General features: G+C 46.4%; 1 protein-coding gene and 1 long non-coding RNA gene across 3 annotated transcripts; one reads left to right on the forward strand and one right to left on the reverse strand.

The window, feature by feature from the left end:
- Positions 1–25710: 25710 nt before the first annotated feature.
- Bcl6 (BCL6 transcription repressor) lies at positions 25711–48889 on the reverse strand. Of its 2 annotated transcripts, none has more exons than XM_052753863.1 (10): positions 48747–48889; positions 38460–38498; positions 37424–37595; positions 35533–35754; positions 32974–33951; positions 32254–32438; positions 30748–30915; positions 29094–29224; positions 28853–28990; positions 25711–26913 (listed from the first exon to the last, which is right to left on the reverse strand). In XM_052753863.1, exons 3-10 carry the CDS (start codon positions 37582–37584, stop codon positions 26770–26772), a joined length of 2127 nt encoding a protein of 708 aa, XP_052609823.1. In that variant the 5' UTR covers positions 37585–37595; positions 38460–38498; positions 48747–48889; the 3' UTR covers positions 25711–26769. The 2 variants fall into 2 exon arrangements, with proteins under 2 accessions (XP_052609823.1, XP_052609825.1); XM_052753865.1 differs by lacking the exon at positions 48747–48889 and adding an exon at positions 39660–40434.
- Positions 48890–49072: 183 nt separating this feature from the next.
- LOC128120171 (uncharacterized) lies at positions 49073–56735 on the forward strand. Its single transcript, XR_008221793.1, has 2 exons — positions 49073–49408; positions 54816–56735. It is a non-coding gene; the product is annotated as an uncharacterized LOC128120171 (long non-coding RNA).
- The last annotated feature ends 14971 nt before the right edge of the window (positions 56736–71706 follow it).

Raw genomic sequence — 71706 nt, forward strand, 5'->3', positions numbered from 1 at the left:
CCAGTCTCGTAGAATGCGAGAGATGTTTTCATCATAATGCATCACCACAGAGCTGGAAGGATGCTACAAACCACGATAGGCATAAATAAAGAAGATGTATTGCACCATTGTAGAGGCTGTGAAGTTCATTGTCAAGGGGCTAGTGTCTAGTGCTGAGCAAGTAGATCTCCCTTTTAGAGCAAACACACTCTCAGCAACAAACCCAGTTTTGAGAGAAAACCACTAAACCCTGTGGGTCTTAGTGATCTAACCATCCCAGTGGTTAACATGTAGTGTTAGGAAGTTTCTAACATAGGAATTTGGGGGAACTCATTCACCACAGCAGCTGCCTTTGTTGTAAAGTCCAGAGCCTGTTATAAGAAAAGCTGGGGGCCCAGGCAGGTGGAAGACACCCACAGGCCTGCCAGGACCTTCACAACCCAGGCTGGCTGAAGACACCCATAGGCTGCAAGGTGCTGGATGGATAGGCGCCATTATGGTGAGCAAATACCTGGTGGAAAAATGGGAGAGAAAGAAAAGGGGACTGGCTCATGTGCTGTGGAAAGAGGCAGAACTGAAGAAGCAGGAGCAGCGAGGAACAGGCTGATATAGGTGGCCTGCTTGCTGTTCAGGGCCCTGGTGATGTCCAGGCCTGGGTTGCTAACAGGGGCCATGTCTGGGTCCATGGCCCTACCCCAGCCAGGGTCTGTGTTGACTTCTATGGCCCATGTTGTCACCTAAGGACATAAGGCTGTCCAGAGTCTGGGCCAACACCTGTGGCCATGTTGGTGTCCGAGAGCCATGCTGCAGCTGTACCATACTGATCTTAGTGGCCTGTGCTACCACCTAGGACCAGGCTGACATCCAGGCCTGAGCTACCACAACCAGGGGCTAGGTTGATGTCCATGGACCCTGTTACCATTGAAGGCTGTGCAGATGTCTGGGGTCTGGGTTGCCAGTGGGGGACATTTTAGTGTCCAAGGACCATGCTGCTTCTGGGGCCATGCTGATCTGAGTAGCCTGAGCTTCCATCTATGGCCATGTGACATCTGGGCCACAGCTGGGATCTGTGTTGATGTCGGTGGCCTGTGTTACCACCAAAGGCCACATGGATTCCCAGGGTCTGGGCTACCATCTGTGGCCATGCTGGTGTCTGAGAGCCATGTTGCTGCCAAGGCCATGCCAATCTGTGTGTCCTGCACTGCCACCTGGGGCCATGGTGTCATCTGGGCCGGAGCTGCTGCTAAGGGTCATGTGTCTGGGTCTGGGTCTCTATACCAGCCAGGATCTGAGTTGATGTCCGTGGCTCCTGTTACTACCGAGGGCCATGCAGATGCCCAGGGTCTGGTCAGCCACCTGAGACCATGTTGGTGTCTGAGAGCCATCATGATGCCAGGATTATGCTGATCTGGGTGGCCTGCACTCCCACCGGGGTCATGGTGACCTCTGGGCCCAAACTGCTGCCGAGGGCCATGTCTGGGACTGCCAGTGGTCCAACTGCATCTGGGGTCTTTGTTGATCTCCATGGCCTGTGTTACCACAGGGAGTCATAAGAACTGTGCATGTTGAAATCTGAGGGCCATGCTGAGCTGGCATCACCCTTCACTGGCCCTGGGAGAGCTGTTCCTGCCCCTCACTGGCCACTGCAGCAGGGGAGCTGGTCCTGCCCCTCACTGGCCACTGCAGCAGGAGAGCTGGTCCTGCCTCTCACTGGCCACTGCAGCAGGGGAGCTGGTCCTGCCTCTCACTGGCCCTGGGAGAGCTGTCCCTGCCCCTCACTGGCCACTACATCAGGAGAGTTGGCCCTGCCCCTCACTGGCCCTGGGAGAGCTGTCCCTGCCCCTCACTGGCCACTGCAGCAGGAGAGCTGGCCCTGCCTTTCACTGGCCACTGCAGCAGGAGAGCTGGTCCTGCCTCTCATGGGAAAGCTGGTCCAACACTCAGGAGAGATGGCCCTACCGCTCACCACCCAGGGGGAGAGAGCTCACCCTGATGGCATGGACATAGAAGAGCTGGCTCCACCCCTTGCCTGAGGGGGAGTGGTCCCAGCAGCCCAGACTGACCAAATCAGCTACCACCCAGAACCACATCCAGGGCTTTGAGTAGGCCCACCCCAACATCTACCCCATCTATGACCTGCCAGAGTGTGGCAAGGGACTGGTCCTGTGGAACCATAGAGGCAGGATCTCCACGACTGGGACAACCGCAGGATATTGCGGAAGAGTTTCAGTGAGGGTCCAGTATTGAGGGTGTACCAGAAGCCAGAGGCCTTGAGCCAGATCAAAAACCCATTGCAATGAACATTTGCCAGTCAAGCTGAGAGGACAAAAGCATATACTGCATGACACACTGCAGCTCCCAGTGCCACTGAGATGGATAAAGAGGTGCTGGAGAGGAGGGAAAGACAGAGGAGTGAAGCGGTTGGTTTGTTTGTTTATTTTTAATTAATATTTTTTAAGTGTTCTTTTGGGGGAGGATGCTGTGGGGGTAAAGGGCAGAGGTGGAGGGACTGGGAAAGGAGTGGGGTTGGGGTGCATAATGTGAAATTCCCAAAGAATCAATAAAAAATTGTGTTGAAAAAAAAAAGAAAGTTTCGACAGAAAGAATTATACAAGAAACTCCCGAGAAGAACAAAAGACAAGCAAGGAACACCCGATGTCGATTAAACAGGAAACAGCTACAGGTAGGAGGCAGAACTTCAGATGGGTATATGCAAATGTGGATATAGAGTGGGGTGCGGGTGACCAATGCAGGCCCGAGTTCACCACAAGCATAGTGAATTTTCATCCCAATATGACCCCAGTAGCAATGAGTCTACTTTCCACACACACCCAAGTTTCTCCAATTAAGGAACTAGGAGCCACTAGAAAACTCAGGTGCAGAGTCCCTCATCGACACTGTTGTTGGTCCGTGTTGCCTGCTGGCTAGCACCTCACCAGGACAAGGAACAATGGCGCCTGCACACCTGCACACGCCTTCTCCACGTGGCCTGGGTTCTAGCTGCTAGTGTTCCAAGAGAATGCACGTCTCCCACAGAAGCGATGCCTCCTTTTACAACCTAGTCTCAGAAACCACATCCACTGTTGCCCAGATTCAAGCCAAAGGAATGGAGAGTCCCATATTGGCATGCACAGAAAGGCAGAGTTATGTGACGAAGAAAACATCAGTCAGGAAACAATGCTGTGATTATTTCCGGTGATTCACATTGTCACGGCTGGTGGGGAAGCTAAAGATGCTTCTGGAAGATTGAGACATAGGGTTACCCTTAGAGAATGAGAAGTCAACAGACTAACAGAGAAGGTAATCATTCTTCCTGAGCAGGGAGCTGCAAGTGAAATAATCTAGAACCATTTGTATTCTTTATCATTCGGTATGCTGGGTTAAAACAGAAGCAATCAAAATCGAGACCTGGAAGAAGTATGGGACACCATTCCTTTTTACAGCACACAAGAGTTAAGATGTCTTAAAGGTGACACGAAGTCTCTGAATTGGTTTAAACCTCAGCTACATGACCACATCTGCCTATCGATAACAGGCTGCGTTGGTCCATTGTTTCCTGTCTTGGCTGGTACTTGCCCTGTTTACTTGACACACTCACTCTGATTTCTGGTCTAATTCCTTGAAACTTTGGGCTCCTGTGAAGAAGGTGAATTTATCACACACCCCACTCCATTGTCCAATAAAATTCCATGGAATGTTCTTTGTTCACTCTTAGTTAACATTTATGACATTAAGTGTTACGAGGAAATGGAGAAATAGTTTACAATGTTTACATTAGAGAGCAATTAAAATTACTTGTCAGAGTCAGAATATTAAATTTCTTAATGAGATTTTACAAATTTTTGTGGCCTCTTCCCCAGTGGAGCTCATGTGGTCTAGAAATAGATCCAGTATGCTCATAAGTCTGTATTAGTACACCACATTTATAAAATGAACAAAGACGGTGCTATGATTTGAACCTGTCCCTCAAAAGTCATGTCTCAGAATATTAATCCACAGTGGAAGAATGTTGGGAGGCTGGCCAAATCAGAGATGGTTGGGTGGTCATCTGGCTTTGCTCTCTTGAAGGAACTAATTTTATGAGAGTAAATAAATAGATTAGTTATCATGAGAGTAGCCCTGTTATAAAAAGTTCAGAGCCTGGAGAGATGGCTCAGTGGTTAAGAGAGTGCACTTCTCTTGCAGAGGAAGAGAACTCAATTCCCAGCACCCACATCGGGCAATCACCACAGCCTTTAAGTCCAGAGCCAGGAGACACTGATCTTCCACTGGCCTCTGTGGTCACTGCAGTCATGTGCACACACCCACCTACCCACACACACAAAAGCCAAAAATGTTTCTGGTCATGGTGGCATGTGTTTGCAATTCCAGCGCTCAGACAGGCAGTAGGATCACCGAGTTCAAGGCCAGCCTGATCGATGTAGTGAGACCTTACCTCAAACAAAGCAAGGCATCAAGTTCAGCTCCCTCCTGCTCTCCAGCTCTCACTGTCTCTTGCCCTTCTGCCTTTTAGCTTGGAATGAGGTAGAACAAAGATTCTTTCCAGATACAGTGCCATGCCTGGGACTTCCCATCTCCTAGAACTATGAAACAAAATAATTTACACCGTCTATACATTACCCAGCCTCTGGCACTGTTATAGCCTCAGACTAAGACAGAAACCTACAGGGCACATCCATCAAATTGTTGCCTTAACTAGTTTTAGAAAGAGATGATGTAGACAAAGAACAGGACAATCTTTTAAATTTTTATTTAGTTTTATTTCATGTGGAGTATGTGGTGTGTGTGTGTGTGTGTGTGTGTGTGTGTGTGTGTGTGTGTGTGTGTGTGTGTGTTTGCCTACATGTATTTATGTGCACCACATGTGTGCCTGGTGCTCACAGAGGCCAGAAGACAGAATTGGATCCCCTGGAACTACGTTATAAACCACTGTGAATCACCTTACAGGTCTAGGAACAGAACCTGGGTCCCCTAGAAGAGCAATTAGTGCTCTTAACTGCTGAGTCATCTCTCCAGCCTTGACCAGGACAATATTGAAGTAGACTTATCCTGGCTATAAGGGAAATTAGAATCTTGAAACTAAGTTAGAAGACAGAGTCAATGTGGTGATCCTAAAATAGAACCTTGAGGTACAAGAGCCTCCACAGTGACTCAATCTGTCTGTGAGGTGCTCTGAAAGGCAGTAAGAAATGTCCAAGTGACTGAGGGAACTCTAAGGTTCAATCAGGAATGGCTTCCCTGTCCAAGGGGACCTATTGATGGAAACTGGTCAGGGGACTCCTGGGTAGCTGCAATTCGCAACCAGGGAATCCAGGTCATTCTTCCAAAACACTTTGTATAATGCTAGAAATAGGAGAAACTGCAACCTGAGGCACCAGGAACCAGACAAGGAAACAACAGAACAATAGAATCTTTCCTCAAACGAATACCAGAAAGTGTGCGTGTGCGGGGGTGGGGGGGGGTGGGGGGGGGTGATGGGCACCAAGGATAAAAGTTAATAATGATGCCATGCTGCCCATGTACCATGAGCTTTTTTTCTAAGTGAACATGCGTCATGGCATCCAACACACATGAACCCTTCGAGGTAGCGTGTGTTGTAATGACATTCTGCACTTCACACATGAGGAAACTGGGGCTCACAAAGGTCAGATGATACACCAGAGCTCACAGACAGGCTGGTCATGCTGGGATTTGGAGCCGTGTCATATGCCCCCCACCTGTGTGCATTTCAACATGGAGCTTCCTTGATCGATCACTATAAAATTGCAAACAATTCAAAAATATATTAAAGTTCAAAATCTTTAATGACAGAACTCATTTTATTTTTAAGAGGTATCATATCATTTTGTAGTATACAGAGAGTTTAGAAATATTTTAGCATTGACACCTTCCCAGTTCAGTACAGAACGATCTGGGAGACCCAGACATCAACCTTGTGAGCCTATGCCAACAACAGATGATGTGATGGTTGACAGTGATTGTCGGCTTGACAGGACCTAGAATCACCTCGAAGGCGGGCCTCCACGAATGTCTTTGAGAAACTGTCTAGACTGGGCCGCCTGAGGTAGGAAGACCCATCGTGCATATGAGTGTCAACATTCCGTGAGCAGGCGCCCTGGACTGAGCAAACAGGAAAAGGTACACTGAGCATCCACATCCTTCACTCTCTGCTCCTGACACATCGTGGGCAAATGGGGCCAGCTTCTTCAAGCTCCTGTCGTCATGACTCCTCCATCACAATGGGCTGTTCCCTTGAACTCGGAGACAACGTCAACCGGCTGTCCCTGAGCTTTGCTTCTCCTCAGACACTTTGCCACAGCAGTGAGGTGAGTGACGTCACACACACTCTACTGGAGGCTGCCGTCGGTGCCTTGAAATCACACCGCATGCCAGCTTGCACACTCCACCACACAGGGCCTCCCTTGTGACATCATTGAACATTGCTTCTCTGTGGAAAAGGATTCCCAAAGCCTACAAGGAACTCCACTACAATTCCATTACAGTAGATAACCTGTAAGACAAGGACATGCCTTGGCATCCCTATGTGATCACTCATTTTATGTCAACCTGGTGAACACAGGGCATTGGCTGACAGAGTATTTCTGGAAGAGGTTAGCGTTGAACCAGTGGCCTGCGAGCAGCTGGTGCTCCCCCGCCCCAATCTGCTGGACCTGAGTATAACAAAAATGGACTGTAGGAGGGTGGAGCTCACTCTGCCTGACTGCCTGCCTGGCTGGGCCATTAGTTCTCTCCTGCCTTTGCTCCTTGCTAATCAGCCTACATACCACATTCCAGCTTCCCTGGCTCTCCAGCTTGCTGAAGATTGTGAGACTTTCCACCCGTTTGGTACTCTGTTACTATGATAAAGACCGTGATCAAATGTAACTTGAGAAGGAGAGGGGTTATTTAGCTTCCACGTCCTGGTCACAGTCCATCATTGAAGGAAGCCAAGGTACTCAAACAGGGCAGGAACCTGGAGGCAGGAACTAATGCAGAGCCCATGAAGGAATGCTGATTATTGACTTGCTCTTTGGTAACATTCTCAGCTTCCTTTCTTTTTATTTTTGTTTTGTCAAACAGTATCTCTCTATGTAGCACTGGCTGTCCTGGAACTCACTGTGTAGACCAGGCTGGCCTCGAACTCATAGAGCTCCACCTGCCTCTGCCTTCAGTGTGCTGGGATGAAAGGCACCACACACAACTCATTTTGATTTCTTATTATCTCCCACAACTATTGACCATTGGTTCAGATACAGTACCACCCAGGGTGGGCTGGAGGCGGGTATTCCCCATCAATCATCAATCAAGAAAATGCCTACTGGCCAATCTGATGGAGATAATTTCTCAGTTGAGGTCTCCAGATAACTGTGGCTACTGTCAAGTTGACAAACACTACCCAGGGCACCACCCTCCATAATCACATGAACCAATTCTCCCCCCCCCCCCCCATTGGTTTTGTTTCTCCAGGGAAACATGGGATATATAGGAACCATATGGCATATCTATGTGTGTGTGTGTACATGAGATAGCGCCACATATCTCCTCTCAACAAAGGATGTGTTATTCATATATTATAGTCACCAGTACGAAGGCAGAACGCTCACCTTGAAGGGAACAAGCTAGTTTATTATGAAGCAAAAAATGAGTCATGACCCAGAAACACAGATTTAGGTTACCCCAAATACCATATCCAATGTTGTTATAGGTTCGTGAAGTTCTGACAATTAAAGAAGTTAAAAAGCCCTAAGTCACAGTGCTTTTCAAATGTGTTGGTGTGGGGGGGACCCCAGGTAGGTGTTTAGAGCAAGGCAGGGGAATCTCTGCTGTAGGATTCAGATGCTTGTCTGATGACACTATTGCCTTGCAGGTTGGTGGAAGCTGGTGGGCTAAAGTAGTACATTCCAAGAGGTTTCATGTGATAGTCACAAGGGTGCTAGACAAGGCACAAGAGGACAGTGAATGGAGCTGAAGACAGTTCAAGGTAATTTGGCTTTGGATCTGCAACATTCTAATTCTTTATAATCACAAAGTTCTAATCAGTCAGTGTTCTTGCAGAATTAGTTCACACATGAAATACGTGTGCATTTATAGTTATAGATGATTAGCTATATAGATGATAGATGGTAGCTAGATAGGTAGATAGACAGATGATAGATAGGTAGATAGATAGATAGATAGATAGATAGATGATAGATAGATAGATGATAGATAGATAGATAGATAGATAGATAGATAGATAGATAGATAGATAGATACACACATATACACATACATACATACATAGATTGATGTAGCAGTTCTATTTCTCTGGAAGGCCCTGACTGACATCATGATTCTCTCTAAATGTGACTTTGGTGAAAAACAAAAAACAAACAAACAAAAACAGTCATGTAGAGCACGTGAGGTCTGTGTCACTGATCCTTACACAGGTATTGCTCACTTAGTGCCCCTCTACCTCTCTACCTAGTTGGGGGTGGTCTTGTTTCCAGGGCCTACAAGCACCTTCCAGCTTTGTCTCTGCAGTAAATGATTCGGAGACGGTAAGTGTGTGCCCTGGGGTGAGTTTGACTTCCACCAGAACTTGAATCCAACAGCCTGTGACAGGTCTATGAGTCTGTGTGGGATGCAGCTCTGAGGATGTGGGGTCCTGGGACATGGTGCCTACTCTCAGGGATGTGGCTTAGAATGGAGCTGGCAGTACATCTATCACTGCTGTGTGAAATGTGTGGTGCCTGGTGCACCACACCGTAAGGGAGACCAAGGCTGTCTGGCTGAAGGTAAGTGCCTTGCCTACCTCTGACCTGTGAATTTTTTATAAGTTTTTTGTTTTGTTTTGTTTGTTTGTTTGTCTTGTTTTGTTTTGTTTTTCAAGACAGGGTCTCTCTGTGTAGCCCTGCCTATCCTGAAATTTGCTCTGTAGATTAGGCTGGACTTGGACTCACAGAGATCCACCTGCCTCTGCCTCCCAAGTGCTGGGATCAAATTAAAGGTACATGCTACCACCGCCCAGCTATGAGTTAAGTTTTTTGAATTAAAAAACAAATAGAATTTTATGTGTTTACTATTATTTTTTTAAATAAATGCTTTATTGTTCTTGGAAAATGTACTCTGTGGCACTAACCCATGGAACTGTTTCGAGGCTATTACTAGCCTCATAACTGTAGCATTCTGTGTTGAATTTTTAAAATTTAAAACCTTTTAAGAGGTTATATTTTAACCGGGCGGTGGTGGCGCACACCTTTAATCCCAGCACTCAGGAGGCAGAGGCAGGCGGATCTCTGTGAGTTCGAGGCCAGCCTGGTCTACAGAGCAAGTTCCAGGACAGCCAGGACTATTACACAGAGAAACCCTGTCTCAAAAAAAAAACAATTGTATTTATAATTAAAACTGCAGACCGTAGAGCCAGATCTAAAGGTGAATCCCAGCTGTGCCAGCAGCTGACCGCATCAGTTGGGTGAAGAGCTCAGCCTCCGAGTCCGTAAAACACAGAGGAAGCTAGTAGAGACTGGGGCAGTGGACTAGGGACAGGGCCAAATGTGCCGATAGCAGCTCCTGACACACAGCGAGTGCTCAGTGTCATTTCAATCACAGAGCTCTCTCAAATGCACAGCAGTTAGGGACACAGAGAACAAAGCAGTGAGCGCAGAGTCGGGTGGAGGTGAAAAGTAAAAAGAGACCTTGGTGGGGGTGAACAGCTACGTATTGTGATTGTCGTGGAACGCTCCACAGAGAAAATGCATAAAAATGCACATCACTCATATGCACACAGACTCACATACACTGTTATACACATACACTCACAGCCATAATGTGCAAACATACCCACATACACATAGACATACCCATACAAACACAGATATACACATATGCAAACACAAATGCACACACCATACACAAATATGCATACATATATGCAAACATACACACATGCATACACAAACATATACTCATACACACACAAGCACATGTAAAACTGGCAAAATGTGGGTTAGATCTCTGAATGGTACCATGAACAGTCTCACTTTGATATTGTGCTATGGGCATGCAGCATATTACCACTGGGAGACAGGGAGACAGAAATGCTGGCTCTCTCTGTTCTCTTTCTGCAACTTCCCTGTTATAATTTCAGGATTTAAAAATTATTTAAATGATCCTGGTACATTCTGAGTGCTCCATAAATATTCTTTGGTACTACTGTCTATGTCATAATTGTTTTGCAGCATTCAATATATGTTATTCTAAAGTTAAAGATGCCTGGCAGTAGTGGCGCACACCTTTAATCCTAGCACTAGGGAGGTAGGTGGATCTCTGTGAGTTCGAGGCCTGCCTGGTCTACAAAGCGAGTTCCAGGACAGCCAGGACTATTACACAGAGAAACCGTGCTTCAAAAAAAAAAAAATTAAAGAAATATTTAACATGTTTCTTTTCGAGAAAAAGTATATACATATCTCAGTAGGGTTACAAACTGTTACCTATCCAGGACTTTGAGTTGCGAACTGTAAAATAACTTAGTGTGGATAGCTAGTACCATTTGCAAGTGCCTTTGGAGTTTCAGTGGCATTCCGACCCATGACCAGGGAAGACTCAAGTCTTGGGTAGCTGAGTGGGCAAGGCATACTGGGAACAGCAGATGAAAGAGCTGACTTCCAGTCCTTAGAAGTCTGTGGTCTCAGTGAGTGGCTGACATTGCTAGCACATTCCAGCGAGCGCTCAGCCTCCTGTCTCAGCTCCCACTTACTTCGAGTGGAGAAGTCAGAGTCCTGTGGTCGTGTTGTCAGCTTTAGAGAATCTAGAATCACCTGGGAGACGAACCTCTGGGCATGCCTGGGGAGATGGGGATGGTCTTCATTCCGTTAATTGACATGGGGAGACCAACTACACATCACACACACACACACACACACACACACACACACACACACACACACACACACACACAGTAAGTGGCATCATTCCCTACTAGCGTGTGTTCGTGGATCCTTCTTTGCTTCCTAATTATGGATGTAGTGTTACTGGTTATTTCAAGCTCTTGCCACAGTGGACTGTGAGAGACACTGGAAGTGTGAGACAGAACAAGCTCCTTGTCCCCAAAGCTTCTTCTGTAGAGTATTTCAGTGCAGCAACAGAAAAAGACACTAAGACAATGAGAAGTTGGGAGTAGGGGGTTGTCTTGGAAATCACCGTGTGGTCTTTTCATTTAGAACCCCAAGGATGATGAGCCGTCCCACCAAGGCCAGAGGCTGGTCAACAGAGGAGCTGGATCCTGAGCCAGGGCTGTTCATCTGATCTCATTGCAGTGGGGCCCTGCTCTGCAGAGATTCAATAAGCCTCCACAGCCACCCACAGCCTTGGGGGCATAATCTGAGCAATGCTTAGGGGCACTTCTGCCTGTCACTGAGGGGTAGACGTGAGAGTAGGGGTGTGCCCATTCCACAGCCTCAGTAACAATAAAGTGGGTGAGTTCTGGGTGTCCCAGTGGCATCCTAACTCCACCCAGAACTTGCAATATCCCTCTCCGCAAACCTTCCAATTCTGAAAGACTGATTCTCTTCTAGGACTATGTTATGCAATAGGAAAGCCATGCACAGGACTGCGCAGAGACAGGGACACCAAGTTCCAAGGAGTGGCCGTGCTACCTGAGCTCCAGACTGGCCACTTACCAGTCCAATGATCTTAGCTCATTCTCGCCATTTGCTTCTCAAATAAGGTGGGTTTGTTTGTTGGTTGGTTGGTTTGTTTTTAGCTCTCAGATCTGAACTTGCTTTTCTGACTTAGGAATTGCACTGTATTCATTAGCAGTATTATTTGAAGGCTCTTGAAGGGCTCTAGTAGAGATTGGCCTCATTTGACTGAAAATTGGGACAGGACTTCCGATTTCCTTGGTTTTTTTAAGGAAAACTGGAAACGTACAATTCAAAAGAATGCCAGAGTGGAAATTTCCACTCTCAAGGAGGCCCTCAGATCACACCCCATAGGCCACTAACCACTTGGGGTGAAAGGAACTAAAGGGACAGAAAAGACCCCTGTGGAAAACCAGCTGCAAAAGACAGTCTGACCTAAGTCACATTCTCCTGGGGGGCTGGCGAGTTGCAGATGGGGGGGGGGGGGGTGGAAATGGTAAAACAGCCACTGCTTGTCCTACCCTGCCACCTTGTGGCTGTCTTTCAGGCTGTACAAATAAAATAGTCTCAAAATAGGAAACAGGGAGAGGGAAAATGAGCTTGGGATGAGCCCCCAACTGGTTATCCCATGCCAAGAGAGCAGCCCCCAAAACATACACACACTAGCAGCACTGAGATGGACTCAGAAGGTTGTGTTTATGTATTTATCTGTGTATATACATACATGTGTAAGAATGATAAAGAAAAGGAAGTTATGAATTTGAGAACGAGTGGCAGGGTTTGGAGGGAGGCTTGGAGGGAGGTAAAGAAAAGATTAAATGTTGTAAACACAGTGCACATCTATTTAAAAATGAAAAGTTTAAAAAAATAAATAAAATACAAGTAAAAACCAACCAGAGATCTGGGAGTGGCGTCACATGCTTATAATATCAGGGGAGGTTGAGGCAGAAGCATTACTGTGAACTATAGGGCAGGCTGAGATACAAAGTGATACCTAGTCTCAAAAGTAAGTGAATGAGTAAATAAGTAAACCTGAAATCCTTAAACACATTGCCCAGCACTCAGTCCACTTTGGGCTGGATCTGAGGTGTGTGAAGGAAGGGCATGCAGAGAATGAGGCAAGCCAGGCTGCATGCAGGATGGCCAGACGCTGTACTCTTGACTTACAGAGTCTCCTCTGGCAGGCCACCTTACAACCCCATGAGCAAATAGCGAGTCTCTTGGGGGTAAAAGATCTCTGACTGTGACAACTTTCACAAGTTCAAATACCATGAGCAACCGTCCTCCACAGATCATATCAAGGGACTTTCACCAGTCTCTATAGTCTAGTCTATAAAAGTCCGATGCTTTTGTTTCATAGATACCTACCTGACTTTGACTTGTCTTTACATCTGTATAACCCAAGTGTTAGTGCTCACCAAGCACAATCGTTCTGTTCACCGATGTTTATTTGTAGCGAGACTCACCAATGATAAGGATGACAAAACTGTTCAGAAGGGGGAAAGAGGCATCTACTGGCCTTGAGCCAACACCACTGCCTCCATCCCGATCTTCTGGAGCAAAAAGCAAGGCCAAGTCTCCTTGATGAGTTGCTGGGAGCTCCCTGGGACCCCATGAGCAGAGTCTGGCCGTGAGAAGGAATTCAAACCTCAACTCCCTGGACCCCTCGTGGGTGCGAGAACATGAGAAAAAGGACTGATGCTGGTGCCCTTTGTGAAAACGTTTCACTGTGTCTCCCTCCTGAGCAGCCTCTATTCTGAGTTTAATCGTGTCCCTTTCAAAAGTCACAGGTTGAGATTTTAATCCTGAGTACCTGAGAATTCAGCACTGTTTCCAAACAGTTTTTGTTGTATGTGCCATTAGTGTCACACTTACCTTTCCTATTGCTGTGACAAACATACCTAACAAGTTACTTAGGGGAGGAGGGGCCTAGATCCCCAGCCACTCACATTTAGGGTGAGTCTTCCTGTCTCCATTTACCTAATTTAGCTAATTCCTCATAGACATGCCTAGAAAGCTGTCTCCTGAGTGACTCCAGATCCAGTCAACTTGGTAATCAATATTAACTATTTCACATCCACCCCTTGTCAACTTGACACCCAAACACATCATTTTGAATCCATAGCCTACTGCTCCTTGTCCCACAGGCTCGAGGCCATTTCACAGTGCAAAATGCATTCAGTCCAACTTTAACAGGCCCCACAATTTAGCAATTCCAACACTGTTTAAAAGTCCAGAGTCCGAATCTCTTCTGAGATTCAAGGCAACCCCTTAGCTGTAAACTCCTATATTTTTGGTTGTGAGTCTAGCCCTTAATGGCTGAACCATCTGTCCAGTCAATAAAAGGAGGTAAAATTTTTAAAAAGAAAAAGAAAAACCAACTATTTACATAGTTTTAATACATGATGGTACCGCGTAAGCATTCCCATTTCAAAATGGAGAAATGGGGGGGCATAACAAAGAGTGATCAAACCAGATCAAGACCCAAACTTTCAGGGTGAACATGAAGCTCTGCGTTCAGTATTAGAGCTTGTGATGTCATCATCTGGGCAGTGAAGAGCTGAATAGTCCTGCAGCTACAGCTTTGCCGCCTGTAACACTCACAGACTCTGGAATCCATTCTGTGTCTGCCCCTTCCCTTAGCAGGAGGTCTGTGGTCCTGGCATCTCCATCGTTCTGGGGGCTCTGCTGCAGCTTTAGCTTCCTCCTTCTCCTCCTCCTCCTCCTCCTCCTCCTCCTCCTCCTCCTCCTCCCCCCTCCCCCTCCTCATCCTCTTCTTCCTCTTCTTCCTCTTCTTCTTCCTTTCCTTATTCTTCCTCTTTCTCTTCCTCTTCTTCCTCATCCTCTTCTTCTTCTTTTTCCTCTTCCTCTTCTTTCTCCTTCTTCTTCCTCTCCTTTTCTTTCTTTTCCTCTCCTCCTCCTCCTCCTCTTCTTCTTCCTCCTTCTTCTTCTCCTTCTCCTTCTCCTCCTTCTCCTTCTTCTCCTTCTTCCCCTGTCCCCTTCTTCTTCTTCTTCCCAGTGTCATGTAACGGTCTCTCAGGTCTCCTGACCGCACACTGCCTAGCCTGACTGGCTTTTAGAGACCTTAGTGCAAGACTGCATAAATCTTTTACTCTTTCATCTTTCATGCCTACAAAATCAGAGTCGTGTCGAGTATGCTCACAAGTTCTACTATAAGAAGGATGGAGCCTTTTCCCCTTGAAAAAAAAGCTGTAGTGGCCTCTGTGTGCCATGACGGCTGAATCTGTGAAAACGTCTTCCTGGGCAGTCATTTTAAGCAAGAAATTTCTTATGCAGCATTCTCGTTCAGACTCTTTTCTTCCAAATGATATTTGTCCATTCACAGGAAGGAGCCTGTGATGGGTGGGGTCTCATCCTTGGGATATTATTTTTACTAATAACCCAATGCAGAGCAGGAGGTTTCTTTTTAGTATTACTGATCTCTTTATTACAGCTGTTTTCTCATCACCCACCTTATCTAGAACTTTAAACTCTCCTCTTTCCCCATCAAGCAGTACAATTTCACATTTATTGACTCCATTATTGCTTCCACTCACTGTGGACCTGGATCAGAGCAGTGAGCTGTAGCCTAGATACTATTCTGTAGTGGATATCTGTTCTACCTACGACCCGGAGGTACAGCCCCTTGAGATGTAGCAGGTAACTGTTCTGCCTATAACTTTGAAGTGCTTGCTCCGGGGTGTGGCCTCAGGGCTACCCTTAAGACCTGAGATGCATGTACACCAGTCTCTTCTCTCACTCATGGGCTTGGAAGAGCAGACTGATTCAGGTGGCAGTACAGTGTGAGACTGTATCTCAGCCTACCCAGACCCTGTGACAATTCTCCTATTCTGTCTAGTGAGTTCTTTCCTAATAAATTCCTTTTACCTTTTAAGCAGACTCCTGTGGATTTCTCGTTATACCTTGTGCCCAATGTGGAGCACGAACCCACGACCTTGAGATTAAGAGTTTTATGCTATACCAACTGAGCTAGCCAGGCCATCCAAGCCCATGAGCTAGAGAAGAGACCGATGTAAATGCATCTCTCTCGTCTTAAGGGTCGCCCCAAGGCCACACCCCAGGGGCAGATACTTCAAGATTATAGATAGAACAGTTACCTACTACATCTTGAGGGGCTGTACCTCAAGGTCATAGGTAGAACAGATATCCACTACATCTTCCCCTTTTATCTAAATAAGGAAGTTCTAACATAATACAAAACTATATACAATAGAAGTGATTATCAAATATTGTCCAGGAGAGGGTAAAGGTAATAACATAAACAAAATAGAAATACAACCAAGAACACCTTCAAGCAAGAAGCACATACTAAATGTTCAAAAATGTCCAGACCTTAGGTAAATGGCATGTTACAGAGATTACTCCAATAGCTGTCTTATCCTAAAATTCAAACTTTCCATTTTTATATTCGTAATGTTCAAGTTTCCCACAATAAAAAATAAGTCTTTAAGCAATCTCTAAAGTCTCCAGAAGGAAGATGGGGGCCCCACAACAACGACTCTACCCAGTCATTAATGATGTCACTGGAACAAAAAACACCACTCAGTGCTCAGCTTCAGACTGCAAACTCCTCAGGACAGTTCCAAGATGAGATGGTCCATCATATTACACTTCTAGCCCAGAACCTCAGATAACCTTACCCATCACTCTGAGACTTTACAGCTGGTCCTATTAATACTTAACCATTTAGCTTTCTTACAGGATCCCACAGAAATACTGTCACCCCCTAAACAGCAGAAAGCAATTTTAAGAAAACAACGCCCCCTCTCCCAAAAGGTTTCATTTTTCTCAGGGTTATAGATAAGTTATTATATGGTTGGGGATGTAACAATAAAATTTAGACTCAAGATTCTCTTTTGGAAAAGAAAAAGGGGAACTAGATAGGTATATTATATTAAGGTAGATTATTGTATCTACTAGTAAAGTAATTTAGCAAACTACCAGCTTTAAATAATTTGCACTGATAGGAATTCTTATATATTGATACAAATGTGAACTATTTTTCTATTCCTATTTAAGATAATCTATATATTGATACAAATTTAAAAACTATAATTGTCATATTGTACACATGTTCCTACTCCTATTTGAAATATCTTGTATATTGATACAGATATAAAATTATATTTGTCATACTAATAGAATGTTCTACCTTTGTTTAGGATATTTTGTATATTGATACATATTAAGGATATTGTTACCATATTGCACTATACATTTCTACCTCCATTTAAGATATTTCATATATTGTCACAAATGTGAGGTCATTGTCCTTATACTGTACATCTGTTTACAGACTGTTTACCTTGATAGATGAAGCCTTAGTCCTTAGGTTATTTAGGTAGATAAGACTTACAGATTAATAGTCACTCACGCTTGTCATCTCTATAGTTACGTTAGTTAGGTTTTCCAGATTTACAGAAACATATGTCAGATGGATAGGTAATCTTCAAACACTTCATAGACCTAGAGAATACAGCATTTAAATGTTTTGACAACTTAGAATTCTGTTGACATGAGACACAATTGCTTCTGGCAGCACCAATCTACTCCCAAAAAAATGTTGGGCTTCTAAGACACTCTGTTTGGAAGTTTGTCTTCTTCATAGCACAAAATGGCCTGCTGAGCAAAGAACTGCCCTTACCTCAACTGCTGACAGTGTGAACGCTGTCCTTTCCAGACGAGCAAGACACAAGAAAAGTGACTACTGAAACCTACCAAGACAGAGCAAGATGGTCTTTTGAAATTGCTGCTTCTGAAAATGGTCTGTCAGACCTTCTAGGCCTGTAACTAAAAATGGATACCCCAACTGGGCTAAGAAACTTTAGGCTGCCAGCTGTCTCTGTCTGTTCTCGCAATTTTTCAGCCTGCACTTCCTGTTTTCTCGGGTAATATTATTTTCCTTCTCGGGTCTTTGATGGGTTTGAAGACTAGATAGTTACAGTTATAATCCTCTCATATCTTAGCTAAGAACATTTTAGATCCTAAAGTTAGAATCTTTAGGATAGGACAGCTATTGAAGTAATCTCTGTAACATGCCATTTACCTATGATCAGGACATTTCTGAACATTTAGTGTGTGTTTCTTGCTTGATGTCAAATTCTTGTTGGTTGTATTTCTATTTTGTTTTTGTTATTACCTTTACCCTCTCCTGGACAATACTTGATAATCCTTTTTATTGTATATAGTTTTGTGGAGATTTTTCTCCATCAAAAAGATTAGTCCATTACTTCTTAATTCAGCCTCACTCATAGTCTCAGAACAAAATAAAGTCAGATTCTGTCAGAATATAACACAAATGGCCTCTACCCCAGTTCCTGATAAATACCATGCATCTCCCTAAAACCTCATGAGGCATGGTGGCAAGAGGAGGAGGTGCCTAGTCATTCTGTATCCTCAGGACAAAGATATACAAAAACTGGCGCCCCATGGACTTTCTCCTCTCTCTCTCTCTCTCTCTCTCTCTCTCTCTCTCTCTCTCTCTCTCTCTCTCTATCTGTCTCTCTGTCTCTGTCTCTCTCTCTCTCTCTCTCTCTCTCTCTCTCTGTGTGTGTGTGTGTGTGTGTGTGTGTGTATGTGTGTATGTGTGGTGTTGCTAGGGACCAAACCCAGGCCTTACTCATACTAAGTAAGTGTTCTGTCTCCAAGCTACATCCCAGCTTTTTGTTCAGTCTCAGACCACAGTTCATGGAATGGCACCATCATGCTTAGGGTAGGTTGTCACACCTCCATTAACCAAATCTAGAAACTCCCTCACAAACATGCCCAGAAGTTTGTCTCCTAGGTGAGTGTAAACCTTGTCCTGTTGACAATCAATATTAATCAGTACATGGTCATTAAGATTCACAGGCATTAACCCAATGTGACTGAGGCGTCTTTGTCTTTTTGTTGTGGTTTTTCTCCAGCCCTTTTTTTTTTTTTTTGGTTTTTCGAGACAGGGTTTCTCTGTGTAGCTTTGCGCCTTTCCTGGAACTCACTTGGTAGTCCAGGCTGGCCTTGAACTCACAGAGATCCGCCTGGCTCTGCCTCCCGAGTGCTGGGATTAAAGGCGTGAGCCACCACCACCCGGCTTCTTCAGCCTTTTAATTTTTTCTTTTATGTTTAATTGGCATACAGTAGTTCAGCACACTTATTGGGTATATGTGTGCCTTGGTCCATACAGGTTTGTGATAACCAGATCTGCATGTCCCTCACTTTATGTATCACTTCTTCACAGGAAAAAAACATTCCATGTCCTTTCTTTTACTCATTTTTGAAATATCTGCTACCATATTGTTAAAAAATAGCTATTGTTCTGTGCAAGACAACACCACAAACCATTTCTCGTACCTGTCCTGTGCCTGCTGGCCACATACTTTCGCTATTCTTAACAGAGTGATCTCTTGGTTCTGCTGAAACCATGCAACCGCAAATAATAGATTCCTGCCTTTATATACCACACTTTCTTTATCCATTTATATGTTTATAGATACTAGGTCATTTCCACTTCTTGGGTACTGTGATTCACGCTGCAGTGACTATGGGGTGCTGGTCTATGATTTTGTTTCCTTTGGATGTGTATACCCAGCAGTTGGATTGCAGGATCATCTGATAGTTGTATTTCTAATATTTGAGGAACTTCCATACTGCTTTCCATAATGACTATACTAATTTACATTTCCAAGAATAGTGTGTAGAGTTCCCCTTTGTCCACACACATGCCAGTACTTGGTACTTTTTGCCATTTTGATGACAACCGTTCTAGCAGAGTCAAGTAATAGCTCACTGTGATGTAGATTGCATTTCCCTAACCACTGATAGTATTGAGCACTTATTTCATGTTTCTCTGAACTATACAAACATCTTGATAAGTGTCTATTCATGTTGATACCATTTTAAAATTGTTATCATGATCATCAATTATTAGTGTATCTATGTGTGCAGGCACCTGGGCCACAGTGTATTTGCAGATACAGAGGGCAGCTTTGTGGATTCGGTTCTCTCCCTCCACCTTTACGTGGACTCCTGGGATCACACTCAGCTCACCAGGCTTGTGTGACAAGTACCTCCATGGGCTGAGCTTTCTCACCAGCCCCCATAACCACTTTTAGTCTGATCTTTTCTTGCTATTGAGGAGCTTGAGTTTTATATATGGTCTAGGTACTAACCCTTTGCTGAATGTATAGTTTGGAAATAGTTTGTCTCACTCTATAGGTTGTCTCTTCGGTATGTTCCCTGTACAGACCCTTTTAAGTTGGTGTGGTATAAAAGAGGTTGGTTACACATAGACTCATAAGAGTACACACACACACACACACACACACACACACACAGAGAGAGAGAGAGAGAGAGAGAGAGAGAGAGAGAGAGAGAGAGAGAGAGAGAGATTTCTTGAGGAAAAAGAGAGAAAAACAATGTTTTCATAAGCCAAAGAAAATAGAAGATTGCCAGGAAGCCACTAGAGTATCAGCAAGAATCCTGGAGAAGACTTCTACACTACCCTCAGGAGGACCCACCCCTCCTGACACCTGGTCTCAGAAATCCAGCCTCCAGACTGTGGAGCAGCCACCATCTGTTGCTGAAGTCATTCAGTTTGTGATACTGTGATACAGTAGCCCTCACAAACTCTGGAGATGGTCACGTCAAGAAAGACAGCTCTTTCCAAACAGAGGAGCCCTGACATTCCATGGAGAAGGCTGGGGCTCTTGAGACCCCCCAGGATACTTATCTCCAGCTCAACTGCTCAACAAGTCTGGTTGTCTGAATGAAACAGCCCCCATAGGCTCAGGGAGTGTGACTATTAGGAGGTGTGGCCTTGTTGGAGTAGGTGTGGCCTTGTTGGAGGAAGTGTGTCATTGGGAGTGGGCTTTGAGGTCTCAGATGCTCAAGCCAGCCCTGGTGTGGCATTGTCTCTTCCTGCTGCCTGCTGATTCGGATATAGAACTCTCAGTTCCTTCTCCATCACCATGTCTGCCTGCTTGCCACCATGCTTCCCACCATGACGATAATGGATAATGGACTAAACCTCTGAACTGTAACCCAGGCCCAGGTAAATGTTTTCCTTTATATGACTTGCTATGGTCATGGTGTCTTTTCACAGCAATAAAAACCCTAACACAGACAGCAAGGCCGACCTCTCCATAGTGCCTCCAGAGAGCAATGTGCCATCCCAGCTGTGTTCATCTCTAAGTCCTAGAATAACGTCATTTATTGGCCAAAACTTTAATGCCTTTTGGTATTTCTTTCTACACTGTTTATGGTATAGTTTTCCAACTTAACTGCAAATGTCTTGAGGGCCTGGATCATGCTAGAAACTCAGGAGTTAAGTGATCTCCCTGATCAAAATTCTTGCTGTGACCCTTGATGTGAGGTCTTCCTTTTCTGTGCCTGGTTTTCTTGACTAGGTGAAATTACCATAATCCTTAAAGAGCCTCAGTTACAGTAGCCAATGATTCTGACTCCATGCATGCTTGCTACTTAACCAGCCTGGCTACTTAGGATACATAAGCAAAAGAGAAACTTTGTATGGTGGGACACACTTATAATCCCGGCACTAGGGAGGCTGAGACAAGAAGACAGCAAGTTCAAAGACAGCTTGGGTATGCAGTGAGTTTGAGACAGGGCTGGGCTACATACATAGTAAGACTCCATCTTCAAAGCAGAAGGGAGGGAGGCCTGACTCATTTGTTAAGTGTGCTAAGCATCCGTTCGTCTAGGGAGGTAGACCACCAAAGGTGGGTGGTCCAGTGGTCCTCCAAGCATCCCAGCCCTTTCTGAATTGCCACCTCTCTTCCTAGAACTCTGCTTTCCCAGTGCCCACTGAAGACTTCTTCACTTGTGATGAAAGTGCCCCTCATCATTACACTGGTCGTGCTAGGTACCCTAACCCCCTTTTTCTTCCTCGTGGAGTAGAGGAGCTTAGCCCTCCCCACTGGTCACAGTATCTTGGATAAACCAAGGTTTGTGTCTTTCCTTGGAGGAATCCAGCAAATGTCAGCCACCATTCAGAAGTTTAGTCATGCAGCGGGGAAATGGGTCAGTTGGTGAAGCACTCGGCTTGTGAGAGCGGCAAGATTGGTTCAGGTCTCCAGGAACCTCGGAAATGTTGGAGTGTCTTAGCAGCCGCCTGTAACCCTGGCAATTGGAAGGTGGAGCCGGAGGATCCCTAGGGCCAGCTGGCATGGTAGACTGGCCAAATAGGGGAGTTCTGAGTTCAAGTTAGAGGCCTTGCCTCAATCAATAACATGGAAAAAAGACTGAAGATACCTAAGGTAAGGCATATGGCCTCCACCCACATAAACATGGTTTCCCACGTGTAGGCGAACACTCACATATCACACACACACACACACACACACACACACACACACACACACACACACACAAGACCCTGCCACAGTAGTCACTGTTCTGTTAATTGTAACCAGTTACAAATTTTGGTTTAGTTTAATACTGAAATAATTTTACTCCAAAGGCCATGAGCTGTGGGAAAGCTATGGTAAAAAAAAAAAAAAAAAGTGTGTGGATCTTTATGAAAGTCACAAAGTGCTCAGTTCTACTGCTCAGCTGTGAAACGCACTGGGCAAACTTTTATCGTTGTGCCATAATTAAATGTAAAACTGGTAACTTAATTATTGTAAAATAGTCTCCAAAGTCTAACGTTATCCTTCATGGTATTATTTCTTTATTTTTTTTTTTTTTTACCCCTGGAGCGGGAGTTACAAACAGTTTGGAGCTGCTTGCTGTGGCTGCTGGGAATTGAACTCAGGTCTTCTGAAAGAGCAGAAAGCACTCTCTGCCCAGTCCTCTCTCTAGCCCCTCGTGTTATTGTTCCTTACAATCAGTAATGCAAAATGATCAAGTTGCTAGGAATAAATGTGTATTTTGACTTGCTGCTTTTGAGGAAGTACTGCAAAAGTTTTATTACTTAACAATTTCACACTTGATTTTAGCCAAAAGGGGGAGCAATGTTACTGCTTAATTTCCAATCATCTCATTTAATAGTTTGACTAGAGATACTTTTCCCTTTGCCACTTCAGAGATCAGTAAATGACCCTTTTTATATATTTTAAAGTAGTTATATTAATAAGAACATTGTAAATAAGTAACTTAAAACCCAAAGAGACACTTTTATCAAACATGAAATATGAAATATATATGAAGTCCGGCTGCCAGCATAAACTGTGCCCTGGTTCCAGAAAACAGAAACCCACACAGACTAGCCCATGTAAAGAGAAGGTGCTGGTCACAGGTACCCAATTATAAGTAGTTGTAAGAGATACTGGGTCTCATAGAAATGTAAGTCCAGAAACCTCCAAACGAGAGCAAGATCCATAGAACCCAGTATTGGAAGATGATTTTGCTTTGAGAGCCTCACTCTGGGGCTCCGCCATTGCTGTGGCCTGACTCGTGCCCAGGGGTCAGCTCTTCCCCTGGTTTTTTTCCTCACTTCTCTTAACGCTTTCCTGAGCATGCCTCTGAGAGAACAGGAGACAAGCTCGTATTCACTACTGCTGTGAGGGATGCAAAGAAATAAAAACAAGACGCCAAAGCCCTAACTACTGACTGAACATGAAGTTCCACAAACAGCTGGGTGTGGGAACTCAGGCAAGCTGGGCACTTAGCTGCGTGACCTTGGACCTGCCATTTCGTCATTCCTAAATCAGAACACACACCTGTTCTTTCCAAGGGTCGGGGTAAGGAGGAGCCTGGTCTCCTTACTTGCCCAGTCACTGGATAGCACCAGACCTGTTTCCCTTAGTCACCTCATGGATCAGAAGAGACACTTGAACTAGAGGGTTCGCTCTACTCTGTGTCTTCCAACTCCTGAACAGCTCTGCGTGTGTCTGCTCACTCACATCCATAGGCCTACTACTGTGATTCAGATGTACAGTCGAGCCCCCAACCTCTCCAAAAGCTATTTATTGTTTTAAAAGGCTGGTTCTCAGTGGGTGGCACTATTCTAGAAGGTTCTGGAAACTTTAGAAGTTGAGACCTAGCTGGAGGAAATAGGTCACTTGGGACTGTGTCTTGGCCTTCTCTCTCTTTGCTTCCTGTCCGCCGTGATATCCTGTCTCTCCACAGGCCCAGAGTTAGCAGAACCAGGGACTACGGACAGAAACCTCTGAGGCTGTGAGCTTAGGGACGTCAACCCTTCCTTGCTGTGCTGAGCATTCGGCCACAGCGGAAAGAAATCTGCGCTGCTCAGTTGTCAACTCCACTCTCGCTACGGTCGTCTGGGAAGTAAGAACCTCAGCTGAGAAGATACCACCCTCAGACCAGCCTATAGACAAGTCTCTGAGGCATCTGCCTGATTTATGTTGATGTGGGAGGGTCCTGAGCAGATGGGCCAGGGTTGCATCAGAAAGCAAGCTGAGCAAGCCACCGGGAACAAGCCGGTAAGTGGTATTCCTCCATGGTTCCTGCTTCAGTTTTTGACTCTAGGTTCCTGCCTTGAGTTCCTGCCCTGACTTCCTTCAAAGGTGGACTGTGATCAGGATGTGTAAGCCCAATCAACTCTTTCCTCCCCAAATTACTCTTGGTCTGTGCTTTATTATGGCAACAGAAAGCTAACTATAACAAAAGCTAATACACCTACCTCCATACACGCCTCAACTCGAGGTCCAGACAAACGTTTGCCCCCCGCCCCCCAAACATCCATGATGTGGAGAATATCAAGCACAGCCTGGTTTTTGAGACACCTTTTTTTTTTATGTGAAAATGGATTCACTCCATGCTTTTGTAATAAAATTCTCTCTTCCCTTTGCTCTGGGCTGTACTCTTAATAACTCTGTTTAGAGATGTTTTCTTTTCACTTATTATTAATCATCAGCTGGCTGTAGTAGCTCTGCCTTTGATCTCTCTTGTGTCGGAACACCACCCTCCCTGTCTGCTCCTCTGTCTCCCTCATAAATAGTAATGATACAAAAACAGACTCTCAGGAGCAAAAGGAGCCTGGGGCCAGCCTCCCTCAGGCCTGTGAATTGTCATTCCTGAAGCTGTCTCTTCTGTAAGTTCTTCTGCCAGGTTTCTATGGGAGCAGAGGGATCATTTTCTCCCTTTTCAAAGAACAGGGTGAGTTGAGGCCTTGAGCTGGCAAGTCCTTTAAAGTCATTTTCAAAGGAAACCTGAGCTGCAAGGCCGTGCGGTTGGCAGAGGGTGGCGTGACTTTCTGAAGCTCTCTCTGGGGCTTTGGGTGGTCAGCTCCTCCGGCTTCCCGACACGTGCTCAGAGCTTGCTGCGGTCACTGCTGTGAGCTGGTCAGTGGGCACATGTCCCCTCTCCACCGCCACCCAGGAACAGGAAGGGGTTGCGGGCTTTCTCTTCTGGGCCCATTACCAGAACCACACTTGTCTTCCCGGTTCTCAGGGCCTGTCAATCAGACTTGGTCCGTGGGGTTTTCTGAGGTAAAATAAAAATGGATGCCAAAGCAGGCCAATGTGAACTTACATCTGAATCATGGATTCATAAACGGTCTGGTTAACCCAGTCTCCTCTTAGATAAGCTGGGACAGAGAACTATAGCAAAAATGGTGATCCAACCCACAGAGAGGGGTGGCTGTGCTCCAGCATAAGGGTAGGGGCTTGCTTGGCCTCTGGCCAATCATAAAGCTTTTAAGTCTATAACTGTCTGTCAGTCACCCGGGAGACACCAAATGTACTGAGGCTGAGAAATGTGTGGCTTAAGCCAGATGTCTCTGACCTGCCCTGGGTAGCCAAGTGAAGAGAACTTGTTTATGAAGCCAGGGCCACGATGGGACCTCTCACTTTAGAAAAGAATAATCAACTGAGGCTCCCGTGTGGAAGAGACCACGAAACGTTTGTGTCTAAAAGAGCAAGGGCTGGAATGCAGAGTGCGGCCCAGAGCTGGGGAAGGGTCCATTCCAATCCTCCACTTGACCTACAGGCCCTGTGTCTGGGGTCTGCAGCTGACCCTGTGCTCAGGACAAAAACAGGCAGAAAGAGGACAAACCCCCATCTGGCCTTTTCAACATCTCCCTGGCCAGCAGCCCCTCCCCTCCTCGAACATATTCCACTGGAACGTGAATACGGGAGGCTGGACCCACCCGGATGGATCTCCACGCAATGACAGATCCTCGGAGAAACCTCCCTTTGACTTTTCAACGTTTTATTCTTATATTTGTACAGCTATATTTTACAACGCAATAATGCAGTTTAGACACAGCCAAACCCTGTCTCCGGAGTAATTATAAGAACAAGCATGATGCAGAATGTGGGAGGAGCCAAACATTCCCAAAGAGACTTGAGTCAGTGACGGCTTCAGGTCCCTGTGTCTGCCAACACTTCCAAAAGGGATGGCGCACGTCCGTCCATCATGGAAAACTTCCGTGAAAAAAGGCACCGTGAGGACACGTTACAGGTATATACAAACTGAAAACTAGAACAAAAGTATACATTTCTCCTTCTGCAGCTTTTTTTTGTTCTTTTTTTGTTTTTAATACACACTTTGTAAATTGTAAACCTTCACTTGCAAAAAAATACAAATACACTGAGGCATTTTAGACAAAATATTTTCTTACTTATACAGACGCAATACTTAAAATATTCTCTTAAGTGCTCTTTCTCAATAAAGATTCTCAGATCCGTGTCTGCCTGCAGATACAAAATCGAGCCTTTAACGCAGTTTTATATTTTCAATATATCTTTTTAGGTTTATATATTTATATTATATATATATATTTATATATTTACAACTCTGCCATATATTCCTTCACCTTTGGTTAAAAAAATTAAAGCCCTCTCTTTGACAACATACTGAAGTCTTGTCTTTTAAAACAATACATTTACATACAAAAGAGATTTCTGTTCCCACAGAACGTTTACATTCCTCATGTTGCAACCTGTCACGTCAGAACTTTTGCATTCTTCCCTACTTTGATACAGAAAATGATTTTGCTTTTTGCTGACATGGTTTGTCTTACACATAGGAGAAGAAGCAATAGTATTTTCTTAATGTTTTATGGCAGTGTGGGAAGGGGAGCTGCCTTGGCTCCCGGTCCGCAAGCCCCACCCCCACCCCCCACCCCAACTATGATTCGCACTAGTGGATGAGAGAGGCACTACATCATGGGATGACCTTTGTAAAGTGTTACAGCATCCTTTGGGGAGGTTCTGAGAGAAAGGGCTAGGGAGAGTCAACACTCCATGCTTCAGCAGGCTTTGGGGAGCTCCGGAGGCAGGTCAGCGGCCGACACGCGGTATTGCACCTTGGTGTTGGTGATGGCGCCGTGCTTCTGGCGCAGGTGAAGTCGCAGTTGACTTTTGTGACGAAAATGTAGGTTACACTTCTCACACTGGAGAGACACCAGAAGCAAAGTGTTAGCCGTCATCGACTCGAGAAACGTGTCATTTCTCAAAAACCCAGAGCAGAGCCGAGGAGTCCCTGTGAGGGTGGGGTGGAGGCAGCTCCTCCCTCTAAAAGGGCGGGTTCAGAACCCACTGGAATCCTGGCTGCCACTGGATGTTAAGTATACATTGAGCGAATGTCCTTGCCTTCCCTTCCAATGTGTCACTCCTGTTCCCCGGGCTTGAGATGCCCTTCCCTGACTTAACTGCATGATCACAAGTCTTACCCAAAATAAATTCCGATGCAAACTCCCCTAATTAGTAATGCATTTCTGAATCTAAGACAGAACAGTCCATCTCTTTCTAGACCTCAGATTTATAGCCTTGCCCCACAATCATCCTGGTGCATTAACGTCCTCATCAGGTGGTTGATACTTGGAAGTTAATACTTCTCATCCAAACTTTGTAGTCTCCCTACGATCTAGCAGAATGCACCCTCAGAAAACTGAAATCAGTCTGAATGCAATAGCACAATTGGGTTAGATGGCCTAAATTTATGGAGATTCTCGAGTCTGGCAGATGTTTTTTTCAAATGCCACAGGTCCACGGCAACTGTGCCACCCATTGCTGTATATCCTGGCCATACCATCTATTAAGACCTTGGCTTTCCCTTCTATAAGGGGTTGTATCAATCAATGCCAAATGTCCCTTTCAATTCTTATAGCCTCTGTGACTAAAATTCCGAGAGATCACGCCATAGCTGTGAGCTTGAACAACTCAAAGCACTGAATGAAGTAATTACCTAAATAGAGCCAGTTCATGAAGTAGGCAGTACTTCCTGGGTCAATGTACAGACAGGGAAACTAAGGCACTAAGGGTGAAAAATTAACTAATTTGCCAAGAGAGAAACAGCAAGTACAAAGATACTCATCCAAAGCCTTAGAGGCAAGTGAACAAAAATTGGCACGCTTTACCGCTCAACATCTGGGTGTGAGCAAACCGTTCACTGATTAGCCCAGCAGCACCTGAAGTGCTGCCCTTGACGCCTCAAAGCAGCCTCATACACTATGTAAACAAATCAGTGTGGCTGCGTTCCAATTATATATTCTCTCCTACGAAAGTTAAATTTCACACAACTCACAACGTCACACACGTTTTGGCTTACACAACATTCAAAACTTAACCAGCCGGCTGTCGTTTGCTGAGACTTTGCTCTGCGACACAACCATTCCAACAGCCTGTTCTTAATACAGTGCAAAGCATTTAGGCACCTGCTCTTTCTTTTGAATTTCATTTATTTTTATTTACGCATGTGCGGGCTTATTTATATGTGCACCACATGTGTGCAGGTACCAGGGAGGCCAGAAGAGGGTGATGAATCCCCTGAACTGGAATTATAAGTGGTTGTGAACCACCCAATTCAAGTGCTGGGACCTGGAACCCACATCTTCTGCAACAGCAGCAAGTGCTCTTAACTGCCCAACCGCCCTCCAGTGCCTGCCTGCCCTTTCTCGAAACGATGTTTTCTAGGTTTACTTTGGGTTCTGGTTTTGGTGGTTTTTTTTTTTTTTTTTTTTTTTTTTTTTTTTTTTTTTTTTTTTGCCGTCTCTCTCTGGTTGCTCTCTTACTTCTAAGCTCTGCTTGATCATCCTAGATACTCTTCCATACCTATCTAGTGTAGAGGTATGATGGAGACACTCAGCAAGTATTGGTGGAAAGAATGAATGGCCCAATTCTATACCTTCTTTCCTAAGGTCCAGGTCACCCAGACCAGTGCCTCCATTTCAAATGATGAGCACACTGAGACTTTGACAATCAAGCTCAGATCTAGATCTCCTGAACATTATTAGTCCACTGTATGCTAGAGGTTGGAGCACATAGCTCCGCTGCCCACTTGCTCCACATCCCTCCCTCCCAGGCCAGCCAGGAGCCACAGGGGTTACATACATGGTAAGGTTTCTCTCCTGTGTGGATGCGCAGGTGGCTCTTTAGAGTCTGAAGGTGCCTGAAGCGAGTGCCGCAGATTTCACAGGGATACGGCTTCTCTCCAGTGTGGATGAGCACATGGGCACGCAAGTGGGCCACCTGGATGAGGAGCACAGGGTGAGAGGTGCGGCCAGGGTGCACTGCCAGCCTACGCCCAGGTCCTCGATCCCTCAGCGTCCCTTCCCCATGCTGCCCTGCTCACCTGCACAAACCTGGCCCCACAGGTCTCACACTTGTAGGGCTTTTCTCCAGAGTGAATTCGAGTGTGGGTCTTCAGGTTGGCTGGCCGATTGAACTGCGCTCCACAAATGTTACAGCGATAGGGCTTCTCACCTATTGCCAAGACACGTTTTTTCCATTATAATGGAGGACCACACTGACCGTAAACTTCAAAGCAACTACTCCTGTCCAAGGCCACTAATACCTCCCCTTCTCTACGGGGAGGTCAGAAGGAGGATCTAGGACAGTGGTTCTCAACCTCCCTAATGCTGTGACCCTTTAATACAGTTCCTCATGGTGTGGTGACCCCCCAGCCATAAAATTATTTCATTGCTCCTTCATAACTGTCATTTTGCTACTATTAGGAATCGTAATGTAAATAGCTGTGTTTTCCGATAGTCTTAGGTGACCCCTGTGATGGGGTCGTTGGACCCCCAAAGGGATCATGACTCGCAGGTTGAGAACCACTGATCTAGGGGCCAGTCATCCTTGCTCACACACACCAGCACAGCCGGCAGGGGACAAGGCCAAGAAACCAGCATGGATGGCATGGTTGGGATGGAAATCAATGCTACGCACAGGACACGGAGGGGAAGGGTTCGAGAAGCCTGACCTGCAAAACAGGTGTTGTCACTAGGGTCATCTGCCTGTAGGGCTTGAGCAAGACACTGCCCTTCTCTGGGCCTCAGTTTCCCTCTCTGAATGGGAAGGGCTGATCTAGACGACCTGGGAAGACTCCTCGGGCTCTTCCCTTGGACAGACTGATGCAATAATCCACTCAGTCACCAGGGAGATACAATCAGGCTGCTCCAGTTTCTCTCAGAACATACTTTTCCGCTTGTGGCAAGTACAGCTGTATTCCATTTGCAAGCAAGGCGGGGTGTGGGGCCGAGCAGAAGCCGGGCAGAGGAAACCAATCTACAGTTGAGCCTTCCACCATGGAAAGTTTCAGGGATAATGGGGCCACTGAAAGGTCTGAGAGCTAGTTAATGCCCACAACAATGAGGTTGTGAGAAGTGTCCCGGGAAAAAGAATGTAAGTTGGTTGATAAGTCCTTGAGGGACATCCAGCGGCTTTCAGTTTTAGCTGGCTTTCCCCAAACCCAATCCACTTTGCCCCTATCAGCATTAGTCTCCTCCTGCAACCAGGGGGATTAATTCTTCTAACCCCAGCAAAGGCAGAGAAGCAGGACAAAATCTCAGGGGAAACACAAAGAATAAGGGGAGGTGGGGGAGACAAGGCAGGGTTAAGCCCCTAGTTCGGTGGTTCTTAACCTTCCTAATGCCGAGACCCTTTAATAAAGTTCCTCATGTTGTGGTGACCACCCCGCCCCCCAATCATAAAAGTACTTTCATTGCTACTTCATAACTGCAATTTTGCTACCGTTATGAATCATAATATAAATATCTGGCATGCAGGATATCCGATATATGACCCTGTGAAAGGGCCATTCAGCTCCCAAGGGGTCGAGACCCACAGGTTGAGAACCACCGTACTAAGTGAAGCCAGGATGCGGGGCCTGCCTCCTGCTTCGCTCCCACAAAGTTCTCAGGTTTTTGTTTGTTTGTTTGTTTGTTTTCCTAAGATCACTGTCTGCAGTCCCTAACTGGAGCACTCACGGTGGGACAAGGCCATACCCGTGTGGACGGTCTTGTGGCTGGCGAGGTTGCCTTTGTAGCGGAAGGAGGCCTGGCAGCGGTCACATTTGTAGGGTTTGTCGCTGTGCGTCTGCAGTGTGTGCCTCTTGAGCGAGGCCTCCTCGGAGAAGCGGCAGTCACATTCATTGCAGAAGAAGGCCCCATTCTCTGCAGAGTGTGGGGGGACACCGGGTCAGCAGGAGGAGGCAGGGTAGAGCCCCAAAGCCTCCCTCCTCCGGAGCCACGTCGGCGCTACACTGGACCCCAGGCTCCCTAACCAGCACTTAGGGGAACCCACGGGACCAGTGGGATTTTCATTTTTCTTAGCATGTAGAGTCTCAGTCATGGAAGACAGAGACAGGAGGCGGACTGAATCCCAAGGTCCAGACGCTCACTCTAGGGCTCTGGCCTCACCAATTTGAGGACACCTAAGTTTTTTTTTCCTCCTGGAGCTCTGAGAAGGTTTTATCAGTTCAAAGTTCAACTTGTATTCATACACAGCAGCCCCGGGGCAAGACCCTCTAAGCCTCTCTGTGTTTCTCTCTCCAAAGTCAGACTAATAATCCTGTCCTGCCTTCTCACAGGAGCACGTTATACAATGAAAAAAAAGAAAAGAATAAATTATGGGGACATGGGACACAGGTTCTTTAAATCCCTACAGAAGGGATTAATGATAAAGATTCCATGGTCATCTTCGCACAAAGATAGGACACTAAAGATGGAATGGAGGCCCAGAGACAGGAACTGGAATGCAGAACAGTCATCTGAGGTCAGGCAGGCACAGTCTCTAATTTCCCTCTGATCTGTGACCCTGGGACAAACTGCTTGCAGCCAACAATTTCTTTATTTTGTCACAACAATTTGAGAATGGTGTATCACTGCAATTTAACCCTGATTATGTAGTTCCTTGGTCACAAAAGATAGTTGCTAGAGCTGGGTAAAGAGTGAGACCTTCTATCTGGTTAAACACTGAGGGAGCCAAGACTGACTATATGGAAATGTTAATTTAATAATTTAGTTCAACTGACTTAATCCAGCAAACATTTTCTAAGTACATCCTCCACGCTAGGAACCAACTAAGGCCCGTGAAAGACACATGAGTGACTAAGGCCTTATGTTTCTCCACAGAGAATCTACAGCCTTCCAAGAAACACTGCCATGCACCCAGGTCAGTACAGTAGTTTGGGCAGACAGGCTGAGAAAGCTCTGGGGGTTCCAGAAGCCCTGTAGGCCACCTATGCTGGGGTGAAGCTGGTGATTTCTCAGCCACTGCAGCTACCCAAGTTCAACACCTCCATCTGATGGCTTGTCTGGCTCAGCCCCAGTCCTGGGAGATGGAGAGGGAGGAGGAGTATCTATTGTTGGTGATGGTGAGTACCAGTGGACTTCTAATCCAGGCCATGTCCCAGGAACAGCATCACGAATAAAATGGAAACACAAATCCCATGGAGCAGAGGGGCCTCCCTTCTCCTAGACATTGAGAGGAAGGAGGAGAAAGGGACTCACCACAGCTAGAATCCGAATATTCCGACTGGGTCTCTCCCATCTCCTCGGGGAACGTGGGGCCAGCAGTGTGGAGGCACATCTCTGTATGCTGCGGGGACTGAGAGCCACAGGACGTGCACTTTGGGGGGTGCATGTAAAGTGGTGAGTGGCTCTCGCTGCTGCTTCGGGGGGAGCCTGTCAGGGACCTGTGGACAGAACAAAGGGGCATCAGCATCCAGCAGTGAAGAGTGGTCCACGTGGTCTCCACGCTAACTTCTCTCTGTATGTTCGCGCAAGCCCAGAGACCAGTTACCGTGTGCAGTTCTGAGGCTCAGAGCCCTCCCCAAGCCCTCTTCTACTGGCTTGAGTCAAGGAATGACCCATTTTCACTTCTAGGCCCACTTTCTTCTCCCAGGCCTGCAGCCCACAGCCTCCCTCAGTCTAAAAGAGGGGTTCCCTGCTCCACCAACACCACAGGAAGTGCTTTGGGATTTGTGGAATGCTTTTCTCTTACACAAACCAATGCGCTCTCTCTTGCTACGGAAAACAAAACAAACTAACACAAAAATACAACTTCAGTGTAATATGCTTCCTGACTCTGGCTAACTCACTCTGATCCTAACCCCTTTCAGCATTTCAGACAGAAAACAGCCCTGCACTCTGCATGCATCAGAGGCTATGAACCTCAGACCTGTGCTCAGGTAACCCCTGACCTTAGACCCGTGCGTCCTCTGAAATCACCTGTTAACGATGTTATTGAGCCGGCTAGCTTGGGGGATGGTAGAGTCCTCCCCACTGGCACTCAGCTTGGTTGGGGACTGGAGACCAAGGTTCTCAGGCTCCATGGGTGGCTGGCAGGCAGACGGGGCAGGGTAGGCTCGAGGGGACAGACGGCCCAGCTCTGCCTGCTCAGAGCCCTCCGGTTTGGCATTCTGGTTGAGGTTGTTGAGCACAATGAACTTATACTTCTTCCAGTTGCAGGCTTTAGGATCAGTGGGGCTCTTGGCTGGAGGGGAGCCGGAGGCCTGAAGGATGCATGCGTTCTTGCTACTGCAGGACTCTGTGGGTGAGTTGGGCTGGCAGTCGGATTTCTGAGGACTCTGGGGACTAACCAGACCCTTCCGGTTCAAGGGTGCATTGTGGGGCTCAAAATGCAGGGCTATTTCATCCTCTGAAGAGGGTCTCTCTTCTTCTTTGCTGGCCTTGTCACAGGGGAAGTACGAGGCATTCCGGGCAGAAGGGGCAGCTGGCTTGGGGCCCTCAGCCACACTGTAGTGCATATCACTCCGTGCTTCCTCGGGGACTGCCTCCTTGGGTGAGTAGATGCTGCTGTGGCAGAAGCTGGGGGACACCTCCATGGCCGGCCTGCTATACTCACTGGGGACTGGCCTGGCACTGTCACAGGAGAGGGTCCGTTCCTTGGGAAAGGGGTTGGCCACAGGCATGCGGGCGTGGGCATCTCGTAGCTCCTCATCAGAGAAAAGGAAGCTGCTGAGTGGGAGATGGCTGTACATAGGATACGAGGCTGGTGGTGTCGACAGGCCACTGTACAGGCTAGGGGCAAAGGCTCTGCTCTCACACCCAGGAGTATTTCTCAAAGGCAGATTGTTCTCCACAACCTCACGACCTCTGTAGGCCATGATGTCATGGGGCATCAGCATCCGGCTGTTCAGGAACTCTTCTCGGGGAGGCTTAAGTGCAGGGACCATTTCTGCTTCACTGTGGGGGTTAAAAAAAAAAAGGAGCCAAAATTAGAACCGTTAAACAGGTGACCTTCTGGTGACGCTGCTGTACAACCCCATCTGGGCTGGAGTCAGCCAGACACGGGAGATGTGACTCTGGAATGGGAAACCCAATTACAGGGCATTAACACTCAGCAGTCTAGCAATCCGAGCCACAGTTGGGGAAACCGAGGAAGACGAGCTACTCATATACTCTGTGTCTGACTGGACATGACCTTGTAAGTGTGAGGCACAGATGTAGGCATGTCTTTGGGAACTATAATTCTTCCGATGATTTAGAATTTTATGGATTACATAAAGCTTTTAAAGTCCTTATCTCATTTGGAGGAATGAGATAAACTGCTCGAGCAAAATCCTGCAGGGAGAAGCAGGCATTTTATACACACAGAAAGAAGGAGGGAAGGATGTGTGTATGTTGGTACTATACATTCGGAGGATATCCACTAAAAGGCCTGCCCTGTAGGTTCAATGGATTCACCGGGAAGTTCAAGGAAGAGAGGAGGCAGTGACCAGTGCAGAAGCCCTGGTTCCGGAGCAGCCTGGCCTGGTTTGCAAACCCAGCTCTGACCCGGTGCAAGTTGCTTAACCATTTGGAGCACAAGGCCTGGCCTGTATAAAGTACTCCCAAGTGACGGCAATGATGAACTTGCCGCCATTATCACCCACTGGAGACAAAAACATTGGCTGCAAATACTTAAAGGGACTTATGTGGGTGAAAAAGTAGGGCAGCTCAACATGCTCATGCTCCGCAGAGCTAGATCAGAAAGTGAGGGCTACCAGAGCCAGATTTCAAGAGGCTGCAAAGAGGGACTTTCCAACTACCCAAGGTAGACCGTATGGCTCTGAGAACAGGAGTTCTCAGTCCCTGGAAATGTTCAAATACAGACTGGAAATCCCTTCTTTGTTAAGAAAGAAGGCGGCTCCCCTAAAGCTGCTGAGTCAAGTGATTCTGAAACAGTTTGGCCTCATTGCTCCATTTAGCAAGGCTCTCGACTTTTTTGGCTCTCGGGCTTCTCACCCTCTGGTGATGCTCATGTCTCCTACCCCTTGGGTAAGGGTTAGACCAAGTGAACTCAATTCAGTTCATTAAGTGCCCTCCCAATAGGAGCATAATGACCGAGATGAAGAGACGCACAGCTGCGTAAACTCGAGCAGCCGATGCTCTGGTCGGGAACTAAGGTACATATATAGACAGTTACAATAGAAACCTACAGGAGAATTAACACAGGCATAAAAATGTTAAGAGAAAGTCATCAGGGAAAGCAAAATGCTGCCTGCTGAACGCGGATGAGCTGAGGAAGTCAGCTCCATGGCAAAGGCATCCAGTTCCGGCCTTGCAGGGTGAGTGGAAAGAAAGAGACTAAAAGAAAATGTGGCAGAGGTGGGAGGCAGGGGGTACCCAGGATAAGCACATCTGGGCTAGAGTCGATGAATAAAAGGTAGAAATGAGCATCATTGTAGAAAGGTGGATAGAGTATGTCATAGAGGCTGTCAGGGCATGCATGAGTTCTGATCCGGAACTACCCTTTCTGTATCCACAGCGTCTACCTAAGCTCACCTGGCCTTGATGAACTTCCTGCATGTGTCCACGACATGTTCCATCTGCAGGTACATGGCTGTAGCCATCACAGCCATGATGTTGCCTTCCCGCAGGTTGAGTCTTGACGTGTACATGAAGTCCAAGAGGATACAAAACCCCTCAGGGTTGATCTCAGGATCCAGATTGATGACACTAAGGTTGCATTTCAACTGGTCGGTGAAGATGCTGTAGAACAGGCCACTGTAAAGCAAACAAAGGTGCCACTGTAGTGGTCACAAAGCACCTGTGCGCCTTGTCTGCCCAGAGCCCAGAGCCCGAAGCTCCATGGCACTTACTAATGACTTCTACTTGTAGAAAGCCCAGGAATTCTTTAAGCATTTTGCATGTTTACATTAACCTGTATCCTCCCTAATCCTGCGAGATATGTACCACCAAGTTCCACCTTTATAAATGGGGAAACTGAGGTAGCAGAGTATGGGAGGTATTCTCAGAATCACAGCACTGCTCTCCTCTTGTCTAACTTAACACTCATCTGCAGTCAGTAATCTAACTTTATGGTTCGTATTTCCCTTCCTTTACCACAATACCCTTATTTTAAAAAGTCTACTACCACACGAGGAGTGAGTTAGGGATGGGTAACAAATAATAACACGTCCATATATATTCCACCACCTTTCTCGAAGCCCAAGGATTACCAGAATGTCAATGATTCCTAGAAGATTCAAGTCAAATCCAAGCCATGCCTTCAGGTCACGTTGTCTAGTCAGTTAAAACTAGAATTCTAGACTAGATTGTCATCTCAACTCTACTCTTTCTGGGTGGATTGACAGAAATGGGCCAGACCTCCCTTCCCCAATAAGCAACTCTTCAGCCTTGGCTAATACCCTTAACTCCTCTGTTCCTTGGTTTCCTTCTCTGCCAAGTCAGGGGAGAATTAATAGGGTTGTGGCAAGAATGAAAACTGTTAGCAGTATACACTGATTATTTTCTACCTGTACAGCCATGTGATAGTCAGTTCTCTCTCTACACTCTGTTGGTCCTGAGGTTGAACTCAGGTCATCAGGCTTGGCAGCAAACGCCTTCACCCACAGAGCCGCCTCACCAGCCAGCCCTTCACATTATTTCTTTAAGCGCTATTATTAGACACTGGCTATGGTCTCCAGTTGCAATGCTGAGCTGTGCATCATTACACAGACCTGTGCCTTGCTTTCATTATCTACAAAATGGAGACGTAGTGCCATCCACAGGAGTCAGCTGGCAGGGAGAACTTAGAAATGACTTAATATGATGTCACCCAGGAATCTTGAAATTTGGGAAACTATGAAGAATGAGCTGCCTCATGCACTCTGTGCTTAAACCATGGAAATATAGTTCAGTGTAAATGAATAATGTAATTGGGGCATGGTGGTTCATACCGATAATGCCAGCACTTGGAGTGAGAGAATCAGAATTTCAAGGCCAGCCTTGGCTAGGTAATGTGTTCAAGGCTAGCTCTACATTAAACCCTGCTTCAAAAAATAATTGTTTAATAAATCACAGTTATGACATAGAAGGGCAAAAGATGTCAAGCTTGCTTAAACCATTTAGAAACTCTCTTTTGCTTTGCATCCTCACACCAGTTAACTGAATTTCTTTTAGTAACCAGCGCGTGTCTCCCTAATGGCCTCAGACACATCGTGTCTTTGAGAGTGCATTTCTTCACCCACTGTGCCTTTGAAACAGAAACTCTTCTAAAGCTGTGTTCCTTCAACCGTTTTCTGAGAGTCCAGAACACCAGGCCATGTGCTGAGATCTGGAGACTAGGAGAATGTCACCTCAGACACAGGGAACAGCCTACATATTCATCTCATTGGCTGCCAATTCCAGTGCCCCCTTTTCCGCAGTCACCCCTCACTCCAAGACCACTCACCTGCAGGCCATGAGCACTGTCTTATGGGCTCTGAACTGCTCACGGCTCACCACAATGACGACGTCAGTCAAGATGTCCCGACTCCGGAGGCGATTAAGGTTAAGGAGAACATCACTCGCATGGCGGGTGAACTGGATACAGCTGTCAGCCGGTGAGGCCATGTTGTCTTCGCCTGAACAGAAGTTTAAACTCCTGTTAGTCCTCGAGAACCTACTCCCTGCTTCCCAAGAGCACCAAACAGACGGCTGAGCATGCTAAGATGTAGAATACAACTCAGGTATCGAGTGGACAATTCATAGCCCATCTCTGGACATTACGATTCATAGCTGTCAAATGGGCAGAATAAAAGCTGGGGTAGAAAGCTCTTTAGAGGAAAGGGGAAGGGAAGGACTGTTTGTTAAGTGTTTTTCCCACACACTAAAGACGCTGCCAAGCATTGAGAGACCGTGAGTATGTTGCAACGGAGAAAACCACTGTTGGAGAGTTACCCAGTTCGTTTTGCCTTTCACCAGCTCTGTGCCGTGGAGCATGCTGTTACCGTTTCTGGGTTTGGGTTTTCCAAAATAGGAACAGCAATACCTATGTGGTATTTAAAATTAGAAATATGTGCCTAGACCATAATAGGTTCTTAAAAAAAAAAAAAAAGGTGCAGCTATTTTTATCAGCATGTCATTTCATTATCCATCCCATGCTCTGGAATTGTGAGTTGTTTTGTTCAATCGTTTGAAAACTTAGCACTAGCCCAGCACTGGCAGAGTTGGCGACCAGGTTAGCCTGAACTAAGGAGGAACAAGGGGATGAGTGAATAACACCGTGCAGTGGTGTTAAGTCTGTTAGTACAGGACAGAGGGCTGAGGACTGAGACCTCTATGGAGAGAATTCATTATCCTTTGTTCATCGAGTGAAAGGCGGCAAGCTTAAAAACAAAACAAACAAACAAACAAAAAAACCAAAAAAAAAAAAAACCATGCACGGGTAAAATCCAAAAGAAATAATTCATCTACAAATCTTATAGCATATAATTTAATTCACTCACCCAATGCCTTGCTTCACAGTCCAAAATTTTGCTTTAAAACTGCAGAGAAGAGAGCAAACAGAGATTGACTAAATGAGTGTAAGATTGTCCACTCCGGTCTTAATTTAGGACACACGTAGTTAGCTTTGCTTTGATAGCTGCGGCCTGCCAGCTGGTGCAGTTTTCCCACAAGCTAGCAAACACACTCCATCTCTGTGCTTATCGAAACAACTCAAAGCCATCCGGTCACAATGCCTTAGCCTTGGTGCTGGGAATACCACCGCACACATGAATTACATATACCTGTACACATATATTTCCTTTCCCTGGGCTAAAAAAAATATACACGTCAAAAGTCCATTTGAGTTTATGAGAAACAAAAAAAAAATAAGTAGTTCTTTCAATATTAATGATAATGATTCTTCGGGGACCTAAAAACACTGGATGCTATTCAAACCCTTGCTAAAAATATTATCTTTCAAGTCTTAGAATGATTCCACAAGGCTGATAGGGCCAACATCTTTATCCTTATTTCACTGGTGATGAAATTGAGACTCAGGGTTCAAAGGACTTGTTCAGGACAAACAGCCAGCCAGTATCTCCTGATTCTCTGGAACACTTAAGACTGAATACCAAGTCTACAGACTAAAACCAGAGACATCATGTTTGTGCATTCCTTGAGTATCTTCGCCCTCTTTTTCAAAGTTTCCCCTCCCTCTGTTTCCAGGTCTAAAACTAGGCAGAGGACTGACCATAGCTTCCAAGTTTGGGCTTCTCCTGGCTGGTGAAAGATTTAGCTGTGAGGTTTAGCTGAGAACTGGCCAGGGAGCCTTAAAGAGATTTAATGAAGTATGTGTTCTTTCCAAATTGGTTTCTCTTAAACAAAAATCATTAGGAGCATAGGTGTAAGATTCTCCTTTATGATGCGGGCTGCGGAACAGAGCAATAATATATTGGAACTCTGTTCTCCCATTTAAACAGCACAGCCCTCCAAAGCTGCTTTCCGGGTAAAGGAGCCTAAGGCCAGTGAGGTCATGTTGGGCCACGTAGATAGTTGACGTCCTGGCCCTAGGTCTTCTGGCTCAGATTCCTGTCCCCTTTCCAAGTCGGCCTACGTGCTGTGGAACACGCAGGACAGCAGCACCCTGAGGTGGGTAAATCTCAGTTTCAAGCTCCTTCCCCCACACAAACTTTGCCCCATTCCATGGGGCTGAGTCTTACCAAATGAGCACTCTACAATGAAAGGCTTCCTGGAGGCTGTGACCACTCAGCTGTTTCTCTGTGGTCCCAGTGCCAGTCAGCCAGCCTCATCAGTTTCAAGGTTAATACGTGCGTGTGAGTGAGTGGGTCCGGGGTAGGAAATGGGGAAAGAGAGAGGACAGAAAAAGACAGAAGAGCCGGTTTCTTCCTGAGCCCATCCGAATTCAGAGTGAGGAAACAGATTTCACTTGAACCTCACCCAAGTTCAATGAACAGTCTCTTTTGAAAACAAATGCCGAAGACACGTGAAGTTTATTTACTAACTTTCTCCCGCTTCCCCACGGAAGAGATCCACAAACCTCTTCTGGAATACTTGGGCTGAGCCCTAACCACCAGCTCACTTGTGGATTTCCAGTCACAGACTTTTGGAACCACAGGAAGCCCAGATTTGCCATTTCACCATGACAAGTGGCAGTGACTCACTCCAGATGAGGACAGACCGAAGCAACAAAACAGGCAGCCCTGCTATGTCCACTGTCAGGCTGGTCTCAGGCTTTTGTTTTTAACCTTAAGCCTGTCTCCCTCCACACAGCACACGCACATACAGGGCCAGCCTGAGTTCTATGGAGTCACTCCTCTCTAAGGATTCACCTCTCTGTAAGCCAGCCAGTTCTCAGCAGGTCTCCGGAGACAAGGCTGCCCGGGTGGGGGCTAATGTTTGAGCTGAATGCCACCTCCCTCCCTCCAGACGCTGCCGCCGCCGATTCGGCAGCTCTCCAAACTAGCACTCGGCTTATTTATTTTACAAATCACTCGCTCCTTTTCCACCCCTTATTGTACCTTCTCTTTAAAACGGCCAGGATTCACTAGGAAGGAAACTGAGGCTCCAGGAACAAGTCCTTGCCCAAGTTCTCAAAAACCATTCTCCAACAACAATGTTCTATGCAAACAACCCCAAGGAGAATCAGGCCAGCAAGGAGAACCGAACCAGAACTGGATCTCCGCTCTAACTCCGGGTCCAGCGGCAGTAATCCCCAGCTAAGAATTAAATGATGACTAACACACCCCTGCATCCTTTCCTCCCTGGGCGCTTTCCTCGTGTGCATTCAATGAGAAAGCTTCACGAATGGAGCTTCCAGTGGGAGGGGAAAGGGGGGGGGGGAGGAGAGGGGAGAGAGAGAAAAAAAAACAAGCAAAGAAGGCAGCAGAACTGGGATGGGGGGAGGGAAAGGGGGAGAGGGAGAGAGAGAGAGGGAGGGAGGGAGGGAGAGAGAGAAAGAGAGAGAGAGAGAGAGAGAGAGAGAGAGAGAGAGAGAGAGAGAGAGAGAGAGAGAGAGAGAGAGAGAGATCAGAGAGGCAAGGGGAAGAGCTAGCAAAGGAGCCAATGCGAAAGACTCCATCCTTTCCCTTCCCTTTTCGGCGGGGGTGGCACTAGGCAGCCGCACTCGCCTGCTCACACGCACCGGCACAAACCCCAGCCCCGCCACCTGGCAAGCTTGCACAGACTCGCTCACCGCACCTAGCTGTACCTGTCTTCCTTGGGACCGCCCCACCCCCTGGCGATCGGCTGGCACCGCTGCCCATCCGCCTCGAAGCCCCGGAAGGTGCGGCCAGGGCCGGGTGGTAGGACTGTAACGGCCCTTAATTTGGTTACATTCAAATAAATGTTTTCGTGCACGTCGGTATTATGTGCTTTTTTTTTTTTCCTGTTACTCTGTCAAAGCAGGGGGCCACGAGGGGAATGGCACAGCCCTCTCATTCCCGGAACGTAGTCGACCTCAGCTCTGAGGATTTCATAGAACACTCCTGCCCAGCGCGGGCTCCAACGAGAAGTAACTTTCCAGGAAGCCGCGGCTTGACAGCCCAGTCCGGGTTTGCTGGCTGCGCAGCGCTGGCCGGGGACGGAGCACCCTTTCCCCTAAATCTGCCCTCCACAAGGGTTCCGGCTTCCAGGCCCGAGTCCCCCTGGTCCCCATCCCTGACCCCAGCCATCTGAAAGACGCAGAGTGCGGAGCCCAAGAGCCGGGAGACAGTCTTGAGACAGAGGCTGGCCTCCTGATTTCCAGTTTGCCCCATTCTGGCAACTGGGTGCGCTGGTGTTTGTTTGCTTTTGTTTTGTTATTGTTTGTCCTAGGGGTTTGGTGTTATTCCTCGGGGTTTCTTTTTGTCTTCTTGTTTGCTACCCTTGTCTCTGCTTTAGAAGGGAATGGGTAGGTAAGAAGTCAAGGTCAAAAAGATGGAGTCCCGGGGACTAAAGATCCCCATCCTTCGAGACCTGGCCGAATTAGAAAAAAAAAAAACTAAACCTGAAAGAAAACTAAACTGAAAGCCCCTTCCGCCTACGTTGGCAAGAAAGGGGAGGTTTCCGCCCAGTCTTCTTTAGAGCCAGAGCTACCAGCCTGAAGCCAGACAGGCTCCGGGATTCCAGAATCTTATTTTCCTGAAACCATAGGGACCCGGTAAAGGCGCCGACTGCGCCGACTAATACACTGCAGGGTTGCCTCGCCTTCCCGGGAATGAATCCCCCCCCTGTGGCCACCCACTAAGTGCTCTCGGTCGCCTTGCGCCTTTGGGGCGGCATCTGCACCACTTGGGTCCAGTCCTAAAAGTAGCGGGTTGCATCTCTGCACCGCACATCCTTTCGGTGGCGGAAGCGGGGTCAGCCTAGCACCCCAGAGATGGGGGTCTCTCTGGTCTTAAGATCCTGTTGTGGGTTTTCCTCGTCCTTCGTTCGCCCTGGGCTAACGCGACAAAAGGGAATTTTATATGGGACAGGAGTATCTGAGGAGTCACTGCACTTTTTGGAAGTGCCATCATCACATACGGTGTATTTACCTCGGCCTACCGCTAGAGGGAGCCCTCCATCAAGGCTTGAAACTGCAGCGGACTGCTCGCCCCGCCCCTCCTTCCCATTGACCTAGTTTGGCCAAGCGTCTGGATTTGGAGAACGCCTTTCCACTCCTCTCTATCCAGGATGGTTGTTGGATTATTGGTAATCTAATAACTCCAATAGCTCGCCGAAGACTCTAAAGAGGATCCTGAGAGTGTAAATCACTGTCTAGGGACAAGGAGTTTGACTACAGCGGAGTGGGGAGGCTGACGCGTTGAAACCTGCCTCTGGGCTCCAGCAGGAGCGCTCTTCCCGAACAGGACGCTTACTTAGGTCTAGCCACCCGGTTCTAGCGATAATGGGTAGAGTCAAAGTGTTGCTTCTGTTCTGGAGGCAGGGGAGGACAATCTTGGTGCTCCTGCCTCTGGGCGGCGGCGACACTTAAGATAAGAAGAGATGGGGGGGGGGGTGCGATGGCCTCCTCAGCTGCGTGAGCTAACCAGAGGACTTTATGTCCTGACTTTCATTTCTGTTACGTGTCCTGCCTCAGAGCTCTTGCAAGGCTGCAAACTTCGAGGAAATAAAAATAAAATAGTAGAGGGATGTGTTTTTATCATCAAGAGCTGAAGAAGGGACGCTCCCCAAGAACCTGGCCGAGACAGCCTCCCGAAGGCCTGCAGGCAAGGCCAGCAAACTACGTCCTTCAGCAGAGATCTCCTCCCCGATCCTGACAGGACTGGGATATCGGCCTTGGGGTAGGGTGGGGGTGGGGAGTACTGTGGGGCAGGAGAGAGAGGCATGATCTCCCCCCCCACCCCCACCCCAAGCAAACAATGCCTTTTAAAATCCGATCTGGACAGAAGTCAGCCAAGGTCTTTATTCACGTTAATGAAGATGGAAGGCACTAACTGTCCTTGGAAAGCGATGAGTCAAACTTGACCGCGCTTCAGACACGTCCCCGGATTCGCCTCCAACCCGAACAGAGGCGCATTTCTCCGCGCGGCGGCCTGGGACAACTCCCGCCGTGATAGAGGACGAACTGGATCCCACCCGGCCGGCCCGGGCGGGGGAAGACAGCTGTGTCTCCGCGGTGAGGACGCGGGCGGCCGCTAGAGGTCGCCAGCGCGCCGGGGCAAGCGGGCCCTCTCAGGAAGGCGCGTGGAGAAAGAACTTCACTCAAGGGATGGGGCAGAAAGTCTCAAAGAATAACGCTCTATTTATTCGCAGCTCCCCTCTGTCTCTGCCTGTCTCTGTCTCCTCTCTCTCTCTGTCTCTCTCTCTCTCTCTCCTGCCACTAAGCAGAGGATAAACGGGATGGGAAGAGAGAGAGGAGAGAGTTCAAGCTTGGAGACAGCTAGACGAAGTGGTCCCTAGCCACCCTACTCTCAGTGCAAGCGTGTGCTGCAGCTTGGAGATGCCCCCACCCCCTCGGCACCTCCGTAATCTTCCCACCACGGCTACTGTCAAAAGCCTCACGCTAAAGACTGGGAGGGAACGGTTTCCAGTGCGCAGCGGTGGCTCCGCCAACCTGAGGTTAAACTGCTGTCCACCGTGAACTGGGACAACCTCCCCGGATGAATTCTTTGGAACTGGGAAACTTACTGTTTGGCCTAATTCCACAACAGCAACGACGAAAGTTGTAAATCCTAAAGCTCCTGAGCGTTTCGGGGTGACATCTTTCTGCTAAGCAACTTTCTCTGTGGAGAGGCCACAGACGTCCTCAAAGACGGGGCCGTTTCTTAGCCGAGATAGATGGTTAAGGCTGGGGCGATCGTGGGTGCGGACAGCGTGGGCTTATGGGTTTCATCTGTCTTGTCAACAGCTTTGAGGTCAGACGCCATCCCCATTGGAGAATGCCCTTCCCGTCGGTCCTGGTGTCCGATCAGGATCAGACCACCACTCCGAGCAGGAACCTTGACCACAACAACCGACCACTAGGTGGCGGACTCGGTCCGTTCAAGAATCACCCGGCTAGCACAGCCTTCCACACACGGTACCCCCGCTTCACTGGAGGATTTTTAATCTGTCTCTTGGGGAGTGGGGGTGGGGTGAGGGGAGATGCTTCCCAAACTGAAGTCGGAAAAACATTTAGCGGTTGAGCAGATGTCATTCCGTTCTTCCGGTGCTCATGCCTCTAGCTAACATCGCACCGTTGTTTCGGGAGCTGCTTTCAGGTATTCTTTGGTTCTTTGTTCCCCTCCTCCCCTCCCTGCTCAAAGCTGGCTACACTCAACTTTCAAAAAGAATGACACCTGAAAGTACGGAGAGAAATTCTTGCAAAAAGGAGAGGGAGAGAGGGGGAGGAGGGGAAAGGAGGGAGGGGAGGAGAGAGGGAGAGAAAGCGAGGAGAGGGCGGGGCGGGGGCGGCGGGGGGGCAAAGGTTGGGAATAAGCTCACGAACCATCCCCACCAGGAAAGGGGGAAATCGGAGCTAAGACCTTGACCCACTGAGCAAGGCAGGGGAGGGGAACCGAACCGAGTACGTTCTCCAGGGGGTGCTACTGGTCTGGAAATGGGGAGCAGGGAGGGTCGGGAGGAGCGAAAGGAGGCCAACCAGCCAGCCAGCCAGCCAGCCGGCGGGCCACCGTGCAGGGCCACCGTGCAGGGCCACCGCGCAGGGCCACCGTGCAGGGCCACCGTGCAGGGCCCGCGCGCGCGCGCCGCCGAGGTCCCACTTGTTGCGCAGTGAAGGACACCAGCACGCGCCGCCGCCGCCGCCGCCGCCGCCGCCCGGCTCTGACTCCCCCGCGGCTGCAGCCCAGCCTGCCGCGGCTACCCTGCGCCCCACAGACCTCTCCCCACCACCCCGGCACACGCCACCACAGCCCCCGGGGGAAAAAACAAAAACAAAACTGCAGCACTTTCAGCCCCACGGGTTTTCCGCACCAACACATTCCTCCTTTTCTCAAAGTCAGACCGTCCGCAGACTTCGGGCACCCTGAGCAGTCAAGTCCGAAGCGGGAAAGAGCTGTATCAGCCCCCCCCACCCCCACCCCGAGAAGTCGCTGCTAAGAGCCAACTCCATCCCACCCCCCACCTCCACCCCTGCAGGGGTGTCCTTAAATTACGGGAAGGGCATCGCCTATTATTGACACTGTGCTGGTTTGGAACACGAGGTGTTTTCTATCCTCTTTTAAGAGGTTAACTGCAAAGTATTTTCTTTAAAGGTTTCATCTCTCAAATTTTTTTGAAAATCTCTCAGAGGGAGTTGGGACCACATGCCTAATTACAGTCATTTCACAATTATTTTTCGAGTATTTGGCTTTTACCAATAGTTTTGCCCACCAAGGGGTGGCGCTGCCGCACCACCTCCCTGAAACTTGAAGGTTTTTTTTTTTTTTTTTTTTTTTTTTTTTTTTTTCTTTTCACAACAGAGTGGGATATCCCCAGCAGGGGACAGAGGGAAGGAAGGATTTTGACATCTAGTCATGGCATTTACTCAACCCAGAACTGGAACTCCTCCTCGGGGCTCAGTAAACGACAACTTAGAAATCTAGGATGCCATTCCTGACCACCAAGCCCAGAATAAATCAGTCTTTTCAAGAAAATACTGCTGTAAAGCCTTCAAAACTGAGGAGAGGAACAGGGTAATTAGTGAATACCCGCTTTTCCTCGCTGTCTCAGTTGTCATGAACAGCATCCAGCCTTATTGTCGGCACCAAACAGACCCTTAAAATCACTCAACACCTCAAAGTATTAGAAAAGAAATTCTTCCAAATAGGATACTGGAAACTTCTATTTATAAACGGGGGTGGGGGTGGGGGTTGTCCATCTACAGGTTTCTATTTTGGCCCCAGGACTCAACTGCAGTCATTTTTGCAAGAGAAATGTCCATCTCCTGGTGTTTTCTCTCCATTTCCTCTTCCCCCAGGGACAAATATCTTTCCTTTTTTATTAAAATCGGTATATAAAGGAGACTATGATTTCACCTCACTCCTCTGAGCTCGTGTTTGCTACCTCCAGGAATAGCGTGTGGACTAGGGCCAGATGAACTTCAACTTGGGCTGCAGATTTACGAGGTCCTGCTCAAGCGCCAAAGGCTCTTGGTAGTAAATAGTGAGCAAAATAGATACCTGTCTCCGGATGGGTCATGCTGCCCCCTCCCTTATTTTAAAGTTATTTATTAAAACCACACACAACACCTCGCAAAGAAAAAGGGAAACCAGCGAACTGCAGAGGAAGCCAGCGGCATAGCTCAGAGCCACAAACTGTATTTCTAAACAGTCCCTTCCGAAGATCCCTCTCTCTTGCCCCCTCCTCTCCCTCTTTCCTTTTTTCTTTTTTTCTTTCTTCTCTCTCTCTCTCTCTCTCTCTCTCTCTCTCTCTCTCTCTCTCTCTCTCTCTCTCTCTGGATAGTACTGCATCCATAGCAATATTTTCCTCCTGGGAACTATACAATGTTTGGGAAGAAAAAGACAAAGATAAAGTCACTTATTTTTTTTTAGGGGGTGGGATGCGGTACTTGTCTCCACTACAATCAAGGACCCTGTAACAGCTCTAGACCGTCCAGCACCGGGTTTGAGGTAATCCCTTACTATCCCTAGCACCCAAATTTCTACGGGAGGGAGCACAACACAGAGGTTATTTATTTTACTCTTTAAAAAAAAAAAAAAAAGAAGAAATGTTGGTTGGTGTTGTTGTTTTTCATGGGGGAGTTTTAAAAGTCCTTTTTGCAACACTAGTTCCATTTTCGCCAGGGCTCCAACAACACGGTATTATAAAGGCAACGCAACCCACAGTTCTCAAGACATTTAACGTTCACTGTTTCCGGCAGGGTTGGCCTCCAGCTCCTGCTGCCCCCCAGGCAGCCGATTTCCTAGGTTCCAACTCCCAACCCACTCCCGCCCCGGGCCGCCGCCGCCGCTTTCCCCCGTTCCTACTCCCTCGAGGAGAGCCACAGGTTGCAAATCCAACCAACCTCGCAATCTGTTTTTGCAAAATCACTCACAAAGATCTCCCTTTCGCACCCGCTCCTCCTGTCCCGGGTCCCCCAGCCAAGAGTCACCAAGTGCCCTTCTTCCCTCTCCTAGTCTTCTTTCACCTCAGGAACGCGGGCTGGGGTTCTGTTTTAAATTCCTTCGCCCAAAAGAAGGACCTTGGGAATCTGAAGCCTGGAATCCGCTATGCCCAGGCCCATAGCTGCCTTTTTACACAGCTTGCACCAAGGGGGAAAAAAAATGAAATTACATTTAGGAAAGGGAGGGGAATTATCGCTGAGAGCCAACACAGTCACGCAGCACCCAAAATACAAACACCGCGGCCGCCAGAAATCCCGCCACCTCCTCGGAGCTCTGGGCTGGCTGGCCAAGATCCCTCGGGTCCCGCACGCTGTAAGCGCCGCAGGTGCAAAAAAAAAAAAAAAAAAAAAAAAAAGACCGCGCACCCCTCTCCTGCCCACCCCCCAAAATCCCTGTCCCGCCTTCAAGCCTCCTTCCTCCGGCTGGGCAGACCGAGCGCACCCGGGTTCCCGACTGCCTCGACTCACAACCAAGAAAGAATAATTTTCAAAGTATTCAACATCCCCGCCCCCCCGTGCAAGCGAAGCCTCCCCAAAACACTCTGTCTCTCCTTGGGAAGATCACGGCTCTCAAAGAAAACTGCAGACACGCTACTTCATCTGGCTTTATGACCGAAAAGAAAAGGGAAAATAAAACAACCAGCCGAGGAGTTGGCTTGCATTTCCCCCATGCCGACTCCCGGCTCGGCTGCAAGGCAAGGGACTGGTGAGGGGCCGGGGCCGGTGGACAGCCGCCAACGCGGGCACCGGGAGAACTGAGCGGGGAGGGAGGCAGCGGCGGGGAAGGCAGTTTGCAAGCGAGCAGAGAAAGCAAGCCAAGCCGCGCGAAGCCGGCGGGGCCGCCGCGGTCCGCCCTCCCAGGCCGCGCAGCCCAGCGCCCGCCGCCCCGCGCCCCAGCGTCTCCAAACACCGAAACAACACCGGGCAGGGCGGCACAGCCTCCCCGAGGCGGCCGAGGCGCTCCAAGACAGCAAAAAGAAGAATATACGTATGCGTAAAGCTAGATCCTACAGTGGGAGAGACGTGGGGCTGATCTTCGGCATTTATTTTAACACCTGACAGCTAGAATCAATAAATAGATACATTTATATCAATAGATACACATAGGAAACTTGGAGCCAAAGCATTTGGCAAAAGCGGAAAAAAAAAAGAATTAAAAGGTAAAATAATGATCATGAGCAGCGGCGGCGGCAGCGGCACCAGCGGCAACAGCGGCGGCGGCGGCAGCGGCAGCGGCGGCGGCAGCAACAGCAATAATCACCTGGTGTCCGGCCTTTCCTAGAAACTTCTTGCATCACCACTTCTAAGAACCCCAGTTCTAAGAATCAACAGAGCTCAATTCTCGGAATTTGAGCTGCGGGCTTTACCACTGCTCCGCAGCAGGGGAGGACTCGGGGAGGACGGCGCGCGCCGCGGCGCCCTCCCGGCCGGCGCACGGCCTCGGAGCCACGCCGCAGGCCACCGTCCGGTGCGCGCCGGGCTCCCCGCAGCCCCGCCGCCCGGAACACCGAGGGTCCCGCGGCGGGCGAGCGCGGCTAGCAGGCGAGCCTCCCTGTCCCCGGCCGCCGATGGAACGGTCCGCTCCGCCGCCGTCACGTGGGCTCCTCCTCCGTGACGTCGGCGTCTTCGCTGTAGCAAAGCTCGGCCTCTGGAATTCTGAGAACTAATTTGCTATTCGGTGACATAAGAGGGGGAGTGCGCTTCGCTTTCCCGGGGTCTGGGGCTAATTCTTCCTCTCCTACCCATAAACTCGGCTCCTCGAGCTAAATACACAAAAGGGAGCGAGAGATTTTTGAGCCGTTGGAACAAGTATGTTAGAGGCAGGTTTAGAGAGGCGAGTGAAAGAGAAAACAATAAATACCACAGCTCCTTCCAGCTAGAATATTAGGCACCACGAGAAAAATATTTGCCAAGCAGTTTTCGGTGGGTTCATTTGTTTTCTTTTTATTTGGGACAAAGTGTGTCGGGGCGGGGGTGAGGGTTTTTCTTTTTTTTTTTTTTTCTTTTGGGGTGGTGCCTTGGGATTGCTTTTTGTTGTATTTTGATGATTTAGAGGGTTTTTTGCTTCTGATTTTTGCCTTTTGCAAGTTTGTGGTGTTATGTAAATCGTAGGAGCCGTCATCCGTTGATTTTATTGTCTCTGTGTTCTTTTCTTTCCCTTTTGAATCGCTCAGGCATTTAAAGTATGCGTTATTTCAACCCTAATACCATTGACAGAAGCTTAAATTTTTTGGCCACATATGACAACCTCAGCCTCCACCCCCCACCACACACACACACACACACACACACACACACACACACACACACACACACACTCCACACCACAGCACACACCGCCCTTGGGGTAGCTTTCTCTCCCTCTTGGACTTTTCCTGAAGAAGGGAGGGCTCTCCTGCACTTGAAAGAGATGTAAAAGGATTTGGTTTGGTTTGGTTTGTTTCTTTCCAGGACAGCAAGTGGTGGGTTTACTCTTTCTGTTACTGTTGACTCTTAGGAAATTTCTTGATGTTAGAAATGTGTATGGGGGTATGTGTTTGCTTGTTTGCTACAAAATTCTCTGAAGCCAAATACATGTTTGTGTTTTGCTTTTTCTTAAGGTCTTGAACATTTTTTTTCCTTCCCCCCTCTCTCCCCCTGGGTTCGTCTCAAGGTCGTTGGGGGAAAAGAAAAATCTCTTCAGTATGTGTTGAAGGGATCAGCCTGAGGGAATTCTAAAGGCCTGGCTGCCAGGATCGCAGATACTGCGTGTATTGAGAACAGGCTGTGCCACAGCTAGCCGCACTGCACGCAGCCCAGCCGGGTCCTCTGGGCTCTGGAGCGGAGCTCTCAGAGAAGAGGAGCAGCTAGGGAAATCTCTCCTTCCCTTCTTTCCTCCTTTATTTTAAAAGGCGAGTGCTGGGCAGAATCCTTTTACTGTGGGCCCTGGTTTGTTTGTTCAAAGCTGCCAGTTTCCCTATTTAAATGTTGGTTGGGGTTTTTTTGCCCTCCTACTCATCCCTGAATGAGGGAGACTCTTGTTTCTTTTATGTCTGTCTCTTGAAAGAAGGGTGTGAGGGGAAAAGACTATTCGGATTCCTTAAGAATTAACCCAAAGTGTTTGGAGCACAAGAGGCTTTCAAAGGTCAGGCTGTTCTGGGCTTTAGCTGTGAACGTCCTTCAAGCAGCTCGTTAAATCACAGATGACTTCTGAAAGGTTCTGTTCTGCAAAATGTCTTCACATATTAATTTCTGATGACTGTCTGTGGACCACAACCCCAAATCTGGGCTTAAAAACAGAGATGTGAGCAGAGCTCTGAGCGCTGCTGATTGTTTAGGGGTTTTGGGGGGATCTCTGCCCCCCTTGAACGGTCCTATAAGAAGTTTCAGCTATGTTGTTGGAGTAACACCACCACTTCAAAAGGTGATGTCACAGGCTCTAGAACGGAGACGGTCCAAAGGAGCTGACTGTTTTCCACAGGGGTTGGAACTTACAAAATCCCTTGTCTGTCCCTGAGAAATCTGGATATTTTAATACGTATTGGCAGATGGATTACTGCAGCCCCGGCGGAAAAGCCTGCCTTGTGAAGGATTTTTGAGGAATATACACAGGCCTAATCCTACCACTATTGTGGAAACGAACATTTTACTTCCAAGACTCATGACTTTGTCAGATGGGGTCCTCGCTGCCGTGAAGCACAGTAGCTGCTTTTAGTTTTTGTATTTAGAGTCCCCATTCCCTCTCATTTTAGAGTATTAACTAAATCCCATTGGACCAAAATGACACCCCGGTTCTGCTGAAGTGATTTGCTTTGTGTAGCTAGCTGTCTACCTTTTCCGAGCAGTAAGCACTTCAGGTTTCTCAGCAGCTTCTGTAGCTTTACAACAGCAATTGTATGGTTTTGCTGTATTGTTGTTGCTATAAATAGAACTGCTTATTTATTTATTTATTTTGGTTATTTTTCTTGTCAAAGTGACCGTGTGCCTCCTCCCCTGACTCCTACCCCCAAGCCTTAAACATACACTCATTTTGTCCTGTGCATCTTGAGTTCTCCTGGCCACTCCACTCTTAGCCCCATGGGGGCGCTGCAGAGCAAAGGGAAATGTGCTCCCTCAGGCGGTAGAGCCAGCCAGAGTGGGGGCTGGGAAGGAATTTACCCTTCTCCTACCTCCGGAGCAAGAGCCCACCGGGCCTGCTTATCGATAATTGTCCCCATCACCAGAGGCCTTACATCCTCTCTGGGACCATGCGCCGCAGTTTGTATTACTGCGGTGGGTTTTTGTTGTGTGTGTGTTTTTTTTTTTCCCTTCTCTCTCTCAACTGCTACCCCACATCAAAGTGTTGATGTTGGAAGAAACGACCAGAATGGTCGTTTTAGAGGAGCCTCTCTTCTCTCTACTGCATGAATGTTGAAGAATATTGTGCACTGACCTTTCAATTTCTTCAGTTCCTGGGAAAGTAACTTTATCAAGTTCTATACCAATTTAATCTCTTCCCGAATGTCCCTCTCTCATTATTGGTCTTTACCTGTCACTTCCAGCTATGTGGGCTCCCTGAACTCTACAGTGCTATTATTGGGGGGGGGGGGGGGAAAGGACTTGAATATATTCAGATTCTTTTAAATTATCCTTATGGAACCCACACAAGTGATCCCATGCCCTGGCTTCCTAAGAATTATTTCTGCAGACTTGAGAGCACTGTGTATCAACTAATGCGATGATGATTTAATGATTCCTGGTTGCTAATACTCAGAATAGAGGGCCAGGCCAGCTTCCATGCTGACCCGCAGACTCAGCATAGGAATGGGTCTCTGAGCACAGGTGCTGGGTAAATGTAAGCTTTATTACAAAATAAAATACCCTGGTACTAATATTACATGCGTTTAAAGACTGGAACACACTTCATACCGGGTTCCCTTCACAAAACCTTTCCCACAATTCAGTTGTATTTGAAAAGGAACCTATACTTGGGATAAACACTGTCCTATCCACTTGTTATGGAGGCTTGGAAGTGTGTCCCACCTGTCAGGACCTTCTGGGACCTCCACAGGTCTCTTAAACTGTCATATCACCAATAATCTTTCCTCCGGGTCCTTTTTCCCGAAGGCTAGACTGGCCCTCATTGCTAACCTAGAGTCAGTAAGTCTGTGTGATTTGATGGCCCTGTGCCATTTCTGAAGCTCAGGCTACCTGTGGGTCTGGGCTCGGGGGTGTGTACCCCATTTCTTGAAGAACAGAGGAAGATAAGGCTGCCTTAGGCCCCATGTAAACTGTAGCTGGCTCTGAGAACCAACTCCAGGTCATGCTTAAGGGACTTGGTTTGGTCCTTTGGGTTTGTTATGTGCACAGCCTATGCTGTAGAACTCAACACTGCTTTTCGAGGAGTCGGCATGGTGTTTGCCAAAGTTTGCCTCTCTATTCTATTTCAGACCCCTTATTTAGGACTGCTATAAACAAGCTAGGCAAAAATCTGTAATTCCAGCCAGCACTTGGGGAGGAGGAAGGGAAAGGATTAGTTGTTCAAGGCCATCCTTGGCTACATAGAGAGTTGGAGGACAGCCTGGCCTACATGAGAACCCATCTTCGAAAAACAAACAAACAAACAAAAACAACCTGCTATAAGCATCTCTGTATATTATCCTTAAACACAGGAGAAGGCTTTTGTACATTTTAAAGAATAGAGGGGTCGTAGAGTTCAGGGAGACTGAGGGAAAAGCAGGAAATCGAGCAAAAATGTAGAGATACTGAGACAGGAAAGGAAAGACCTAGGCAGATTCCCAGCCCACCACCTTGTGAAGAGGATGCGGCTGCATTTCATTTTCTCCTCTTGCTCAAAGCAGGTTCGTGCATTCATTTATGCATTCATACATTCATTATTATTCTCCTCCTCCTTTTTTCTTCTTCTCCTCCTTCTTCATCATCCTCATCATCCTCTTTGTCACCATCATCATCTTCTCCCCTTTGGCAAACTCTTCCAGCCTGACTTAGAACTTTCCATCCCAGTACTGATTGTCCGTGTTTTCCTCGCTTTAGACGGCCGTGAATATCTGGGTTTTAAAATAGAGAAGTGCTGGGGACGGGAACACGCAATCACTTGGTGTTTTGCATTCGATCACTGTTTCGAATAGCAAGGTTTTCACTTCCTATGAAACCTTAGCATGAGGAAAAGCGGAAACTGGACCATAAAGTGAGAGGGATGTGGGGAGGAAGGGAATTGAGTATTTGTAAACTCAGAGCGGCTCGCCTGCCTACCAGGCTGCTCTCACTACTACCTGAGGCTAGGAGTGGAAAAACTTGATTTACGTGTTGTGCCTGCCTTTTTTTTTTTTTTTCTTCTTCCCCACACCGCCCTCTGTACACCTGACCGTGCCCAAGCCTATCTGGAGCCGGCTTGGTGGCAGGGAAGGCTGGAGAGAGGAAGAATGTGCGGAAGGGAGGGAGGGCTGGTACTTTTCCATTCACATCTCCACAGTGGCTTTTCTTGTTTATTTCAGCCTCCGCCCGCAGAAACTTTTTCAGCTGCCTGAAAGTCAAGTCATTAAACTGTCCCCTGAGGTCAGGCTGCCGAGGCTGGGTGCATGTGCCCTACATGCCGGTGTGTGTGTAGCCTGTGCACACACAAAGAACACAAACCTGGCTCTGAGGTACATAGAGTGAGGAAGAAGAAAAGGCTGGGCTGGCTGCCCAAGGCTCTTAGTTTCTAATTACAATTCTGCCTGGAACTTTTCACAAGGCGAGGGGCAAAGTCGCCATCAGGACTCAGTTTCTCCGCCCATGTGAAGGGAGAATAGCCCGGTGATGAACAGGCCGCCCGTGTGCTGTGACTTCTATGGCGCTGTAGCTGGCCATGCATTTATGGCACTTTAGAATGGGGGATAGAAAGGGTCCGTGGTGTGTCTGTGTCTGGGGGTGGAGCAGGAGGTTAAACTGTAAGCTTCGGAGTAAAGGAAGGCAGTCCTCGAATCCCCACCTTATCAATTGTTAACCAGTTGTAGACCAAAGTCTCTGATGGTGCTGGGTGAGTCCAAAAGCCAAGTGAAGGTTTCGGATGCTAAGGATCAGAAGGAGCAGCTTCTGAGACCCCATGCTCTTGCTCTCCCTCACTCATGATCAGAAGTGGCAGGCACCAGAAGCTTTGCTGCCTTTCAGGGTTTTTTCTTTATTATTATTTTTTCTTTGGGAAGTATGGGCAAGCAAGCAAGCAGCTTCCAGACGCTGTTGTACCAAACTTGAAAGGAATGACATGCACTTTCTATTATTATTTCTGCTCTCCGGTCTTTAAAAAGGAAGGCCTAAAGCCTCTTCGGCCTGATTGTTTAAATAATCTGTCACCTTTTCTTGTCATCGTCAGGAAAGAAAGTCGTTCCCGGTTTTTTAGCAATGCTCTCTACCAACTTTCCGTCACTTAGACCATGTGAATACCAGACCTGTGTGTAAGGAGGAGTGAAGCCAGTTATATTCCTTCAGCCCAAGACCATTGAGAACTATGCTAAGAGTGGGAGAGTCCTTCCCATTACCCAAGCCAGTGTCCCTGATCTTCTGTGACTAGAAGCTGAGCCTCGGACAGAATGCATTCACCGTGTACATTGTCACAGAGTTGGACTCAAAGCACGTGCTCAGACCCTGAACTCTACGCTTACTGCAGTGTTCATTAGAGAAAGCAGGGATGGCGTGGGCAGTCCGGTGTACAAAAGCTATTTCACGTGTCAGCATTAGTGGCGTTCTGTTAATGGTGTGCCCACAAGCCTGAAAGAAGGCCATAATGCACAGGCCGTATGTTCAGGACCATAGAGTTACACAGTACCGTGATTTGCTACTCTGAACAAGTCTGCGGTGTCTTATGAAAAGGCAGCTGCATCACAACCCTGTGCGCGTTGGTCTTTAAAATGTAAGATCTGAACTGTGTTTGGCCTTGAAGCAATGACGGGCAGCAAGTATACTGAGTACTCAAACCTTAACTTCTAGTGTTCGAGTCGGGGTTTCCCTTTGCAGCCCTGGCTGTCTCGACTGTAGACCAGGCTGACCTCAAACTCAGAGATCCACCTGCCTCTGCCTCCCGAGTGTTGAGATTAAAGGCGTGTGCCACCTTGCCCAACAGCCTAATATTTTTTAATAACAAGAAAGCAAGAATGAAGGCTCCTTGGAGAGAGGGCTGCATTTAGAACCAAGATGGGAAATAGACTAAATAAAAATGAAACATTGTGGAGTGCATGAAGTACATAATTCTGAAAACAAGGCTACAGTCAGGAGACTTCCCAGGATATACAGGACCCTGATGCAGAGCTCCTGTACAAAGACGGTCAAATTTGGGCAATGAAATAGAACAACATTTCAGATTATTATCCAAAATGTAGAATAAGCATCCACAAGTCCATACGATGTAAGTAAATTATTTTTAAAAATTAATACATGGGAGAGAAAAGACAAATACCCTATGCAAAAATCTAAATAGTTTACATAGGGGAAGTATGAATCCTACCTCTTTATAGACATTTATTCATTTGTTTACTTATTCATTCATTCATTTGTGTGTGTGTATGTGTGTGTGTGTGTGTGTGTGTGTGTGTGTGTGTAGGTCAGAGGACAACTTGCTAAAGTCATTTTTCTTTTTCTACCTTATGGGGCCTGGGGATCAAAAAGCCATGAGGCTTATTAGCAAGAACCTTTATCCACCTCATTATCTTGCTGGCCCATAAACCCCTACTCTCTAAGTATGGATTTCATAGAACCTTTCCCCAAAGATACGGTATCTAAAAACGAGCAGAGGAGAGTTCAGATGAAACCCCATCTCAGCCTGGTGAGCAAGGGCACTGCCAACAATAATAAGTCGTATTGATATTATGTGCCCTTCCTACCATATGATGAAAGTGGAGTTTTATCTTTGTGGTTTTTTCCATTGTCCATATCTAATCATAAGAAAAACATCCAACATGCTAGTAGAGGCATCCTACAAAACACTTGACCAGCGTCCTCAAAACCGTCAGGGTCGTCTGAAACAAGGAAAGTTAGAGGAAGTGGTACAGCCAAAAGCAGCCTGAGTGACATGGCAGCCCAATAGAGGGCATCCTGGATGGGATCATTGAACAGGAAAAGTCAGAAGAGAAACATAAGCAGACTCAGTCGATGATAGCCACGGACAATGCTGTTTAGAAACGTGCTGTTACTAATTACCAATAGTAGGGGAAGCGAGGTCCAGGGTCACTCTCTGGACCATTTCCTCACTCTGCTGTTAATGCAAAATTATTCTTAGAAATAAAGCCTGTGACTCAGAATATTTATCTGTGCTTTTACATTAAGCCTCTATCAAATTCAGATAGGTTCTTATTAGCCCTCAAAATAGAGGCAGGACAGTGTGTTTATTTATTGTTTATAATATATATTCATTCATTCATTCATTCATTCATTCGGTTCCTTGAAACAGGATTTCACTACAACCCAGGCTGGCCTCATGATCCTCCTGCCTCAGCTCCCAGGCTTCTGTGACTAGAGACGTCAACCATCTCACCCAGGTCTTCTGTTTATTCTCCTAGCTCCTAAATTGAGAGCAACATAGTTTTTGTGTGCCACCATCTAGATAAAGAGCTGTGAGAACCCTAGGGAGATGACCAAGGCCAAGTGGAGCTGTAGGAGCAGATGACCCAAGCCTTTTCATCAATCCTCACGCTTAGTACTTCTCTGTGGAAACCCCCCACGGAAACAAAACTCTCGGAGAACCTGCCACTAGTCCATGTGGGACACCCAGAACCTAGGGCTTTGTTGCTGAAGTAGTAAAAGTCCTCAGCTTCTTTGCAGAGTGTCTAGTTTTGTTCAGTCACTCTTGTGGAACTGTGGGTCGTCAGAGTTGTAATTCTGGGTGTGTAAACGAGCTGTGGACTGAACTCCCAACCATGGGCTTCCCTTCATTAATCCCACACAGCCTCATAGTCTAAATGGGGAAAGCCTCTAGCTTGATCTTTATTTGATCAAACTGAGCTATATAAAGCTGTTTTTCATACAACTATGATATATTCTTTAAGCATATTCCCCCCCACATTCTAGTCTCATCTTTTTTCTCACAAGTTCTGTGTTTGGGGAAAATCCAGAAAGGGAAATAGTTTACAAAGACCACTTCGCAAGTTTATGTGGCTACGTGCCATCGGAGCTACACTAAATCAGTTATTTAGCCACAGTGTCTCCTTTAGTAAACCGACAATCACCACATTGATATGCAGAATGACTTAAAATGTCCCAGCAGTTTCTAGCTGTGTGTCAGTAAGCAGTGGATTCGAGTTCTAAAGCTTATTCAAGTCAAGTGTCTCTTTCCTTCTCTCCTCTAGCTTTTCCCACATCTACCAACCTCTATGTCAACTGTTTCGAGTCTTTGAACCAACACTTACGTTCATTGTATATATAACATTTAAATAATTCTTGGAGAAATGCTGTGAGACTGAGTCCTTCTGTGACTAACATGACTTTTCCAGAAACCTATCTGGTCACATGTGTCAACAATCATAAAGTACAGTCATGCCCTTTGACCCAGTGCCCCACTTCTAAGAATCTATGCTCTGGGTGTAATTGAACATGCAGGAAAGCAAAATCTTTGAAGAAATATACCTGTTAGCTTTGCATCAAATAGCAAAACTTTAAACAATCTATAGGTCTTGTCATGACTGGGTTGGTAGAAAGGGTATAAGGTAGAGAATGATTAAGTAAATTATAAAATACTAAGTCTGAAAGGTTGTCATTGAAAAATTTACATGGGCTGGGTGGGGTGGCCCACGCCCTCAATCCCAGTACTCGGGAGGCAGAGGCATGGGGCTCTCTGTTGAGTCCAACCAACCTAATCTACGTAGTGAAGGCTAGCCAGAATGACATGGTAAGACTTGTCTCAAAACAAACAAACAAACAAATATAAATTGTAAAAGAACAAAGCTGGATACGTGCATATATACCTATTATAGGTCCATATAATACATTTGCAACTGTATTTTAAAACATTTATAGAAAATAGACTAGATATAAATAGGAGTATACAACTAACAAAATATGTATAGTGGCTGCTTTCGGGTAGTAGGATGATGGGTCGTTTTTCCTCCATTCTTTGACTTTGAAAAGGTGTGCTGTCTATAGCCTATCTCAGCAGCTCACACTCAAGACATGAAAAAAACCCAAGTTAAGCCTACAGCAAGTTGCTTGATTCCCAGTTTTGAACATTTGACGTCAAGTGGCAGTCGCTCACCTCTGTGAGACTCACCATGGAAGTGAGAGCTGACTGTGCGCTCCTGGAGAGAGAGAACCCTTTACTCTGGAGATACTGGCCTCCCCAACAGCAAGCTGCCACCCATCCTGTGGGCACTGACTGCAAAGAGGTAAAATGAGCCTGCAGAGCTCTGCTCTACCTCCCGCCCACTCGCTGGTGTGGGGATCTTGTGGTTAGTGTTCCCCGACATTTGCAAATGTCAATGGGTGCTGTGCTATCCTGGCAGCCAAATCCTCAGGACCCTCTTGGGTCAACAGGTGGTTTATTTTGATTCTTGACAGACAGCATGTTTGGCTAGTAAATACTGAAAAAAAATAAATAAAGATGAGCTCTTTCAATGTGTTCTCATCAGAGAATCACAGAGCTGTTAAAAACCTTGGGATTAGGCCGTTATCAGAGTCACTGGTTTTCAAAGAAGGGCACGGGGGTTGATGTCAGTGTCTAGGAGGTGAGAGCAAGGTTCATGGTTCTCCTAAGACTCTCCTCTCTTAAACTGCAGACACGATTCCTCCTTTTTTTTTTTTTAATTCATTCTATTCACACGTGTACTTCCATGTCCAAACTCACATATTCTATTAACCTTTTGTGAAGTAGACGTTGTGCTGAATGAATGAAGCGTGGGCTCCTGACCACAGGTGTTCACCGTCAACTGAAGATGTAAAGATCCAGAAAGATGCTGAGACATGTTTTAAGTTATGCAAAAGATGGTGATTGTACTAAGATTTGCCCTAAATGTCCTGATTTGGTGCCCTTTAAAACTATGACTTCTCAGAGTCTGTTCCCTGACAGGACTCGCATATCAGGGTGAGGCACTGGTTCCCTCAAGACAACATCAGCTTGAAGTTGAAGTGCTTGATCTAATATTTATTAAAACTTAGTATAACCAAGTCACCTCCATGTACCATGTGGGAAAATCTGACTCTCCCTGTAGAGAGAGCACTGAAGACACTCCCAGCCTCAGCTTTCTCCACCATCAGCACCATTTTTGCTCAGCTTTCAGGCCATAGCAGCACATCTAATAATGTCCATTATCCCAGGGAGAGTAGAACCCCATCTCAGCCCCCACTTTCACTTTCAATCTTCTTGAAAAGCCTATGATTCTGAGCTGCATGTTCAGTATCTACTAGGTTCTACCATAAACAAAGATCACCCAGAATCATGTTGTTCCATTGCACACAACCTCAAGGAACATCCACATCCTGGATTCTAGAATCCAGCATTGTTTACAGCAGAAACCCGACACCGTGATTCCTATCCGTCCAAGGTCAAGTTCACCTCAGCTCTAAGGGCATTCCAGAACTTTGGGTCATAGAGCGTAGGTGTCATCTCCAGGTGCCAGCCCAGCCACAAGATGAGCTGTCACAGCATTCCAGTCCTCAAGACCCAGCCTACCTCAGGTTGGACCCATCAGCCAGGAGCTGTGACTGTTTTCTGTGGCCAGGCAGAAATAAATTGGATATTATAGTACTCACCTTCCTATTCCTATAACAAATACCGATGTAAAAACACTTAAAGAGAAAACCTTTATTCTGGCCAGGTTTTAGAAGTCTCAATCTGGTTCATTGAACCTGTTGTTTGGGCTTCCTGGCAAGGCAGCTTATCATGATGGCAGAAAGTGGTGCTCTCACTGCAAGGCTGGAAAGCTGAAAGACAGAGGTCACGCCCTTGATAAACTGATGCCCTCCTGGGAGATCTACCTCTTAAAGATTTTCACCTCCTAATGGGATGGAGCCCAGCCTTTGACATATAGGACCACTGGGGGCGGTATTCCTGATCTGGACTGCACAGATTTAATGGCACATACATAACGCCCAGATGAGATTTTCCCATTAATCGAAAGTCCAGCAGCTTTCGGCATTTAAGCCTCAGATGATTGAGGTTAGCCTTGCCATTTGTAAGCACAGACACTACAATTTCAGCAAAATACTCAAAACAAAATGGACAGAAAAAGACTACTAATGTAGTTAGTAGTTTACGAAGGTACATTAAGAATTGAGGAAGTGGTGCCTAACCAAAAAATTAAATCCTTCAGCCTCTCTGTCTTCTTTAAAGTCTCATACAGAATTTTCTGCACCAGACTCGCGAGAATTCCCTGGAGAACCATGCCGTCCCCTCCACTCTGCACCCATAGCCTCCATGCCTTGATCTCTGTCTTGGGGTATAAAATCAGAGTCAGGGGCACTTCATTTTTGTTTTCTTGGCGTATGCCTGACAGACAATGCTCACTTAGAAAATGTTGACTAAGTTGAAGCGGGAAGAAATGAAGGACTTCAGTGTGACGCCTGAGGACCCAGGTTGCAATTAAAAGCTCCGCAGTTGACTGAGTTCTCTGGATCTCGGTTTCCTGTTCTCTAAAGTGGTCATTTCTATGAAAGGAGACGCGAGTGGGCGTCTCATGAGGATTGAGAGTAATGGAGGGAAAGGTGACTCGAACACTCAGTTCAGAGTGGTTTGTGCATGGTTAACTAGATAATAAACTATCCCAGTCACAGGAAGGCATTCCCTTATTTGATAGCACACGCTGAGGCTCATATTATTTCTAGAAACAATTGTATTTCAAGTGCCCTGTCTTGACTTTGTAACCATCTTTAAATATGATGATTTCACTTCCTCAAAAGCTTTAAGCCTTTAAATACTGGAAGACATACATTTCTGCTAAAGATAAACACTGATCCAAAGAAAATTTAAAAAGATCATCAGAAAGTCTTTTTGTTCTTGAAATGCAGAATTGGAAATGAACCATGTTCCTGTAGTGGGAACCGAAATCCAGTACTAGATCCTTGTTTCTGGTACCTTCTTCCCCTTTCTCCCTCGCCCTTCCTCTAGCTCCCCCCCCCCCAAGCCTCATCTACACCCAAATAGGAAAAGAGTCCTTGTTTTCAGCTAACTTCACTCTTAGGAAAATGTGCAGTGAATTCCTAACTGATTAGGCCTGTGTTCTAAGACCGACACGCTAGCTGCTTACAAAATCTTCAAGCAGTGAAGTGATAGTGAGTTAACAAAATAACAAGGTAGGATAATTATCTACCCCTAAACCCTAAACAATAGAAAGAGCCCTGGTCTAACACCATCCCATGAGATAATCTCTAAATCTATCCCTTTTATCTTTGCAGCAAATACAGAGCCATCCCCAGGATATTACAGTAAATAAAAGAGGATCTTTATAGGGATTAAAGAAAATATCGGCATTGGTATTGAGGGAGAGAGTCGACCCACCAACTAAAGAAGGCAATGATCAAGCCAATAAAACAATGGATGATTGACATCTGCTATAGTGTAAAGTCAAAAGGATAAATACTAAAAACCCATCTTGTGAGGCTGGGGAGATGGATAAAGATAAGTAAAGCACCTGATGCTTAAGTGTGAAGAAAGACCTGAGTTCAGATCCCTGGCAGCCATGTGAAAATCCTGGCATGGTGGTGTGAATCTATAACCTAGTGTACATTCGAGGACAGAGAGGAAGGCAGGCCGAGTCAGGCCCATCCTCAGATGCTGACCAACCTGTCTGGCCAATTGTTGAGCCCTGGGTTCAGTGAGAGACCCTGTCTCAAAATACAAGATGGAGAGGATTCAGAAAAGACACCTTATTGTTGACTTCTGGTTTCCACACAATATGTATGCACACATACTCCCATTCAGATGCACACATATTCACCCAACACACACACACACACACACACAAACACATACAATTTTAAAAAGCCCATCTTGGGGGCTAGAGAGGTGAATCACGGGATGAAGTACTTGTAACAAACATAAAGACTGCAATTCAGATATTCAACACCCACATAAAAGCTCATCACTGTGGAGTACATCTTTAGCCCCAGAGCTGGTAGATGAGTGAAGACAGGCAGATCCCTAGTGCTCAATGGCCAACAAGCCTAGATGAATTGATGAACTTTGGGTTCAGGGAGAGACCCTGCCTCAAAAGATATGATAGAGAATAGTCACGGAAGATCAAGGAAGATACTCAATGATCTATCTCTAGCTTCCACATGCATGCGGTGCACATGCACAAATAGCCATATGTACATGTGCATATATTCACATGAACATATATACATATACCACACTCACAAAATAAAACTCAATAAATAAAATAATAATTTAAAAAGCCTCCCCTTTCCCTCTCTCCCTCTTTCCCTCTATTCCTTTCTCTTAAAGATTGACCCCAAACTCACCATGTAGCCTAGACTGGCCTTGAAGACCCCTTCCTTCCTCTACCTCTCAAGTTCTGAGATCGAAGGTGTGTGCCTCCATGTCAGGACCATCCCCTACTGTGTATAGTCTACCATAAGTATCCAAATGGAACCGAAAACTCAGGGGATTACACAAGAATGGATTCACAACACCTCCAAAGTGAAGGTGGCAGGCTACAGCATGGCATGAGAACTCCTACAATTTGCAGGCTGCCTGCCTGTGCTTGCCAGTTTGGTCAACACCAAGTCCATGATAAATAGGGCATTGATGTTTGCATTCCTAGAGGTAAAGAGGCAAGGATATTGGTGTATATGGCCTAAAAAAATGAGAATGGGTGCACCAGGACAAGAATTAGGATCCTGAACAATGTCCGTATTGGGCAAGGGTAGCCATCTATGGTTCCATTTTTCCTCTTTCCAATTACTCCATTTCCAACACCTTTCACCCATACATGTGGGTCCCTTATTCCCACCCCAAGCTAACTTATATCTAGGGGGAGCAAAGGAAAGGAACCATCACAACAAGGTATGCCCTTCTCAGCGATGGAAACTGGGAACCTGAGCTTGTCCAAGAAGAGAATGGAGTACCATAAAATTTGTGGAGTTTAGAACAGAAACATAGGGACACACTGAGCACTGTATTTCCACTATATTTATTTCCTCAATTGATCATCCACTTGGTTATACTTTCTCAGCATGGGATTAACCACATATACATATCTTCAGGACTTACTAAATAAGCAGTCGCCAAAGTCAAAAACACAACAGTTAATTATGAGCTGTGCAGCTATTATACGCTGAATTCTAAGCTAGAGTTCACAAATGCAAAAAACACATCCTCATCCCTGAAGGAGCTCATGCACTACATGAGGAGATAAACATCCACAAATTGAGTGTCCTGTGACAACTGGGATGCAGGAGATATTTAGAGCAATGAAACCAGGGAAGGCCACAATTTACCCAGGTGTACAGGGATATCTGTTACTTTAATATGAGATTTAAAAGAGAAGGTTAGATTACTCAGGCCAAACTGAGAGAGAACATGGTCAGGCCAAGGCAACATGAGTGAAACATTACAGAGAGTAAATTCACAGTATGTTCAAATGGCTGAAAGGCAAGGTAGAAACTGAGCTAGGGAGAGAATGAGGTTGATCACATGGTCTTCACAGAGTGCCATTAGGACTTGATGGATCATTCCAAATGCACAAGGATAGCATGTAAGATTTTTAGAAAGATGGTAACAAGATCTGACTTTTGTTTAAAGAAAATTCTGTCTTAATTCACTTACTATTACTGTGACAAAGCACCATGACTAAAAGCAACTTGGGAAGGAAGGCTTTTTTTTTTTTACTTGTAGCTTACATCATCAGGGAAAGACAAGACAGGAACTCAAGCAGGACAGGAACCTCGAAGCAGGAACTGAAGCTGAGACCATGGAGGGGTGCTACTTACTGGGTTGCTCCTCGTGTCCTTCTCAGTCTGCTTTCTTACACAATCCAGGACAACCCATCCAGAGGTGGCACCACCCACAGTGGGTTGGGCTCTCATACATCAATCATTAATCAAGAAAATTACCCACAGGCTTGCCTGCAGGCCTATCTTAGGGACTTTTTTTTTTTAAAGCTGAGGTTTCATCTTCCCAAATGACCCTAGCTTGTGACAAGTTGACAAACAAGCAAAACTAACCAGCTCATTATTCCAACTGTTTAGTGGAAGAAAGGGGCCTGAAGAGAATTTTCAACAAGGCCATTGTGGGATCCCCGGTGGGAGACAAACTAACACAGACTAAGGAATTAGTCTTGTAGATGGAGAAACATAAAAAGACTTGAGACGTATTTTCGAGTGAAAATTGGCAGCATTTAACAACAGATCAGCCTGAGCTGGGGCAGGTGGAGAAGGAAGGAGAGCTAGGGGTAATAAATCTCAAAGTTTTTGACTGGGCAGCTGGATGACTGTTTCTATTCATTCAGTTAGAAACAGGGTTAAAAAAATCTATTAGGGGGCAGTTATTCACTCAGCTTTGAATGTGATATGTTTAAGATGTCTCTGAGATAGATGTTTTAAGGGAGGCAATTGAGTATTCAAGACTGAATTCAAAACTGATGCCTGGTTGGAAACACAAATTTGGAATTCATCAATTTTTGATAGTTGGAGAAAGAATTGATTTTCATAACAGACAATTTTAAAACAAAAACAATAAAAATATAACTAGCCAAAAGTGGTGGCTCACTCTTGTAAGGCCAGCCCTCAGAAGGCTGGGGCAGGATATCACGAGTTTAATGTTGTCCTAGATCATAGTGAATTCTGGGCCAGCCTGAGCTACAATGTGAATCCCAGTCTCAATGAAACAAAACCGAACCCCCAAACAGTAAGGGTGAGATGGTCCTTAGAAAGACGTGCAAACATACTTGTCAATTCATAGAGAAATTGGGACCAAACAAATGAAGTCCCTGGTGGAAATGGGGTTGTTGCGACTGCACAACTCTGTTGGCCTAAGGAGACTGTTTTTCATTTCATGATGTATTCTCAAGATTGGATATTAGGAGACAGACAAAGCCTCTGTCTGGATTGAACTCTGTGGTTGTGGTTCATGGCACCACCTCTCCTTCATTTGGTAGTCCTAGCAGCTGTGTGTGAGCCAACACGCAAGCGCAGAACTACCTCCTCCGCTTCCTTTAAGTTGAGAAGGAAACTTCTTCCCTGGTTCCTTAATTGTCAGAAGAGTAGGTGTCGTCATCTGGGATGGAAATAGCTGGACAGTTTGATATTTAAACCTTAGCAGAATGACTGGGCCTAAAGCCCCTTCTCTGTAGGTCCTTATTACTCAGGACTCATGTCCAATTAGCACTTCCAAGTAACTGAATTGTCTGTCCTTTTAATTGTGAGTATGTGATGATTAAGACTTTTTTTTCCTCCTTGGCACCTTAATCTAGACCTAATGTGTGGGTTAAACAATTTACCCATTCAATACATGTCTTGAGTGAGAGGCAACCAATGAATAGGAACTTCTATTGAACTCTTTGTAATATCTTGGTTTCTCTTTGTATTTTCCATGTAAACACATTTACTGAGAGTATACTATGTTTCAATCAGAGTACAAATGGTTGTAAAGTTGTTCAGTTCTTAAAATATATTGTATTTAAGAATACCTATAACTATGCTATGCCCAAACAACAGCTAGCATGACACAATAACCCTAAAGGTACAGCATTGGCGCAGATACCTGGGCGGTGACCAACAGCTTTCTAATTGGACGTAAGACCCGCTCAACAAGAGGGAAATCGTGTTTGGTACTGGAAACCTAGCCAGCAGCTCAGAGCTGGTGAAGTCACGGTGACTGGAAGAGAGCCTACAACCAGCACATTCCTAAACCAGCATAATCTCTAACATCCCAACCACTGGTTCTTAGGCACACAGAAAAGTGTAGCCCCCATCCCTCATCAAGGAAACTTTTCTGTTTGCAACAGGTGGAGAACATTACAGAAAACCACAACCAATGAAAATCCAAAATTTTGGAACCTCATCTCAATGGATACATCTACAAGACAACTCCCACACCTAAGGCTCAGGGAACATTTCAGAACAGGAGGTAGAAAGATTGTAAAAGCCAGGGAGTTTGCTGTGAGATTATGTCTCTTAGGAATGCCAGAAGTTACACCCATAAAGTCTCACCAACATGACTGCCTACATATGAGCTAAACAAGGACAACAATAGACATACCAGAGTGGATGGGGGGAAATCCCAGGAGGCCTTGTAAAGAGCTACAGACAACTAAGAAATGTGGGAGAAAAAGTCTTCCCCAGCGAAGAGCACATCAATTGGTTATCCAATACCAAATGATCAGTCCTGAAAACATACATACAAATAACATTATACAGACTGAGAAAGTTGTATTTAAGAATGTATGTGTACGTACACATATGTATATCCAACAATTAATAAAAAGGGGCATGAATTTGAAAGAGAGCAAGGAGGGGTATGTGGGAAGGTAGTGTGAAGGTGTGAAGGTAGGAAAGGGAAGGAGAAAATGATGTAATTAGATTATAACATCAAAAAAGATTATAACCTTAAAAACATGATATTTAAAAAATAAAATATTTTAAAAATATATAGTTATGCCCTAGGAAGGGTGTATTAGCTGTTATCCAGCATGGGTAGGCATATCCATGTGTATACAGTTGCATACCTTCCATCAACAACTATTTCAATGTGCACTGACCATGTATACAGAGGCCAAAGACATAGCCTCTGTCCCTTGGTGCTCCGAGGTTGGTGTAGGAGGGAGGTACCAACAAACAGAAGCAGTGACCACAGTTGTCAGAGACCAACAACATACTTTAGTAGACTATAAGTACATGCTACTGTAGACTAAAAGATCTAACGGAGCCTCATGGAAGTGAGAGATTTCAGCATAACATTGAAACGAAGTTAAAAAAAGAAGAAGAACCTATCCCTGAAATAACAGACACAAAACCAGTTAACAGCTTTGAAATAATTAGTCCATTTTTTTTATCATAGTACCCAGTATGGACTGTTATAAAAAATACTTTGTATTTGTGATTTATTCAGTCACTGTAACAATCTTATAAAATTGGTGGTGATGTTGGTGGTATTGTCCCTATCATGTAGACTGGAAACAGATGTGCAGAAAAGATCACTTTCTGGACAACAGAGCTGGGATTTGAACTCAGAAAATCTGCAGCCTGCACTTTGTTGTTATTCTAGACCCTTATGAGGGAAGTACAGATTTCAAAGTGCAGGGCAAGGGGAGGCAATGTGGGGAGACAATGATCTAATCTCATCTCCACGGTCGCCCTGTGCAGTGGGTGTTCTTGCCTCTCAAAGGGGAAATAGCTCGAGTGTGACTCCTTTGGGGGAAGCTAGTGATTCCCACTGAGCCATGCTAGTATTCACTTTCCGGCTCTGCTCAGATTTTTGTCCCAAAGAACCCTGGTACCCTGAGAATCCAGAGCATCACCTGTGAGTTCATTAGGTAGCTTCTCTGACAATGGAAAATCCCAATTAATATCTTTGCCAGAATCTTCCGGTTGCTCTTACATTTGGCCGCCCTTCCTGTGTGGTGAAAGTCAATATTTAAATATGAAACCTGGCTTCGGTGTTTTCAAAAATTTAATTCCATTATTACAATTAGTTGAAACTGGGCTTTGCGTCTGTGTGGAAATGGCTAGGAACAAGGCTGCCAGTAACACCCCAGTCTCAGTCTATTGCTGAAATAATGACAAAACCCTGTACTATACTGGTAGCCACATCCAGTACAGTTCAGTAAGTACCATTCCATAGGGCACAGTTTAAGACCCTCCAAGGAGACTATACAATCAGTGCCCAGAGAGCAGGACTGGCTGTATCATGGACCCAGTGGCAAGTAAGTCAAATGCTACAAGAAAGATAAACAAGAGATGAGTGAAAATTCACAGCCAGCTCAACAGCCAGCAGCAAGGGTTGGGTTCCTAAGCACCATTGGAGCTGTCTGTGCATGTTCAGTCAGGGATCCCAGTTCAGAGGACTCTATTCTGTTCTTTTGTTTTCCAGATTCTATCACAGCTCTTAGGAGAGCTGTGATCTCAGCCCAGAAAGGCAACATTTAAACAAGACAACAAGAAAGAAAGACAACTAAAGCTTGGGGTGCAAGAAGAGAGAAGACGCGGGGCAAAAATTTGAAAATTTGAAATACGATTTATCAAGGCTATAGATCTTTCCAGCGAAAGGCCTCGTTCCTAAACATCGTCAAGTCTTCCGAAAGAGTCTCCCCTACATGTTAGACGTCATTATTTCTTTCTAGGGCGCAGACTTTGGTTTGTTCCTTTGTAGAAGGGGAGAGAAATTGTTACCATGCAGGTAATATATGGAGGACTTAATGTAGCAAGGCGCAGTGGGAATCTTGTTAGCACAGATGCAGAGAGTGGGTTTTCATGTGCTACCATCATCTCAGCCTTCTGTTTAAAGGGAGGGTGGGGCTAGATCACCCGAGGATGATAGATGAGGAGAAGGGAGACCTCAGAGTGTGCCTTGCCCAAGTGCGAGGGTGCATAGGACCTTAGAGAGGGAGATGGAATACTGAGAACATTTGGACTGGGGACTCACTTTCCTATGTCCTTGTAACGCAGTGACTCTTTTTTGTTGTTGTTGTTTTTTTGAGACAGGGTTTCTCTGTGTAGCTTTGTACCTTTCCTGGAACTCGCTTTGGAGACCAGGCTGGCCTCGAACTCACAGAGATCCACCTGCCTCTGCCTCCCGAGTGGTGGGATTAAAGGCGTGTACCACCACCGCCCAGCCACATACCTACATTTTAAAAATTGGGAGCCCAGGGATTAGATGAGAGGGCCAATAAGCAGGTGAGAGAGAGAGACTACAGGGAGGTGGAGCTGAGTCCAGATTCCCAAGTCCACACTCCTGACTCTAGACCATCTCCCCAAGAGTTTTCTTTCTTCTTTTCTTTTTCTTTTTATTCTTTTTTTTTTTTTTAACAGCGCTGGAGATTGAAGCTTGTGCTTTGTGAATATTAAGGAAACACCTTACTACTGAACTACATCCCTAGGCCTCAGCCAAGTTTCTATTTCCTTGCAAAGACCTCTTTCTTGAACTTTCCATGGTACCTTCTAAAAACAGTGGTGGCCCAGGAAGGAATGTTTGTTTTAATTATTTGAGTCTGCTTATGCATCACAGTGTAATTTTCCTTCATGTGGCTTGACTCCGAAGTCTGAAATGGTTCAGAGTACCCAATGACCCAGTCTTCCTTATCTTTAACCCTCTCTAGTGGGTGAGTCACATGGGAGAAAAAATTGTCCTCTTTTGCCTCCAAATCCTAGTGTCCCTTAACTACAGAAATTATAACTTAAAATGGCCTAGGTATATTTGTCACGGTCTTCTGAGGCCACTGTGAGGTACTATCCCTCCCGTTTCCTGTTACCGGCACACAGGAGGTGCTCTACAAATTTTCTTGTGCACTGATTTTTAAAACAGAATCTCTCAGTACTGCATACACATTTACACATGAGGGGTGCATACGGAACATCTCTGCTATCTGGGCTGTGTTCATCCATCTGTCCATCCATCATCCATCTAAGTGAACTCACGTATTTACCCAAACTGTGCTGCCTCCATGCATATTCTGTACATCCAAACAGACCCACGAATGTACTTGGAAACCATTGCTGAGCCCTCTTAAGAGGCAGGTAGCTGCTGAGTGGCTGGCATCCCAAACATCTTACTTTCATTCCACTGATTTCAAAAGGAAATCTGGTGTGTAGAAAGACCAGAGGGCATCACCCCCAGCAATATTTTTCCATTTACTCTGACTGAAAATACATGCCAAATACCCAATTTCTTAAATAATAATAATAAAAAAAAGTCATCATGTCCAGCTGAATAGAATACTCTCAGCGCCAGGCCTGGATGGGGCCTGGTTGCAGGTTTGGGTACACCTCGGCCCTCTTTCCCACCTTTAGAACATGTCTAACAACTCCATCTGTTACCTGCTTTGGCTCCCACTTTAAACGTATGTGCTTTTTTTTTTTTTTTTTTTTTTTACTTTCCCACATTCAGGCTGCTTGAAGCAGCACCATCAGCATTTAATTGTCGACATTCAGGTGTCTGAAAGGTCAGCTCAATAAAAAGGGCTCAGGCTGTAGAGATGAAGGACCCCTCCCCCTCCGAGATTGATGCTCACAGCTGAGTAACCATGAGCAAGTGAGCTTGAGGCTGCTGGTCTCTAAAGAAGTCGGTACCAACGTCCAAAGCGAACATGTATGTAAAGATGAAAGGAGAAGTGATCCCCGGTGTGCCGGGAAGACGGAGCACCTTATTAGGACTCTCACCACATCCTCAAGAGGATGCGTCTTCTACTCCCCGCCACTCGCCCCAGGATGTTACGCCCCTATCCAAAAGCCAGACGAAAGATCCCCTAACCAGCTCCAGGTCTGGAATCTCCCCTCCTCCTTTCCTCACCACTGAGGTAAATGAGATGAGTCCCAGTAATTGTGTGTCTACACACTCCTCCATTCTACCAGTCACCACAGGGGTCCAACTCTGAGAGGGCGGAGCACCCTCCACTAGTCACCTCATTTGAGCTGCACAACAGTCCTCGAGAATTGCAAGCCATTGCTGCTTTGGCAGATGTGCAAGCTGAAGGTCACAGAGGTTAGTGGCTAGATGGCAATCATCACTCTAGACTCAGGTCCCTGACTCTGAATCCCCCTAGGAGCTTTCTATTACACCAACAACCACGGGGCTTCATCACTTCCATATGAAAGGCAATGATATTCTGGAGGAAATAATGTTAGGAAGGTAAATGTTGATGGGGAAAGATCAGGGAATCCAGTCTTACACAGTACTATCATCCCCTCCCGGGGCCTCTGTTCTGTGTCCCTCTCTCCCCCCAGTCTCTTTGAATCTGGTGCTGTTGGTGATATGCAGGCTCTCCTTGATTAAAAAAAAAAGTCTTTGGTCAACTGTTCTATTTATTTCTTTGCTTGGTAATTCTCTATGTCTGATGTTATTCTCCACTGCTCTTGTGGACTCTTTTTCTAGCAGTAGTAGAAAGTACTACTACTAGAGAAGTAGCAATCAATTCAATAGTAAGTATGTAAGATATTCCTGTTAGTAGTAGTACCAAAAACAAAGGGGGGGCGGTGATGGGGCACATAGGTGGCTAGGAAAGAGCTCATTGACAGGCAATATTTGATTCAGGACTGAAAAGTGGTACATCTGGAGTAAAGTTATCAAGGAGAGTAACTAGCAGACAACTAGGGGCAGGAACCGTAGAGAAAGAACTACACCCCTTCTC

This window comes from Peromyscus californicus, unplaced genomic scaffold (genome assembly GCF_007827085.1).
Source record: "Peromyscus californicus insignis strain IS unplaced genomic scaffold, ASM782708v3 Scaffold_25__1_contigs__length_3188244, whole genome shotgun sequence".
NCBI lineage: Eukaryota > Metazoa > Chordata > Mammalia > Rodentia > Cricetidae > Peromyscus > Peromyscus californicus.

Excerpts from the sequence above, each read along its gene's own strand:
- Bcl6 (XM_052753863.1), bottom strand. The coding sequence starts at position 37,584 with ATGGCCTCACCGGCTGACAGCTGTATCCAGTTCACCCGCCATGCGAGT. Across the intron at positions 32,439-32,973 it reads CTCAATAACATCGTTAACAG|GTCCCTGACAGGCTCCCCCC; the intron begins GTGATTTCAGAG and ends TTCTGTCCACAG. Across the intron at positions 28,991-29,093 it reads GTGGGGCCAGGTTTGTGCAG|GTGGCCCACTTGCGTGCCCA; the intron begins GTGAGCAGGGCA and ends CTCCTCATCCAG.